The sequence below is a fragment of the Rhineura floridana genome, chromosome 1, assembly GCF_030035675.1.
Source record: "Rhineura floridana isolate rRhiFlo1 chromosome 1, rRhiFlo1.hap2, whole genome shotgun sequence".
In the NCBI taxonomy this organism is placed as follows: Eukaryota; Metazoa; Chordata; class Lepidosauria; order Squamata; family Rhineuridae; genus Rhineura; species Rhineura floridana.
The window spans coordinates 162,279,850-162,342,765 of record NC_084480.1 but is presented as its reverse complement, the minus strand read 5'-3'; the positions used below and the strand labels follow the sequence as shown (position 1 = coordinate 162,342,765).

Below are 62,916 nucleotides of genomic sequence, written 5' to 3'. Positions count from 1 at the left end.
TGGGGGATGAGCAGCTATCCTCTCGTGCCGAGAATATATCTCCAGGGGGTGGAGGGATCCTTGTAGTGGGTGATTCGATCATTAGGAACATAGACAGTGGGGTGTGTGATGAGCGTGTAGACCGCAAGGTGTTTTGCCTGCCTGGTGCGAAGGTTGCGGATATCGCCCATCGTTTAGATAGTTTGGTAGACAGTGCTGGGGAGGAGTCAGTGGTCGTGGTGCATGTTGGCACCAACGACATGGGGAAATGCAGCCGTGAGGTCCTGGAAGCAAAATTTAGGTTGCTAGGTAGGATGCTGAAAGCCAGGACCTCCAAGGTGGCTTTCTCTGAAATGCTACCGGTTCCACGCGCAGGACCAGCCAGACAGGCCCAGCTTTGCAGTCTCAATGCGTGGATGAGACGATGGTGTCGGGTGGAAGGGTTTAGATTTGTTAGGCACTGGGGAACATTTTGGGACAAGCCGGGCCTGTACAAAAGGGACGGGCTCCACTTGAACCAGAATGGAACCAGACTGCTGGCACTTAAAATTAAAAAGGTAGCACAGCAGCTTTTAAACTGACTGAGGGGGGAAACCCGACAGGAGCTGAGAAAGGTCCGGTTCGGAATAAACCTCCCCCCTGGGATAAAAACCAAAGAAATGATGAAATTTTAAAAGGGGTAGGCCTAGAAGTAGGCATTGTGAGAGCAGGGGCACAGGATATAAATTCAGAAGAGCAAAATTACCACAGGCCAAACCACAAGTGCCAAAGACACTTGAAGAGAGACACTGCTTACAAGTGCCTGTACGCTAATGCTAGGAGCCTCCGAACCAAGATGGGAGAACTGGAGTGCTTGGTCTTAGAGGAGAGCATTGATATAGTGAGCATAACGGAGACCTGGTGGAATGGAGAAAACCAGTGGGATACGGTTATCCCTGGATATAAACTATATCGGAAGGACAGGGAAGGACGTATTGGTGGCGGAGTCGCTCTATACGTGAAAGAAGGCATTGAATCCAGCAAGCTCGAAACCCCAAAAGAGGCAGACTCCTCCACAGAATTGTTGTGGGTGGTGATACCATGCCCCAGGAGGGACTTAATACTGGGAACGATCTATCGTCCCCCTGATCAAAATGCTCAGGGAGACCTGGAGATGAGATATGAAATTGAGGAAGCATCCAAACTAGGAAATGTGGTAGTAATGGGTGACTTCAACTACCCGGACATAGACTGGCCACATATGTGTTCCAGTCATGACAAAGAAGCAAAGTTTCTAGATATTCTAAATGACTATTCCCTAGACCAGTTGGTCATGGAACCGACCAGAGGGACGGCAACCCTGGACTTAATCCTCAGTGGGGACCGGGACCTGGTGTGAGATGTAAGTGTTGTTGAACCGATTGAGAGCAGTGACCACAGTGCTATTAAATTAAACATACATGTAAATGGCCAATTGCCAAGAAAATCCAACACGGTCACATTTGACTTCAAAAGAGGAAACCACAAAAATGAGGGGATTGGTAAAAAGAAAGCTGAAAAACAAAGTCCAGAGGGTCACATCACTCGAAAATGCTTGGAAGTTGTTTAAAAACACTATATTAGAAGCTCAACTGGAGTGCATACCGCAGATCAGAAAAGGTACCGCCAGGGCCAAGAAGATGCCAGCATGGTTAACGAGCAAAGTCAAGGAAGCTCTTAGAGGTAAAAAGCCTTCCTTCAGAAAATGGAAGTCTTGTCCGAATGAAGAAAATAAAAAAGAACACAAACTCTGGCAAAAGAAATGCAAGAAGACAATAAGGGATGCTAAAAAAGAATTTGAGGAGCACATTGCTAAGAACATAAAAACCAACAACAAAAAATTCTATAAATACATTCAAAGCAGGAGACCATCTAGGGAGACAATTGGACCCTTGGATGATAAGGGAGTCAAAGGTGTACTAAAGAACGATAAGGAGATTGCAGAGAAGCTAAATGAATTCTTTGCATCTGTCTTCACAGTGGAAGATATAGGGCAGATCCCTGAACCTGAACTAACATTTGCAGGAAGGGATTCTGAGGAACTGAGACAAATAGTGGTAACGAGAGAGGAAGTTCTAGGCTTAATGGACAATATAAAAACTGACAAATCACCGGGCCCGGATGGCATCCACCCGAGAGTTCTCAAAGAACTCAAAGGTGAAATTGCTGATCTGCTAACTAAAATATGTAACTTGTCCCTTGGGTCCTCCTCCGTGCCTGAGGACTGGAAAGTGGCAAATGTAACGCCAATCTTCAAAAAGGGATCCAGAGGGGATCCCGGAAATTACAGGCCAGTTAGCTTAACTTCTGTCCCTGGAAAACTGGTAGAAAGTATTATTAAAGCTAGATTAACTAAGCACATAGAAGAACAAGCCTTGCTGAAGCAGAGCCAGCATGGCTTCTGCAAGGGAAAGTCCTGTCTCAGTAACCTATTAGAATTCTTTGAGAGTGTCAACAAGCATATAGATAGAGGTGATCCAGTGGACATAGTGTACTTAGACTTTCAAAAAGCGTTTGACAAGGTACCTCACCAAAGACTTCTGAGGAAGCTTAGCAGTCATGGAATAAGAGGAGAGGTCCTCTTGTGGATAAGGAATTGGTTAAGAAGCAGAAAGCAGAGAGTAGGAATAAACGGACAGTTCTCCCGATGGAGGGCTGTAGAAAGTGGAGTCCCTCAAGGATCGGTATTGGGACCTGTACTTTTCAACTTGTTCATTAATGACCTAGAATTAGGAGTGAGCAGTGAAGTGGCCAAGTTTGCTGACGACACTAAATTGTTCAGGGTTGTTAAAACAAAAAGGGATTGCGAAGAGCTCCAAAAAGACCTCTCCAAACTGAGTGAATGGGCGGAAAAATGGCAAATGCAATTCAATATAAACAAGTGTAAAATTATGCATATTGGAGCAAAAAATCTGAATTTCACATATACGCTCATGGGGTCTGAACTGGCGGTGACCAACCAGGAGAGAAACCTCAGGGTTGTAGTGGACAGCACGATGAAAATGTCGACCCAGTGTGCGGCAGCTGTGAAAAAGGCAAATTCCATGCTAGCGATAATTAGGAAAGGTATTGAAAATAAAACAGCCGATATCATAATGCCATTGTATAAATCTATGGTGCGGCCGCATTTGGAATACTGTGTACAGTTCTGGTCTCCTCATCTCAAAAAGGATATTATAGAGTTGGAAAAGGTTCAGAAGAGGGCAACCAGAATGATCAAGGGGATGGAGCGACTCCCTTACGAGGAAAGGTTGAAGCATTTGCGGCTTTTTAGTTTAGAGAAAAGGCGGGTCAGAGGAGACATGATAGAAGTGTGTAAAATTATGCATGGCATTGAGAAAGTGGATAGAGAAAAGTTCTTCTTCCTCTCTCATAATACTAGAACTCGTGGACATTCAAAGAAGCTGAATGTTGGAAGATTCAGGACAGACAAAAGGAAGTACTTCTTTACTCAGCGCATAGTTAAACTGTGGAATTTGCTCCCACAAGATGCAGTAATGGCCACCAGCTTGGATGGCTTTAAAAGAAGATTAGAGAAATTCATGGAGGACAGGGCTATCAATGGCTACTAGCCATGATGGCTGTGCTGTGCCACCCTAGTCAGAGGCAGCATGCTTCTGAAAACCAGTTGCCGGAAGCCTCAGGAGGGGAGAGTGTTCTTGCACTCGGGTCCTGCTTGCGGGCTTCCCCCAGGCACCTGGTTGGCCACTGTGAGAACAGGATGCTGGACTAGATGGGCCACTGGCCTGATCCAGCAGGCTCTTCTTATGTTCTTATGTTCTTAAGATGATTGACAGAACTGATAATATTGAAATCTTGATTTCTATCTGTGTTAAAAGTTGTATGATTTTTATAGTACTGCAGTGACTTGTTTTATGTTGGCTGCGTTCTTATTGTTTTTACATTGATTGTGCATTTTTATTTTTACCAAGTTTAAGCTGCCCCGAATGCTGTTCTTAACAGTGGAAAGGCAGGATATAAATCCTCTTAATAAATAAATATTACATAATTATACAGCCACGAAAGTGGCTATAGTCAGCGTGGATTTTTCGCATTCTGCAATGTTAAATTGAAAATATCCCCTATGCCATTCTGATATGGTGCTGAAGTTAGTTCCTAGTTCCCAGTTCCTTATTTGCTTGAAAGTTCAAAACACTAACAAAGAAGAAAAATTGACAGCTACACCAACTTCAAGCCAAACTTAACATGTCTCTGAACCCCATAATATATGTTGAGGTACCCTGTATGATATATCACTGTGATTGGGGGACTCTTCCCATCAAGAATAACAATACATTTATGCAATCAAAATCATCAGGCTTCTGAGATTATCATAAATACATATTGATGTCATAAATCATAGAAAATAAGTAACTGGGGGTGCCCACCCTAAAATCTGCTCTGGGTCAGGACAAATCATACACCCCAGGAAAGGGGAGGGTGTCCTCTATGAGATGCCAGAGATTTCCAGGTACAAAGTGGTAAGGATAACTTTCAACACTGGAAATCACTTTGTTTCTTTCCACAATCTGGGAAATGCAAGTGATTAGAACTTCTATGATGGAATTAGGGAACTTCAGAACACAGGATGTAGTGATGTTTGTGCAACAGATGAGTTGTTCCAAGACTTCACAAAGAAAAATAGTAATCCAAGTCATATTGTAGCAATGAGGCTATAAAGGACCAAATAATAACGATGATGTGCAATGTGCGGTTCAGAAGGTGCTCTTCTAAATCTCCTACTATTTCAGAGATGATTGAAAACCAGGAGATTATTTCGAATGGGTGAAATTGTTTAATTCCAGCCCATGTGAAATGGTGTTGATTTTGTAAACTGCAAAAATGTTAAAAACACTCTAAAATCAGAAATGATGAATGACCTTGTCTGTGCCATGACTGAACAAAAAGCTCTGACCTGGCTTGGAACCAATGCCATCTTGCAGAGGACCCTGTTCTGTATGAATATGTGTATGATTTATGGTATTTCGAAGAACGTTTTGGAGTGGGCAACACCAGATCCTTCCCCCCCACACCTTATTTAAATATTTGGATGTGTATAGTTGCTCAGATCCACTCTTTCTGCCCACAAGAAACTCTGGGTCATGGATTCTCATAGAGGATGTTTTTGTCCATTTTTGTACATATTTGTTATACGTAGATGCCCTCATCTGCGCCCTGTGCCCTGCAGAATCTCTTGGCCAGACAGGACGCAGTGGTATGTTATAGAGGACACCCTCCCCTTTCCTGAGGTGCATGATTTGTCCTGGCCCAGAGAAGATTTTGGGGTGAGCACCCCCAGTTATTCTTTTCGGACTGGAAGCAGGTTTCGAGTGGAGTGCCACAGGGTTCTGTCCTGGGGCCGATACTCTTCAACATTTTTATCAGTGACTTAGATGACGGGGTGGAGGGAAGCCTTATGAAGTTTGCAGATGATACGAAACTGGGAGGGATAGCTAACACAATGGAAGACAGGAATAAAATCCAAAGGGACCTGGATAGACTAGAAAATTGGGCTGAAATTAATAAAATGACATTCAATAAAGACAAATGCAAGATTCTGCACTTAGGCCACAAAAACAAAATGCACGGGTACAGGATGGGAAATACCCGGCTTAGCAGTAGTGCGCGTGAGAAGGACCTTGGAATTGTAGTGGATCGCAAGTTGAACATGACCCAGCAGTGTGATGCTGCGGCAAAAAAGGCAAATGCAGTTTTGGGTTGCATAAACAGAACTATAGTTTCCAGGTTGAGGGAAGTAATAGTCCCACTATATTCTGCATTAGTCAGGCCTCATCTGGAATACTGCGTTCAGTTCTGGGCGCCTCATTTTAAGAAAGATATAGACAAGTTAGAGCGAGTTCAGAAGAGGGCGACGAGGATGATAGCCGGTATGGAGAACAAGTCTTATGAGGAAAGGTTGAAGGAACTTGGCATGTTCAGTCTGGTGAAGAGAAGGCTGAGGGGTGACATGATTGCACTCTTTAAGTACCTGAAGGGCTGTCACACAGAGGAGGGTACAGATTTGTTCTCTGCTGCCCCAGAGGGTAGGACTAGGTCTAATGGTTTTAAGTTGCAGGAGCGTAGATTCAGATTGGACATTAGAAGGAACTTCTTGACAGTAAGGGCAGTTCGGCAATGGAACCGACTGCCTAGGGAGGTGGTGGGATGCCCTTTGCTGGATGTCTTCAAGCAGAGGCTGGACGGCTGTCTGCGGGAGATGCTCTAGCTGTGGATTTCCTGCTGTGAGCAGGGGGTTGGACTTGATGGCCTACAAGGCCCCTTCCAACTCTATGATTCTATGATTCTGCCACCATTGCACCTGCGGGGAGCCGTCCAGTGGAGCTGTTTCGAGTGGTCAGGGGTCTTTTACATTCTGGCCCCCGAGAGGGTAATATAGATCACTCAACAGCCCGCTGTCAAGAGTTTGCACAGCACTTTGCAGATAAAGTAGCTCAGATTCGTTCCGACTTAGACACTATAATTGATACAGTCTCGGGGGATGTAACTTTGGCTCCTGTCTGTCCAATAATGATGGATTCTTTTCAATTTGTTCGTCCTGAGGATGTGGACAAGATCCTTGGAGAGGTGAGAGCCACCACATGTCTGCTAGACCCTTGCCCTTCCTGGCTTATAAAAAGTGCCAGAGAGGGACTGGCTGAGTGGGTGAAGGGAGTGGTTAATGCCTCCTTACACCAAGGCAGAGTTCCAGGTTGCCTAAAGGAGGCAGTTGTAAGGCCTTTGTTAAAAAAGCCCTCCCTAATGGATAATTACCGGCCAGTGTCCAATATTCCAGTTTCGGGTAAGGTAATAGAGCGTGTGGTGGCCTCCCAGCTCCAGGGATTCTTGGATGAACCAGATTATCTGGATTCATTTCAGTCTGGTTTCAGGCCTGGTTATGGGACGGAGACGGCTTTGGTCACCTTGGTGGATGACCTACGCAGAGAACTGGACAGGGGTGTGTGTCCCTGTTGGTTCTGCTGGACCTCTCAGCGGCTTTTGATACCATCGACCATGGTATTCTTCTGGGCCGCCTTGCTGGGATGGGACTTGGGGGCACTGTTTTGCAGTGGCTCCATTCCTTCCTGGAGGGACGAACACAGAAAGTGGTGCTGGGGGATTCCTGTTCGACGCCTGTGGGGTCCCTCAGGGCTCAGTTTTGTCCCCTATGCTATTTAACATCTACATGAAACCGCTGGGAGATGTTGTCCGGGGGTTCGGGGTTCGGTGCCATCAGTATGCTGATGATACCCAACTCTATTTCTCCTTTCCACCTAATTCCAAGGAAGCTGTCTAAGTTTTAAACCAATGTCTGGCGTCAGTGGTGGACTGGATGAGGGTGAACAAATTGAAGGTTAATCCAGACAAGACAGAGGTAAGGCGAATCAGGGAATAGGGATACAGCCTGTGCTGGATGGGGTTACACTCCCTCTGAAGACACAGGTTCGCAGTTTGGGTGTGCTCCTGGACTCAGCGTTAAATTTGGAGTCCCAGGTTTCTGCAGTGGCCAGGAGTGCTTTTGCACAATTAAGATTAGTGCGCCAACTGCGCCCGTTCCTTGAGCTGTCTGATCTGGCCACGGTGACACATGCCTTAGTTACATCCTGTTTAGATTACTGTAACATGCTCTACGTGGGGCTGCCTCTGAAGACTGTTTGGAAACTTCAGTTGGTACAATGTGCTGCAGCCAGAATGTTAACTGGGGCTGGTTACAGGGACCGTTCCAGCCCCCTGTTAAAAAAGCTCCACTGGTTGCCAGTCTGTTTCCAGACACAATTCAAAGTGCTGGTGATGACCTATAAAGCCCTATACGGCTTAGGTCCAGGCTATTTATCAGACCATACTTAGCTTCTGAGATCAGGTGTTTTCATAGTATGGCTGTCGGCTTTGAAATAGAGTTAAGACTATTTATTGGATATTGTTATACATCTTATTGGCATTCTTTCAGATCAGGGATGGAGAACCTGTAAACCCTTCCAAATGTTGTTGGACTTCATCTCCCATCAGCTCCTGCCAGCCTGGCCTGGCTAAAGATGATGGAAGATGCAGCCCATCATCACCGGGAGGGCTGCAGGTTCCCCATCTCTGGTGTCAAGAGTCCTGAGCTAGAGGGGCCAAGCGCTGGCCTCACTTACCAAACTTACCAAGAGGGGAATATTCAGAGAAGCTCTCCACACACGAGCTTGCCAGGGATCATCTGGACAATGGCTGCATCTCCAGACTTCAGAGCTTTGGGGTCATCCTCCAGCTTCTTGCCAGACCTGCGATCAATCTTCTCCCTCAGCTCAGCAAACTTACAGGAGATATGGGCTGTGTGGCAATCCAGCACTGGGGTGTAGCCTGCCGAGAGCTGGCCTGGATGGTTCAAGATGATCACCTGTGTCAAGGTCAAGGAAGGAGAACAGTTAGGACTTCTGGAAACACTTAATGTCCCTGTACAGGTGTCTTCCCCAAGCAGGCCTCTACCGGGTGTTTTGAGATACTGCTCCCATCAGCCCAAGGCAGCTGTCTGGCCTGGCAAGCCTCCCTGCCCCCACTTCCCACAGACCAATCATCTGACATCACGACCACATCAGGTGACCAACAGGTGGGCAGTCTGCCTACCTCTCAAAGTTGGCCCATGTGGATGGGAGGAGATAAAGGTCAGGCCTACCAAACCAAAAAGTTTTCAACCCCCACTTTATGGATTTACAAGGACATGGATCTCTACAAGAAATGTGCAGCTGAATGGTATAGAAAGTGCTGTAGCTCTGCAGTAGAGCATCTGCTTTGCATGCAGAAGGTCCCCGGTTCAATCACCTGGTGGCATCTCCAGGTAGGGCTGCGAGAGAATCCTATCTGAAACCCTGGAGAGCTGCTGCCAGCCAGTGTAGATGGCTGATCTTCAGCCTTGGATCCCCAGATGTTGTTGGACTACAACTCCCATCATCCGCAGACAGCATGGTCAGTGGTCAGGGTGAAGGGAGCCATAGTCCATCAACATCTGGGAACCCAAGGCTGAAGAACCACTGGTGTGGACCATACAAAGCTAGATCAACCAAAAAAGTATGACACAGTATGAAGACAGGGTCCGATGTTCCTAAGACCCCTCTTCTTCTCCACTCACCTGGGCAATGAAGTTGCCCGCCTCCATGGGGGGAGGTCGTTCTTGCTGTCCCCAGCCACGTTCCCACGTTCCTCCGCCCCTCTGAAAACGTTAGTTTTGTCAGTTATACATGAATCTGTAGTAAAGTGAAAGCCTAGCACAGACACAGCCAAATCTAAGGCTGAACTGAAAAGTGAGGATCTTCATCACTGAATGATTCCGCAAACTACTCCAACAACCCTTGCTAAAAGACAACTCACATTTTAAACGGGTGGGTAGTTTTTACTGTTTGCAAAGAAAAAAGAAGCCATAACTAATGGCATACCTTCTGCCCAGCTAAGGATGGAAGACAGCAAGCTTACCTGAGAGGTCCCAGTGACCATGTTCTTGATGAAGGCCGGGTGGCCCGGGGCATCGATGATGGTGATGTAGTACTTTCTGGTCTCGAACTTCCACAGGGAGATGTCAGTGGTGATCCCCCTCTCCCTCTCAGCTTGTCCAGCACCCAGGCATATTTAAAGGAGCTTTTTCCCATCTGCAAGGAAGAGATAAAACTGCTTTTAGCCACAACGCAAAAACATGCCCTCAAGAAGCCCTTCAATTGTTGCTGTTTTTAATTAATGCCAGGCATGGAATTCGGGCGGGTGGCTGTGCAATTTTCATTGCAACTACTGCATGCCAGGAGATTTAGCCTCCTCCACAGTCCTGATAAAAATGACACACGATGCTGTGGGAGCTGTTTTTCTGGGACTAACCATGGGGCTGGAATCAGGACTGCCAAAGTGGTCCACCTGCACTGTGGTCCCAACAATAATCTGTTACACCTGTTTAATTATCAACAAAGGATTATGAAAAAGGTTCCACTGAACCTGTATACATTGATAGACCTGTCCAGGGTTTATTTAAAGTCATCAAAGTTAGTGGCCACAACAATTTCTTGTGGCAGTGTGCTCCAGAGGTTAACCGTGCATAAGCTGAAATTATACTTCCCTCCTGAATCTACACACCCACCATCTGCAAAGGCTATCCCACTCTTAGGCTGCAATCCTATACATGTCTACTCCATTGTGTTCAGATTGGACTTACTCCCAGGTAAAGCTGCAATCCAATGCACACTTACCTGGGAGTCAGTCCCATTGAACCCAGTGAAGCTTACTTCTGAGTAGGCATGCGTTGGCTTGCAGCCTTAGTCTCCCTATGAGGTCAGTGGCAGATAGGGTTGCCAGGTTCAATCCCTTAGACTGATCCTGTATCTTTAGGAGAAGAGAAAGGCAGCCAAGTGCAGGTGTTCTGGCAACCCTGTAATAAGAAAAACCATAAGGTGGAATTCTCCCCCTTGCACTACTTTTAAAGATACTGGCTCTCTAGCATACAAAATCACTGGTTATTCAATTATATCCCCCCCACCCCAATTTAGGATCTTTGCACATACTATGGACAGTGAAAAAGACAAATTGAATGTTAGAACAAATTAAACTAGAACTGTCACTAGAAGCTAAAATGATGAAACTGAGGTTATCATACTTTGGGCATATAATGAGCGGACATGATTCACTAGAAAAGACAATAATGCTGGGAAAAACAGAAGGGAGTAGAAAAAGAGGAAGGCCAAACAAGAGATGGATTGATTCCATAAAGGAAGCCACAGACCTGAGCAGGGTGGTTCACAATAGATGCTACTGGAGGTCGCCAATTCATAGGGTCACCATAAGTCGAAATCAACTTGAAGGAATATAACAACAGTCGCTCAGAGCCACCTGAAAATCCTAGTTGCAAGCCATGGTACAGTTCCCTCTGCACATGCCTAGACGCACTGCCTCTCTTTCTAACTCTGAGCCCTAGCATTAACTCACCTCTGCTGCCGCCTCCTCAGATTTCTCTATGGTGCGCTTGTAGATGAGGTGGCCACATTTGTAGATGAGGTGGCCTGTGGTGGTCGACCTCCCGAGTCCACGTGCCCAATTGCCACAATGTTGATGTAAGTCTTCTCCTTGCCCATGTTGATGGGATTTGAGGATTGGGGTTTTTTTTTAAGCAAAGGTACAAAGTCTGGATATACCTGGTAGAAAGGGAAAGGTCAACAAAGTAGGTAAGAGAAGGATTAGACAAATCCGTGGGGGATAAGGCTATCCATGGTCACTAGCCACAGGGCTTACCTTCCACAGCTGGAGGCAACACACCTCTGAATACCAGTTGATGGGAGCCACAAGTAGGGAGAGCGTCACTGCACCCAGATCCCACTGGTGGGCCTCCCATAGGGGCATCTGGGTTGCAGAACTGTTCTGCATCAGAGTGAAAGGAGGTGAGTCAGCCATCGAGTAGACTTCTCAGTAGCTAACACACAGCCTCCCCTTCCATACTGATCCGTTCCTTCCATACTGATCCTTTCTTTCCATACTGATCCATTCACCAAATGGAAGGCAGATACAGCTATAAGGTTTGAACTGGTTTTTACTTAGAACAGTGGTTCCCAAATGTTTTTCCCCATGGACCACTTGAAAATTGCTGATAGTCTTGTGAACCACATAATGATTTTCTGCCTGTTGTAGCAATTGTAATGCAGTCTGCTAGATACTGTATTGTTTTTAATTGTATTTTATTGCTTCTTTTACGTCTTATATTGTATTTTATTATATTACAAGTTGCATTCCATAGAATTCAAATTGTAAAGCAATAATATAAGAAATAAAAGCAATAAAAATACAGTTGAATGAATGAAAATGAATCTTTATTGCTCAGAGCCATAGGCTACCACAGTTCAACACATGTAAAAGGAAAATACAAAATACATATTAAAATACATATTAAAATACAAGTCATATTTCAACAAAACACAGTTCAACGTGCAGCAAAGGAACAACAACAATACATTTCAAATAAAATTTCCTCTCAAGAGCGAAAAATACACTTAAAAATCAATGTGAATATTTAATGCAGACATGCTACAGACCACCTGAAGGACACTTGCGGAGCACTGATGGTCGACAGACCACACTTTGGGAACCCTGACTGTGACTTATTCCAATAAGGTAAAGTTGTGGCTGTGCCAAAAAAAGATTTGCAGATGCCACCAAAGAACAGCTTTAAAAGAAGATTAGACAAATTCATGGAGGACAGGGCTATCAATGGCTACTAGCCATGATGGCTGTGCTCTGCCACCCTAGTCAGAGGCAGCATGCTTCTGAAAACCAGTTGCCGGAAGCCTCAGGAGGGGAGAGTGTTCTTGCACTCGGGTCCTGCTTGTGGGCTTCCCCCAGGCACCTGGTTGGCCACTGTGAGAACAGGATGCTGGACTAGATGGGCCACTGGCCTGATCCAGCAGGCTCTTCTTATGTAGGACGGGACAAGATCAACTGAAAGTCACTCATCCTTGAAAGAAGTACATTATGTGTTTCTTTGCCGTTGTACTACCTATAGGCACGTCTTTGTTGTTTATTATTTACACTCCTAGCCACTGAGGTCACCTGGGCCTCTAGATGGATCCAGGAGCGCCCCCAGACTACAGACCTGCTCTTTCAGAGGGAGTACAACCCCACCCAAAAAGCAGGCAACCGACCAATTATCCCAGAGCAGCCCCCAGTACTTCAGCTAAATCTCACTCCAGTCATTCAATGCATGGAAAGGGGAAGGCTTCACTAGGAACTTACTGGCGGTCTGGAAGCCCCAATAATATAAAGACAATGTTGCAGAGGAATAGCGTGCAGATTGTTTGCAGAAATGTGTACATCGGTAAAAACTGTATAAAATGTGTTTGACAGGAAAAATTCACACTAAAAATGCTGAACAATTTTCATGAGAACTTTTTTTTTAATGAAATGCTGTTAGGAGAAATTGCTTGCAGAAATGCATACATTGGCCAAAACTGCATATAAGAATAGGGCATACCTGGCCCAATAATATTACGTGAGAAAAGAATCTTAGGATTGTTGTTGGTCACAAGTTGAATATGAGCCAACAGCATCATGTGGTTGCAAAAAGGCAAATGCTGTTTTAGGCTATATTAACAAAAAGTGTAGTTTCCATATTGTGTTAAGTATTGGTTCCTCTCTACCCTGGGAGTGTCTGAGCAAACCAGATTCTCAGTTGTCTCACGTTTCCAATGTGTTCAACACAGCTGTCCACAACATACCACTGGATAGTGCCTGATCCAGGACCCTTCCTGGAAGCACTGTAATACCAGGTCAATGTAGGGAGCACTATCCAGTCTCAAAAGTCCACTTACTATGTAGTTCTCAAATAAAGAACATATGAAACATTACACTGAGAAAAACAAATCCTACCCTTCATCATATCCCAAAGACCAAAAACCATTAATTTGAGTGTGCAAAACACACCCTGGACACCTTTTCTGATGGGTTTTGGCTGAACGAGGGAACATGCATGCTCCAAAGAGCTCAGCCCGCTATCAGAATCAATACCATTTCTAATTCCACAAAACAGACTCCAACACTGTTCCTCTTTCTACCGTCTGTGTAATCAGCCTCTTGACAGACAGTCTATTCTCAAAAAAGGTGGGTTTTCTCAACTTTGTCAATTTCACAACTGTCCCTCTGCTTCTTCAGACAGCCATTTGTATGATATTTGCATAAACACGCCCACACCCGGCATGTGCAGTGTACCGTGTTAACTCTCTGTATGCCAGCAGACGGTCTCAGAGTTTCACTCTGTTAGTTTTCTGTTCTCTGGAGAGCATCCTGCAAAAAACAAAAACTAAAAACCCAATGTGCAACCCAAACACATTAACATTTGTGCTTGTTAGTAAATGGGTGTTTCGCAGGAAAAATGTTTCACATAAAATACTCAGTGAGGAAATAATAGCATTGGACTGTATTTGAAGCGCTTTTCTTTAAGTGTTTTTCTTTAAGAAAATAACTTGTTTTTTTTTTAAAAAAAAATACATTTCCCACAAGGAATAATAATAAAATAAGGATTAGAGTTACAAAGGTCAGAAACACTTTCTGTCAGCCTGTCGGCCTGTTTTCGAGATACACAAAGCCTAATCAAAACTAGGTGGTAATAATAATAATAATAATAGGTTTTCTCATTCCTGTAGCCTGAAGACTTCCTGATTCCTCTGAGCAGCTGACCCTTTTTCACCCTTCAAAGCGTCAAAGGGGAACCCGGCATTACTAGACCGCTCTAGGAACTTCAAATAAAAAAAATCCTCTATATTTCTCTCCCATCTATTGCCATCCATGCCGCACTGCCAGTTACACTCCCTTTCGGCGTGCGCCCATTCACAAGCTGGAGTGGTAGCTCTGCTCCTTTCTCTTCGGCGCTTTTATCCTTTTGTGGGCGGGGTGAAAGAGGCAGCGCAGAAAGCGGCGCCGTAAGTAACCGAGTCCCTTTTCTTCGTCTCCACAGAGAAGTGGCGGAAAAGGAGGTCGGCAATGGCGTTGCCGGCCGTGAAGGCCATGCTGGGCAAGCTCAGGGTCTTCGACCTGGACGTGGCGGAGAAACGTCAGCCACTGAGCAATAGCGGAGGCGATAAACAGGAGTGGGAAGATTGAGGGGGGGCTGTTTGTGGGCACGTGCCTCTGTGGGGGAGCAGGGGGGGATTTGGGCGGCCTGGAGAGGAGGTGGGAGAAGCAATTCTGCGGAAGAGGGGAGGGCATTTGGAGAGGGCGGGAGGTGTGGGGTTTTTTTTATGGATTTTACTGGAACGGTACCAAAAGTCCTATCTAGCCCAGTATCCTGTTTCCAACCACGGCCAACTAGAATTCCACCAAGGAGAGCCTGGAGGAGACTTCTAAGGGAGACTGCCCCTGAACGTGGAGGCTCTGCTGGGCTCTCACAACTGCCTCCTCCCCACGCTGCGTAAGAACAGAAGGGCCGCCTTCTTGGGTCACACAGATAGTCTGTCTAGTTGCGGGCATCGCAATCAACCATAGCATAACACATCTGGTCGTGTTCAGTACTCATATTGATTTTTAATTGTATTTATGTTGCTTTTTTATTGTATTACAGACTGAACTCTGGAATATAATTAAGACGGAATGCAAATAAAATATAATATCTAAGAAGTAAAAGAAGCAATAAAAATACAACTGGATATTGCACAGCACCTGGCACAGCATTATGACAATGGCTACAACAGACAGAAAAATAATTTAAGTGGTCTATTGAGACCATCAGCAATTTTTAAGTGGTCTGCGGGGGGGGGATTAATTGGGGAACAGCCAGGTACCCCTGGGAACTCTGAAACTGGGTAGGAGAGAGGCTTCCCTTGTTGTTTTTGGAATCTGGTATTGAGGGATATCCTGCTCCTGTATATGGAAGCTCCACTGAGCCAACATGTTAGACTTTCTGTAGTGAGTTTGTATCCAGGATGGGGAATTATGGCCCTCTAGATGTTGGTGGACTACAGCTCCCATTATCCTAGACGGTTGGCCACACTGGCTGGGGCTGATGGGATTTGGAGTCCAGCAGCATTTGGAGGGCTGCGGGTTCCCTATTCCTGGTTTATAAGAACACAGGAGGTGCCCAAGGGACCGTGTAGTCCAGTATTATCAAAAGGCCATCCAGATTCGTCTGAAAAGTACATGAAGAGGGCAGGGACAAGCTTTCCCTCTTTGTCCTTGTGATCTGGTATTCCGAGGTAGATTGTCTGAAGATGTAGGTTCCATTTAGCTGATAGCCCCGAATGTTATTTTTGTTGTAATATTTTAAGACGTGTTAATAGAATACACTTAGCTTAAAGTGTTTAGATTTTTCTTTTGTTAAAAAATGATTTTTAAAATTTTAGATTTGTCTAGTACTGTATCCATTCCAGCTGACCATTTTGGGATTGTGTCCATTATATGTGTTTATTTTTAAGACAATTTCTAAAACTGGAAAGTTTTCTGCAGAAAAACGTGACAGTGGAAATGTTCCATTTTCCATCTCTGAGGTGGATTAGGATAGGGTAAGGCTATCACTGTAAGAAGCAGGACTGTAGTTGTCTGGGGTCTCGGGGGGGGGGTCTTAGACCCCTTGCTTTTTTGGGAGCAAGGTCCCTATGTCTCCAGTGTCCTATGAGCCAATCAACATGAAAGGGAAGTATGTTAGCCACTGAGAAGACTCTTCTAACATGCTTCCTTGTCCTTTCTTGCTGATTAGAGCCCTCAAAGTGAAAGGAGGTGAGTCAGCCACTGATAAGATTCTTCTCAGCAGCTAACAGACTCCTCTGACACACTGATTGGGACGTCTGTTGTTGTGGGAGAAGCCATTTGTGAGAAGGACTGAAGAGTGTGGAGATGATTACAGAAAACAAGCGAGTGAGGGAGTGTGGCATGACTATCATGAAGGGACCCTGCGCTTCTGAATTTGCCACTACACTACTGGTAATAAGGTCCTTGGGGAATTGGTGAACCCCATTTTTTCCACTGATTTAAGAACTTCTGTCTCTTGTAGTGGTGGAACTTTGCATGTTGTACAGGTTGGAAGAGAGTGACCTTGCGGAAAGAATAATAGTTTTTGCTCTGACGAAGCAATCTGTTCATCTCACACTCGATTCTCTGAACGTCTTCGAACATGAAGTAAGGGAGCTTTCCAAAGAACCCGTGGCAGATAAATGTTTTGGTTTGACTGTTTGTTAGGCGGATGCATGGTGGTTAAGGCCCCCTTTGTACCAGACATTGAAAGCACTATTGTACCACTTTAAACAGTCATGACTTCCCCCAAAGAATCCAGGAACTGTAGTTTGTGAAAGGTGCTGAGAGTGCTGAGAGATCCCTATTCCCCTGTATTAGGCAGACACCGTCATTGTACTCTTTTCAGCACCTGCTAAAAACATTTTTGTTTAGGCAAGTCTACCCAGGCATGTAGAAGCTATTGTGTTTTTTATCTGTTTTTAACTCATTGTTGGTTTTATTTTGAATTTTAAATACCTGTCTTTAACTGTTTCTGCCAATAATTTCATTGTTTTAATTCCTTCTGTAAACTGCTTTGAGATTTTTTACAATAGGTTTGGAGTCCCTGTGGCCCTTGGGTCTCTTTCCACTTTTAGGAACAAAGGAATCTGCCTTATACCGGCTCAGGCCATTCGGTACCATGTAGCTCAGTACTGATGACGTGGATTAGCATTGGCTCTGTTTAAAAATTGTCTTTTTTAATTGCTCTTTTCAATTCACTAATGAATGTGCAACATACCTAGGGTAGATCCACACCATTCAACATACATTTGAAGCACATGAATCCCACCACAGAATCATGGGAACTGTAGTTTGTTAAGGGTAGTGGGAACTACCTCTGTGTTGGAATAGTTTTTTAATACGTTTTTAAACCTTTTTAAAAAGATGTTTTCAAAGCATTTTTAAAAATGTTTTTAAATATGTTTTGTTTTAAAGTCTGTCTTTATGGTGTTTTAAAGGGTTTTTAGTGTTTTTGTTTGCCACCCTGGGCTTCTCCTGAGATGAAGGGCGGGATATGAATCAAATAATAAATATAATAAAATATAAATAAATATTGGATGAGTTTTCCTGCACTGTTACCTTGGCCTGAAGGAGCTGCCACCAGAGGGCTTGAAGCTTGAAGTCAGTGGCCAACACTGCTGGCCATTGGCCCCAGCATGCTGGAGGAAAGGGCAAGGAGGGGCACCCGGAGGAGCAACGCACAACACCTGGAGTGGGGAGCCACTCACCGCCCCGCCACATGCAAAGTTGCCAGCCAGCCCACCCGCTTGCCCTGCCGGCTGATGCCATGTCATGGAACCCAGTGCAGACGAGTGAAGCGCCGAGAGACGGAGTGAAGATGCTGAGTGATGCTGAGCTATGGCTTCCAAGGAGCATTTTTATGAGCTCTGGATTTCATCAAGGACCCGATGCAGTCTTGCTTGGAGGCCGGGCCTGGCAACCAAGAGGTCTTCTGTATCTTTAAAAGTTGTGCAGGGGGAAGGGAGAATTCCACCTTGTGGTTTTTCCCATGACAGTGCTGCAAGAACACCTACACTTGGCTGACTTTCTCTTCTCCTACAGATACAGGATCAGTCACAGGCCCTGAGCCTGGCAACCCTAATTTACCTCACAGGGTTGTTGCAAAGATAAATGGGGGGAGGGAATGGCAATAGTCGTGGCATTCACAAATCAAAATAAGTCTGGCAAGGGGGCACACACAAGTAATAAGATGTCTGATAGATAGAATGGTCACAGGTGAAGCTTTCCCCATAATTATATTTTCATGCAAAAAAGGCTTACTCCATTTAATTTCTACCTGCCCCACAGCTGATCTCCTGCAATGCCACCCCTAAACCATGCAAATAACTCAAGTAAAAAAACCAGCAATCACAGAATTTGTGGGATTTTTTTTTTTATGTTCCATGACATGGTGCAGAGAGCCACTCTCTGTCTTCCAGTTCCCAGCAATTCTCTAGACACACTAAAACTACAAGCACACTTTTGCTAGCTGCCAGGAGTGGGGGGGGGAGGCTCTCCTGTAGAGTTTAAATGACAAAAGGGGTCTTCCTGGCCCATTCTCGGTTTCTGGGCAACTGATCGAGCCCATTATCTTACCTGGCCACTCTATTTGATTAACAGATTCATCTGGCTTAGCAGAGCCAACCCCCAGGGCATAGGATTCCAAATCAGAGGCTGGAAAGGGGACCCACAGAAATCATCCATCCCAACCCCCATGCTCATAACAATATAATGGAAAGTTTCAGTTTAGAGCACTTCATGTATCAGGTTACAGACTACACAGGAATCAGCTTCATTACTAAGGAAGGCTATGTAGAAAATACATAAGAAACTGTGGGTTTCCACCATCAGACATGCTTTGGGCACTGCACATGCATTCCTGTGAGGTTTCCCACCCAATTCAGAACTTCTTGTGTCTGTATGGCACACACAAGGGCATATATGTATTAGAAAATATAGCGAATATGTACAGGAAAAGAATAAGGAAATGAGGTGCCCATCACAAAAGATGGTTTGGGGCACCATAAAACACACTTCATTGAATCTGTCTTCTCTGAGATGTCATCCATGAATGCTTTTGAATGTCAGCTATGAAATTACATCTTCAAGAAATCATTGCTGTTTAACCTGCCACGTTTCCTTTTGTCGCCAATACCAATCGCTTTGTAAACTAATAATATTTGAGTAAGGTGAGTAAAATTAAACATAAAAAAAATCCCATCAGAGATCATACACTTCATCTTACAACAACCCTTTCAAAGAGAGACCTTGTCCCAGTGTGCGTCTGTATTGGAATTATATTTAAGATGTTTTCAGCCATGTTTTGTAATTTTCAAAAGGTGTTTTTCAATGTTTTATATTTGATTTTGTAAAGATCTTTTGATTTAAATATGTTTTTAAAAGACTTCGGGGGGTATCACTTTTTTGCCACCCTGGGCTAATGCTGGAGGAAGGACAGGATAGAAATACATTTTTTTAAAATTTCTTTTAATATTATACAAAAATTTAACATAGATAATATAACAATATAAAAGTAACCCTAATCCACCCTCCCTAGAGCCATTATTTATGAATTGATTTAGTGTATATGCAAAGCTGTAGAAATAAAAAATCAAGTATTAATATACAAGTGAGTGTTTTGAAGCTTGAATATTTAGCATAACATAATCATAATTAAGACATATAAAATTATAAGGAATTAATTAATTGCTCAGGAAAACCAAATAGCCTTTGCTGATGGGGAAAGTTGTTTGTGTAGATCTGTTGTGAAGTCGATAAATCTCCACCATATTGACATAAATGTCTTAGCCACTGCGAAGGGCCCTGGCCTGCTTCCTTGCAAATTCCTGCTGTTTGGATCTATTTGTGCTAATACTGGAGGAAGGACAGGATAGGAATATAATAAATAAACAAATACATACATACAACCATACTTTTAGAGGTACTTTTTGTTTACTATATATATTAAAAAATTAACAAGTCAGTATTGTTGTTCACTTGACTATTCAAAAAAATAACCATCTTCTTTATCATCAAAGATAAGGATCCAGGTGGGGAAAAACACCCTGGGGCCCGGCCAGGTCAGACTCTCAGCTGATTGCCAAAATATCCATCAGTTTGCTGTGTGTATCCTGAAACAGCGATCATCGTTTCATGCCTCCACACCTAACTCACTGTTGGTGAGCTCTTTCCCTGCTCAGATGGTGGATGCTTATCCTGTTCTAGATGGGGTTACACTCCCCTTGAAGGAACAGGTTCGTAGTTTGGGGGTCCTTTTTGACCCTTGTCGCTCGAGGCTCAAGTGGAGCGACTCCCTTACGAGGAAAGGTTGCAGCATTTGCGGCTTTTTAGTTTAGAGAAAAGGCGGGTCAGAGGAGACATGATAGTAGTGTATAAAATTATGCATGGCATTGAGAAAGTGGATAGAGAAAAGTTCTTCTCCCTCTCTCATAATACTAGAACTCGTGGACATTCAAAGAAGCTGAATGTTGGAAGATTCAGGACAGACAAAAGGAAGTACTTCTTTACTCAGCGCATAGTTAAACTATGGAATTTGCTCCCACAAGATGCAGTAATGGCCACCAGCTTGGACGGCTTTAAAAGAAGATTAGACAAATTCATGGAGGACAGAGCTATCAATGGCTACTAGCCATGATGGCTGTGCTGTGCCACCCTAGTCAGAGGCAGCATGCTTCTGAAAACCAGTTGCCGGAAGCCTCAGGAGTGTTCTTGCACTCGGGTCCTGCTTGCGGGCTTCCCCCAGGCACCTGGTTGGCCACTGTGAGAACAGGATGCTGGACTAGATGGGCCACTGGCCTGATCCAGCAGGCTCTTCTTATGTTCTTATGTTCTTTAAGTGGCCTCGGTGGCACGGAATGCGTTTTACCACCTGCGCTTAGTAGCCCAACTACGCCCCTATCTGGACAGTGATGATCTCGCCTCAGTTGTTCACGCTCTGGTAACTTCTAGACTGGATTACTGTAACGCGCTCTACGTAGGGCTGCCCTTGAAGACTGTTCGGAAACTTAAGCTAGTGCAAAATGCGGCAGCCAGGCTGTTAATGAGGACCAATCGGTCTGTGCATATAACACCTGTCCTGGCTCGCTTGCACTGGCTACCTATTTGTTTCCGAGCTAGATTCAAGGTGCTGGTGTTGACCTATAAAGCCTTACATGGTGTGGGACCGCAATACCTTGTGGAACGCCTCTCCCGCTATGAACCTACCCGTTCACTTCGTTCAGTATCTAAGGCCCTCCTCCGGGTACCAACTCACCAGGATGCCCGGAGGACTGTTACTAGATCTAGGGCCTTTTCTGTGGTGGCCCCCGAATTATGGAACAGCTTACCGGAGGAAATACGCCTGGCACCTACGGTTCTTTCTTTTAGGCGCCAGGATAAGACCTGGCTATACTCCCAGGCATTTTAATGTTTAATGCTTTATGTTTAATGTTTTTAGTTTAATGTGTTCCTTTGTCGCTGATTTTATTCTATATTGTATTTTAATCTCGTTTTGTACACCGCCCAGAGAGCTATTAGCTATGGGCGGTCTAGAAATGAAAATAAATAAATAAATAAAATAAAATAAACTTGGCTGCAATTGAAAACTAACTTAAGTTACCATTCCAGTTCACCTTGCCTAACAGTTAGCACCACAGTTATATTTGCAAATGTGGAGATTTCCTTTAATATGTCATGGAAATATTGAAGTTCTGCATTAGATGCTGAAGAACAGATAATACATGCTTTCGTTCAAGAAGTGCAGTATTTGAACAAAGGTTACAGAAATGAGACGTCTTGTTGGGTAGGATATCTACTAAGCTTTATAGAAACCCTGAGAAGTGTAAGAAGTGGCTTTATAATTTATGGAAGGAAGATCGAAGAGCCCTGAGAAGTAGAACTTGGGAGAAGCTGGGATCAAAAGGTTTTGTATTTGGAAGAAGCCAGAAGATTCTTCATCTTATGTTCAATGTGATCGTTGCAATGACTGGTTTCACTCAAAGTGTATAGGTTATAAATCTGCACAGGAGTTGGTTGATGTTACACCATGGTTTTGTCCAGCATGTGAATCAGAACAGAACTGCCGTTTTAAGCAGGACTATCAATTCAGTGCATTTGAAGTAATTTCTAATGAAGCTACCCAAAATGAATCGTATTTTAATTCACTGACTGAATCTGTGGATATACATGCTACTCTCCAAACTGAGCACAATGATCCAAAGTTGGAACATCAAACTATATTTAAACAGAAGAATGGCAGTGATGTTCTCAGACCCAAATGGAAGGAATTTCAAGAGTGTCCACGAACATCACATATCAGTTTCTATGCCGTCTGAAGGGATGAAGAGAAGACGATTATCAATTCAACATTACAAAAAAGGGGTGTTTGCTTGCAGCATGCCCATCATCATTTATAGTAACTTTAAATACATCTGAATGAAGAGAGATATACTCGAGCAAATCACAATCTGGATTACAGAACGGATGGGCTAGTACGTTAGCAAAACAGTTGGAGCAAAAGAACATATAAAAGAAAATATATTGTTGTATCACCATTTACATTGCACATGTACATGGAAGTTCAATTACATCTTTTGTGTTATCTTCAGAGGGCGGGTTTATCCAAGCTGTATCTTGATGCCACAGGGTCCTTAGTCGAGTGACCACCTTCAGTGAAACACCGTATTTTGTATTATGCTTTGTGCATAATGAAGCCATCGAACACATCCTTCCAGTAGCAGAGATGCTCACTTCTGACCAGAGCACTCCAACTATTTCACACTGGCTGGCATTGTATTCAAGGAACATGCTAAAGGTGACTGGACAACATCTCAGACCACAAAAAGTTGAATGTGACTTCAGCTGGGCTTTAATTTGTGCTGTCACTGAAGTGTTTAACAAGATGCCTCCAAAGCAATACCTCAAAGCATGTTTTGAAGTGTGTTCAAATAAGAGCCCTGTTGAATTTACAATAATTCACATTTGCGCGGCACAAATGATAAAGCTAATTGCTGGACATGTAAGCAGAATAAAAGTGTCACAATAAGTTAAACGTTTTTTCATGTATGCTTTTGCATTACTGCAAAATGGGGGGGGGATGACAGAATGCAAAGAGATGATTAGGAAACTAAACATTATTTTTGGGACTAAGCCGCTAACATATGAGTGTAAATGTGCAATAGATACAGTTAAGAAATTCTTAAAAGACCAAAAAATATCCACTACTGATCATGGAGGAAGGAATTCTTCAAACACAGGATTTCATGTGTAAAAGCTCACCTTTTTCCAATCTTATTCCCACCCAAAATCGGGAAAGCATTGGAATACAGAATGTGATTAACAAATAAAATATCTACTGCAATAAAGAAAAAAAAATTGTCAAGGTATGTTGCTACATTGCTGTTGTGGACTGGCATTATGCTTCAAGACCAAAAATGCCACCAAATTCGAGATTGTAATGCCACTGTAGAAAATTGGTTCAGAACAATTACAACGATAACATAAAAGATGTAATTGAACTTCCATGTACATGTGCAACGTAAATGGTGATACAGCAATATATTTTCTTTTATATGTTCTTTGGCTCCAACTGTTTTGCTAACGTATGCCCTCTGAAACACATACAAGGGGTGATTAGAAGACGATTCTCAATTCAATGTTACATAAAAGGTGTGTTTGCTGCAACATGCCCATCATCATTTATAGTAACTTTAAATACATCTGAATGAAGAGAGAGATACTCGAGCAAATCACAATCTGGATTACAGAACGGATGGGCTAGTACGTTAGCAAAACAGTTGGAGCAAAAGAACATATGAAAGAAAATATATTGCTGTATCACCATTTAGGTTGCACATATACATCCGTTCTGTAATCCAGATTGTGATTTGCTCGAGTATATCTCTCTTCATTCAGAAGTATTTGCATTTGCATGTTGCAGCAAACACACCTTTTCTGTAACGTTGAATTGATAATCGTCTTCTCTTCATCCCTTGTATGTGTTTCAGAGGGCATAGAAACTATTATGTGATGTTCGTGGACAGTTACTATAAACGATGATGGGCATGTTGCAGCAAACACACCTTTTTTGTAACGTTGAATTGAGAATCGTCTTCTCTTCATACCCGTACTGTAATCCAGATTGTGATTTGCTCGAGTATATATCTCTTCATTCAGATGTATTTAAAGTTACTATTAACGATGATGGGCATATAGCAGCAAACATACTTTTTCTATAACATTGAATTGATAATCGTCTTCTCTTCATCCCTTGCAGTGATGTTCTCAGACCCAAAGGGAAGGAATTTCAAGAAACAAACATCAGATATCAGTTTCTATGCCCTCTGAAACACATAGAAGGGATGAAGAGAAGACGATTATCAATTCAACATTACAGAAAAGGTGTGTTTGCTGCAACACGGCCATCATCGTTTATAGTAACTTTAAATACATCTGAATGAAGAGAGATATACTCGAGGAAATCACAATCTGGATTACAGAACGGATGGGCTGGTACGTTAGCAAAACAGTTGGAGCAAAAGAACATATGAAAGAAAATATATTGCTGTATCACCATTTACGTTGCACATGTACATGGAAATTCAATTACATCTTTTGTCATTCAGATGTATCTAAAGTTACTATAAATGATGATGGGCATGATGCAGCAAACACACCTTTTCTGTAATGTTGAATTGATAATCGTCTTCTCTTCATCCCTTTTATGTGTTTCAGAGGGCATAGAAACTGATATCTGATGTTCGTTGACACTCTCTTGAAATTCCTTCCCTTTGGGTCTGAGAACATCACTATGCCGTCTGAAACACATACAAGGGATGAAGAGAAGACGATTATCAATTCAACGTTACACCATATATTGCTGTACCACCATTTACGTTGCACTTGTACATTCGTTCTGTAATCCATATTGTGATTTGCTCGAGTATCTCTCTCTTCATTCAGATGTATTTAAAGGGATGAAGAGAAGACGATTATCAATTCAACGTTACAGAAAAGGTGTGTTTGCTGCAAAATGCCCATCATCGTTTATAGTAACTTTAAATACATCTGAATGAAGAGAGAGATACTCGACCAAATCACAATCTCGATTACACAACAGATGGGCTAGTACGTTAACAAAACAGTTGGAGCAAAAGAACATATAAAAGAAAATATATTGCTGTATCACCATTTACGTTCTACTTGTACATTCGCTCTGTAATCCAGATTACGTTGAATTGATAATCGTCTTCTCTTCATCCCTTGTATGTGTTTCAGAGGGAATAGAAACTGATATGTGATGTTCGTAGCCACTCTCTTGAAATTCCTTCCGTTTGGGTCTGAGAACATCACTGCAAGGGATGAAGAGAAGACGATTATCAATTCAACGTTACAGAAAAGGTGTATTTGCTGCAAAATGCCCATCATCGTTTATAGTAACTTTAGATGCATCTGAATGACAAAAGATGTAATTGAACTTCCATGTACATGTGCAACGTAAATGGTGATACAGCAATATATTTTCTTTTATATGTTGCAGCAAATAAACCTTTTCTGTAATGTTGAATTAATAATCGTCTTCTCTTCATCCCTTGTATGTGTTTCAGAGGGCATAGAAACTGAGATGTGATGTTTGTGGACACTCTCCTGAAATTCCTTCCGTTTTGGTCTGAGAACATCACTATGCCCTCTGAAACACATACAAGGGACGAAGAGAAGACGATTATCAATTCAACGTTACAGAAAAGGTGTATTTGCTGCAATATGCCCATTATCGTTTATAGTAACTTTAGATGCATCTGAATGACAAAAGATGTAATTGAACTTCCATGTACATGTGCAACGTAAATGGTGATACAGCAATATATTTTCTTTTATATGTTGCAGCAAATAAACCTTTTCTGTAACGTTGAATTGATAATCGTCTTCTCTTCATCCCTTGTATGTGTTTCAGAGGTCATAGAAACTGAGATGTGATGTTCGTGGACACTCTCCTGAAATTCCTTCCGTTTGGGTCTGAGAACATCACTATGCCCTCTGAAACACATACAAGGGATGAAGAGAAGACGATTATCAATTCAACGTTACAGAAAAGGTGTGTTTGCTACAACATGCCCATCATCGTTTATAGTAACTGTCCACTAACATCACATAATAGTTTCTATGCCCTCTGAAACACATACAAGGGATGAAGAGAAGACGATTATCAATTCAACGTTACAGAAAAGGTGTGTTTGCTGCAACATGCCCATCATCGTTTATAGTAACTTCATATACATCTGAATGACAAAAGATGTAATTGAATTTCCATGTACATGTGCAACGTAAATGGTGATACAGCAATATGTTATATGTTCTTTTGCTCCAACTGTTTTGCTAACGTACGTTTCACGAGAGTGTGCACGAACATCACATATCAGTTTCTATGCCCTCTGAAACAAATACTAGTAATGAAGAGAAGACGATTATCAATTCAACGTTACAGAAAAGGTGTGTTTGCTGCAACATTGCCCATCCATGAACATCACATCTCAGTTTCTATGCCCTCTGAAACAAATACTAGTAATGAAGAGAAGACGATTATCAATTCAATGTTACAGAAAAGGTGTGTTTGCTGCAACATGCCCATCATCGTTTATAGTAACTTTAAATACATCTGAATGAAGAGAGATATACTCGAGGAAATCACAATCTGTATTACAGAACGGATGGGCTGGTACGTTAGCAAAACAGTTGGAGCAAAAGAACATATAAAAGAAAATATATTGCTGTATTACCATTTACGTTGCACATGTACATTCGTTCTGTAATCCAGATTGTGATTTGTTCGAGTATATCTCTCTTCATTCAGATGTATTTAAAGTTACTAGAAATGATGATGGGCATGATGCAGCAAACACACCTTTTCTGTAACGTTGAATTGATAATCATCTTCTCTTCATCCCTTGTATGTGTTTCAGAGGGCATAGAAACTGATATGTGATGTTCGTGGACCCTCTCTTGAAATTCCTTCCCTTTCTGTCTGAGAACATCACTATGCCGTCTGAAACACATACAAGGGATGAAGAGAAGACGATTATCAATTCAACGTTACAGAAAAGGTGTGTTTGCTGCAACATGCCCATCATCGTTTATAGTAACTTTAAATACATCTGAATGAAGAGAGGTATACTCGTTTATAGTAACTTTATATACATCTGAATGAAGAGAGATATACTAGTTTATAGTAACTTTAAATACATCTGAATGAAGAGAGAGATACTCGAGCAAATCACAATCTAGACCCAAACGGAAGGAATTTCAAGAGAATGTCCACGAACATCACATCTCAATGATGCCCTCTGAAACACATACTAGTAATGAAGAGAACACAATTATCAATTCAACATTACAGAAAAGGTGTGTTTGCTGCAACATGCGCATCCACGAACATCATATCTCAGTTTCTATGCCCTCTGAAACACATACAAGGGATGAAGAGAAGACGATTATCAATTCAACGTTACAGAAAAGGTGTGTTTGCTGCAACATGCCCATCATCGTTTATAGTTACTTTAAATACATCTGAATGAAGAGAGATATACTCGAGCAAATCATTTCAAGAGAGTGTCCACGAACATCACATCTCAGTTTCTATGCCCTCTGAAACACATACAAGGGATGAAGAGAAGACGATTATCAATTCAACGTTACAGAAAAGCTGTGTTTGCTGCAACATGCCCATCATAGTTTATAGTAACTTTAAGTACATCTGAATGAAGAGAGAGATACTTGAGCAAATCACAATCTCGATTACAGAACGGATGGGCTAGTACGTTAGCAAAACAGTTGGAGCAAAAGAACATATAAAAGAAAATATATTGCTGTATCACCATTTACGTTGCACATGTACATTCGTTCTGTAATCCAGATTGTGATTTGCTTGAGTATATCTCTCTTCATTCAGATGTGTTTAAAGTTGCTATAAACGATGATGGGCATGTTGCAGCAAACACACCTTTTCTGTAACGCTGAATTGATAATCGTCTTCTCTTCATCCCCTAGATATGTTTCAGAGTGCTTAGAAACTGATATAGACAATCTCTACATTGTGATAATGGAACTGTATCTCAAATTTAAAAAATGAAATATCAGGACTGCAGAAGAAGGATGAAGCCATTCAAAGATGGTTGCAGGTGAATGATGCCTTTAGGAGTTATAAATGGTGTTCAGGGAAACTTGAATGGTTGACACAGTTTCAGAATTACGTGGCAAAATGTCTGTGGCATTGCTATGGGTCTGAAGAAGACATGATAACCTCCCGCCTATCCTTTTTATTTAGTTCCAGACAGTACTCCATCTGTAGCAATCTTGACTGTCAAAAAAGGATAAGGGAAATGAAGTCTAGGTCAATATGTTTATCGTGGGGATACTAATGTTTTCAAGATAGGCAATGGTTAGAAGTAACACACTTCCAAGGATATTAATCCCTCTTATGATATCCCATCTTGACTGTGTTCTAAGGACTCTTTACACAATAAGCTGGGAAAGCAGTATTAACCAGAGGAACCACACTGGGTGTTCACAGAGAGATTGCTAACACTGTACGCATACACTAAGTATATATTTCTGCACAGGTTGGTTGATGTTACAGCATGGTTTTGTCCAGCATGTGAATCAGAACAGAACTGCCGTTTTAAGCAGGACTATCAATTCAGTGCATTTGAAGTAATTTCTAATGAAGCTACCCAAAATGAATCGTATTTTAATTCACTGACTGAATCTGTGGATATAGATGCTACTCTCCAAACTGAGCACAATGATCCAAAGTTGGAACATCAAACCATATTTAGACAGAAGAATGGCAGTGATGTTGTCAGACCCAAAGGGAAGGAATTTCAAGAGAGTGTCCATGAACATCACATCTCAGTTTCTATGCCCTCTGAAATACATACAAGGGATGAAGAGAAGACAATTATCAATTCAACGTTACAGAAAAGGTGTGTTTGCTGCAACATGCCCATCATCATTTAAATACATCTGAATGAAGATATACTCGAGCAAATCACAATCTGGATTACAGAACGGATGGGCTAGTACGTTAGCAAAACAGTTGGAGCAAAAGAACATGTTTTGTCTCTTTGCTTTCAAATATGATCGATTTAAAAGGAAGAGCTGACAAAAAATAAATGCCCCATTCTGACATAGAAAAGCAAAATGTAAATTTGATGGCTGTATTTGGCTACAAATGACTATTAAAGAGAGACCAAAGAAGGATTATAGTAAACATCACTCAGACACACCATTGGCCAGTCATACAAAAGGCATACACGTATCCCACAAAGGAAGGAATTGAAAAAAAAAAATATGGGAGAAACACCAAGTAACCTAAGGAACACACTTATAAGCCAATGTTTAATATAATAGCTGGCAACTATAATGAAGTGAAAAGTACTGCACTTAAAAAAATTTCCAGTGAGGGAAACCTTGAAGGATGCACCGATCAAAACCTTTCTCAGGACTGTGTTAACATCGAAGAGAAGCAAGACGCTTCAGAAATAGCACCATATAAAACAGAACATTGCTATGTGCAGTATATTGCTGTATCACCAATTCTAAAGGTGACTGGACAACATCTCAGACCACAAAAAGTTGAATTTGACTTCAGCTGGGCTTTAATTCATGCTGTCACTGAAGTGTTTAACAAGATGCCTCCAAAGCAATACCTCAAAGCATGTTTTGAAGTGTGTTCAAATAAGAGCCCTGTTGAATTTACAATAATTCGCATTTGCGCGGCACAAATGATAAAGCTAATTGCTGGACATGTAAGCAGAATAAAAGTGTCACAAGAAGTTAAACGTTTTTTCATGTATGCTTTTGCATTACTGCAAATGCGGGGGGAATGACAGAATGCAAAGAGATGATTAGGAAACTAAACATTATTTTTGGGACTAAGCAGTTAAGAAATTTTTAAAAGACCAAGAAATATCTACTACTGATCATGAAAGTACTTTTGATCTGGAAGAAGGAATGTCTCAAACACAGGATTTCATATGTAAAAGCTCACCTTTTTCCAAATTTATTCCCATCCAAAATCTGGAAAGCATTGGAATACAGAATGTGATTAATAAACAAAATATCTACTACAATAATGAACAAAAAAAAATGTGTCAAGGTATGTTGCTACATTGCCATTGTGGCATGGCATTATGCTCCAAGACCAAAAATGCCACCAAACTCGAGACTGTAATGCCACTGTTGAAAATTGGTTCAGAACAATTACAAGAGAAGTTCTGAATGACAAACTGTATCGCAGACCAGCACAGTTTACACACATTAGGAAAGACACCATCCGGGATCGATTCTGTGCAACTGCCATTGGTATTCTCAGTGACAGCAACCAAAGAAAGGAAACCAAGAAGATTAAGATAGAGGAAAACTGAAACTGAAGGGAAGGAATATAAACCTTATAATCACTCGCACAATAGACAATCTCTACATTGTGATAATGGAACTGTATCCCAAATTTAAAAAATGAAATATCAGGACTGCAGAAGAAGGATGAAGCCATTCAAAGATTGTTGCAAGTCAATGATGCCTTTAGGAGTTATAAACGGCGTTCAGGGAAACTTGAATGGTTGACACAGTTTCAGAATTATGTGGCAAAAAGTCTGTGGGATTGCTATGGGTCTGAAGAAGACATGATAACCTCCCGCCTATCCTTTTTATTTAGTTCCAGACATTACTCCATCTGTAGCAATCTTGACTGTCCAAAAAGGATAAGGGAAATGAAGTTGAGGTCAATATGTTTATCGTGGGTATACTGTTTCATTGCTATTTATTGCCCCTCTAGCTTCACTAGATCAGTATTCATTGGCAAATTTTAAAGAACAAATCTTTTCCTAACGTTTTCAAGATAGGCAATGGTTTGAAGTAACACACTTCCAAGGATATTAATCCCTCTTATGATATCCCATCTTGACTGTGTTCTAAGGACTCTTTACACAACAAGCTGGGGAAGCAGATTTGGGGGGTATCAGTGATCTCCTGTGTAGTCACAGACACTCACACCCCCAGAGTGCTCAGCCATAGTGTTTTTAAAAGGAATATATCCTGAAGGGGACAATTCTGCCCAGTACCTCTTTACCAGTACCTCTTTTGGGGACTCAGGTTCGGATACCAGCATGGGTGGCAACAATCTCCTACTACTGATAGGTAACAAGAAAGGTGGAAGGCAGCCACTTGGATATGTGTGAAGAGGCTATAGTCAAAGAAAAAATGGAAGAATAAGAGGAAAATGTCTTAGCCACTGCGAAGAGTCTTCTAGCATGCTTCCTTGCCGATTCTTGCTGATTGGATCTCATCGAAGTGAACGGAAGTCAGTCAGCCACTGAAAAGACTCTTATCAGTGGTAAACACAATCCCCTGTCATGATACTCCCAGCAATATCTGTTGTTATGATAGCCATGAGACCTAATCCAGCCAAGTGCCAGAACTGGAACAGTTCGGGATCCTGATGGGGATAATTCTGCCCAGTAGCTCTTTTGGGGAATCAGGTTCAGATACCAGCATGGGTGGCAACAATCTCCTGCTAGTAATAGGTAACAAGAAGGGTGGAAGGCAGATGCTTGGATATGTATGAAGAGGCTATAGTCAAAGAAAGAATGAGAGGGAAATGTCTTAGCCACTGCGAAGAGACGTCTAGCATGCTTCCTTGCAAATTCCCGCTGTTTGGGTCTATACGTGCTAGGTCACAGGAAAGGTGGAAGGCAGCTGCATGGAAATGTGTGAAGAGGCTATAATTAAAGAAAGAATGGAAGAATGAGAGGAAAATGGCTTAGTCACTGGGAAGAGTCTTCTAGCATGCTTCCTTGCCCGTTCCTGCTGATTGGATCTATTCGTGCAAGGTCACAGGAAAGTTGGAAGGCAGCTGCACGGATATGTATGAAGAGGCTCTAGTCAAAGAAAGAATGGAAGAATGAGAGGAAAATGGCTTAGCCGCTGCGAAGAGTCTTCTGGCATGCTTTCTTGCCCATTCTTGCTGATTGGATCTCATCGTAGTGAATTGAGGTCAGTCAGCCACTGAAATGACTCTTCTCAGTGGTAAACACAATCCCCTGTCATGATATTGTCTCCCAGGGATGTCTGTTGTTGTGATAGCCATGAGACCCAATCCAGTCAAGTGTCAGAACTGGAGCAGTTCGGGATCCTGATGGGGATAATTCTGCCCAGTAGCTCTTTTGGGGAATCCGGTTCAGATACCCCCGTAGGTGGCAACAATCTCCTACTAGTGATAGGTTACAAGAAAGGTGGACGGCAGATACTTGGATAGGCTATAGTCAAAGAAAGAATGAGAGGGAAATGTCTTAGTCACTGCAAAGAGTCTTCTAGCATGCTTCCTTGCCCCTTTGTGCTGATAGGATCTATCAGCGCTAAGTCACAAGAAAGGTGGAGGGCAGCCGCATGGACATGTGTGAAGAGGCTCTAGTCAAGGAAAGAATGAAATAAATATAGGAAAATGTCTTAGCCACTGCGAAGAGTCTTCTAGCATGCTATCTTGGAAATTCCCTCTGTTTGGGTCTATTCGTGCTAGGTCACAGGAAAGGTGGAAGGCAGCTGCATGGACATGTGTGAAGAGGCTATAATTAAAGAAAGAATGAAAGAATGAGAGGAAAATTGCTTAGCCACTGAGAAGAGTCTTCTAGCATGCTTCCTTGCCCATTCCTGCTTATTGGATCTATTCGTGCAAGGTCACAAGAAAGTTGGAAGGCAGCTGCATGGACATGTGTGAAGAGGCTATAGTCAAACAAAGAATGGAAGAATGAGAGGGAAATGTCTTAGCCACTGTGAAGAGTCTTCTAGCATGCTTCCTTGCAAATTCCCGCTGTTTGGATCTATTCGTGCTAGGTCATAGGAAAGGTGGGAGGCAGCTGCATGGACATGTGTGAAGAGGCTCTAGTCAAAGAAAGAATGGAAGAATGAGAGGAAAATGTCTTAGCCACTGGGAAGCGTCTTCTAGCATGCTTCCTTGCAAATTCCCTCTGTTTGGATCTATTCGTGCTAGGTCATAGGAAAGGTGGAAGGCAACTGCATGGACATGTGTGAAGAGGCTATAATTAAAGAAAGAATGTAAGAATGAGAGGAAAATGGCTTAGCCACTGCGAAGAGTCTTCTGGCATGCTTCTTTGACCGTTCGTGCTGATTGGATCTATCAGTGCTAAGACACAGGAAAGGTGGAGGGCAGCCGCATGGACATGTGTGAAGAGGCTCTAGTCAAACAAAGAATGGAAGAATGAGAGGAAAATGTCTCAGTCACTGGGAAGAGTCTTCTAGCATACTTCCTTGCAAATTCCCGCTGTTCGGTTCTATTCGTGCTAGGTCATAGAAAGGTGGAAGGGAGCTGCATGGACATATGTGAAGAGGCTATAATTAAAGAAAGAATGAAAGAATGAGAGGAAAATTGCTTAGCCACTGAGAAGAGTCTTCTAGCATGCTTCCTTGCCCGTTCCTGCTTATTGGATCTATTCGTGCAAGGTCACAGGAAAGTTGGAAGGCAGCTGCATGGACATGTGTGAAGAGGCTCTAGTCAAAGAAAGAATGGAAGAATGAGAGGAAAATGTCTTAGCCACTGGGAAGAGTCTTCTAGCATGCTTCCTTGCAAATTCCCGCTGTTTGGATCTATCAGTGCTAAGTCATAGGAAAGGTGGAAGGCAACTGCATGGACATGTGTGAAAAGGCTATAATTAAAGAAAGAATGGAAGAATGAGAGGAAAATGGCATAGCCACTGCGAAGAGTCTTCTAGCATGCTTCCTTGCCAGTTCCTGCTGATTGGATCTATCAGTGCTAAGTCACAGGAAAGGTGGAAAGCAGCTGCATGGATATGTGTGAAGCGGCTACAGTCAAAAAAAGAATGGAAGAATGAGAGGAAAAAGGCTTAGCCACTGCGAAGAGTCTTCTTGCATACTTCCTTGCCCATTCTTGCTGATTGGATCTCATCGTAGTGAATTGAGGTCAGTCAACCACTGAAAAGAATCTTCTCAGTGGTAAACACAATCCCCTGCCATGATAAAGGTCTCCCAGGCATGTCTGTTGTTGTGATAGCCATGAGACCCAATCCAGTCAAGTGTCAGAACTGGAGAAATTCGGGATCCTGACGGGGATAATTCTGCCCAGTAGCTCTTCTGGGGAATCCGGTTCAGATACCAGCGTAGGTGGCAACAATCTCCTACTAGTGATAGGTAACAGAAAAGGTGAAATGCAGACGCTTGGATATGTGTGAAGAGGCTATAATTAAAGAACGAATGGAAGAATGAGAGGAAAATGGCTTAGCCACTGCGAAGAGTCTTCTAGCATGCTTCCTTGCCCGTTCCTGCTTTTTGGATCTATTCGTGCAAGGTCACAAGAAAGTTGGAAGGCAGCTGCATGGACATGTGTGAAGAGGCTATAGTAAAACAAAGAATGGAAGAATGAGAGGGAAATGTCTTAGCCACTGTGAAGAGTCTTCTAGCATGCTTCCTTGCAAATTCCCGCTGTTTGGATCTATTCGTGCTGGTCATAGGAAAGGTGGAAGGCAACTGCATGGACATATGTGAAGAGGCTATAATTAAAGAAAGAATGTAAGAATGAGAGGAAAATGGCTTAGCCACTGCGAAGAGTCTTCTGGCATGCTTCCTTGCCCGTTCGTGCTGATTGGATCTATCAGTGCTAAGATACAGGAAAGGTGGAGGGCAGCTGCATGGACATGTGTGAAGAGCCTCTAGTCAAAGAAAGAATGAAAGAATGAGAGGAAAATGTCTTAGCCACTGGGAAAAGTCTTCTAGCATACTTCCTTGCAAATACCCTCTGTTTGGGTCTGTTCGTGCTAGGTCACAGGAAAGGTGGAAGGCAGCTGCATGGACATGTGTGAAGAGGCTCTAGTCAAAGAAAGAATGGAAGAATGAGAGGAAAATGTCTTAGCCACTGCGAAGAGTCTTTTAGCATACTTCCTTGCCCATTCTTGCTGATTGGATCTCATCGTAGTGAATTGAGGTCAGTCAGCCACTGAAATGACTCTTCTCAGTGGTAAACACAATCCCCTCTCATGATATTGTCTCCCAGGGATGTCTGTTGTTGTGATAGCCATGAGACCCAATCCAGTCAAGTGTCAGAACTGGAGCAGTTCGGGATCCTGATGGGGATAATTCTGCCCAGTAGCTCTTTTGGGGAAGCCGGTTCAGATACCCCCGTAGGTGGCAACAATCTCCTACTAGTGATAGGTAACAAGAAAAGTGGACCGCAGAAACTTGGATATATGTGAAGAGGCTATAGTCAAAGAAAGAATGAGAGGAAAATGTCTTAGTCACTGCAAAGAGTCTTCTAGTATGCTTCCTTGCCCGTTCGTGCTGATTGGATCTATCAGCGCTAAGTCACAAGAAAGGAGGAGGGCAGCTGCATGGACATATGTGAAGAGGCTCTAGTCAAAGAAAGAATGAAAGAATGAGAGGAAAATGTCTTAGCGACTGCGAAGAGTCTTCTAGCATGCTTCCTTGCCCGTTCCTGCTTATTGGATCTATCCGTGCAAGGTCACAAGAAAGTTGGAAGGCAGCTGCATGGACACGTGTGAAGAGGCTCTAGTCAAAGAAAGAATGGAAGAATGAGAGGGAAATGTCTTAGCCACTGTGAAGAGTCTTCTAGCATGCTTCCTTGCAAATTCCCGCTGTTTGGATCTATTTGTGCTAGGTCATAGGAAAGGTGGAAGGCAGCTGCATGGACATGTGTGAAGAGGCTCTAGTCGAAGAAAGAATGGAAGAATGAGAGGAAAATATCTTAGCCACTGGGAAGAGTCTTCTAGCATGCTTCCTTGCAAATTCCGTATGTTTGGATCTATTCGTGCTAGGTCAAAGGAAAGTTGGAAGGCAACTGCATGGACATGTGTGAAGAGGCTATAATTAAAGAAAGAATGTAAGAATGAGAGGAAAATGGGTTAGCCACTGCGAAGAGTCTTCTGGCATACTTCCTTGCCCGTTCGTGCTGATTGGATCTATCAGTGCTAAGACACAGGAAAGATGGAGGGCAGCCGCATGGACATGTGTGAAGAGGCTCTAGTCAAAGAAACAATGAAAGAATGAGAGGAAAATTGCTTAGCCGCTGTGAAGAGTCTTCTAGCATGCTTCCTTGCAAATTCCCGCTGTTTGGATCTATTCGTGCTAGGTCATAGGAAAGGTGGAAGGCAGCTGCATGGACATGTGTGAAGAAGCTATAATTAAAGAAACAATGAAAGAATGAGAGGAAAATTGCTTAGCCACTGAGAAGAGTCTTCTAGCATGCTTCCTTGCCTGTTCCTGCTTATTGGATCTATTCGTGCAAGGTCACAGGAAAGTTGGAAGGCAGCTGCATGGACATGTGTGAAGAGGCTATAGTCAAAGAAAGAATGGAAGAATGAGAGGAAAATGTCTTAGCCACTGGGAAGAGTCTTCTGGCATGCTTCCTTGCAAATTCCCGCTGTTTGGGTCTGTTCGTGCTAGGTCACAGGAAAGGTGGAAGGCAGCTGCATGGACATGTGTGAAGAGGCTGTAGTCAAAAAAGAATGGAAGAATGAGAGGAAAATGTCTTAGCCACTGAGAAGAGTCTTCTAGCATACTTCCTTGCCCATTCTTGCTGATTGGATCTCATCGTAGTGAATTGAGGCCAGTCAGCCACTGAAATGACTCTTCTCAGTGGTAAACACAATCCCCTGTCATGATATTGTCTCCCAGGGATGTCTGTTGTTGTGATAGCCATGAGACCCAATCCAGTCAAGTGTCAGAACTGGAGCAGTTCGGGATCCTGATGGGGATAATTCTGCCCAGTAGCTCTTTTGGGGAAGCCGGTTCAGATACCCCCGTAGGTGGCAACAATCTCCTACTAGTGATAGGTAACAAGAAAAGTGGACCGCAGGAACTTGGATATATGTGAAGAGGCTATAGTCAAAGAAAGAATGAGAGGAAAATGTCTTAGTCACTGCAAAGAGTCTTCTAGTATGCTTCCTTGCCCGTTCGTGCTGATTGGATCTATCAGCGCTAAGTCACAAGAAAGGAGGAGGGCAGCTGCATGGACATATGTGATGAGGCTCTAGTCAAAGAAAGAATGAAAGAATGAGAGGAAAATGTCTTAGCCACTGCGAAGAGTCTTCTAGCATGCTTCCTTGCAAATTCCCGCTGTTTGGGTCTATTCGTGCTAGGTCACAGGAAAGGTGGAAGGCAGCTGCATGGACATGTGTGAAGAGGCTCTAGTCAAAGAAAGAATGGAAGAATGAGAGGAAAATGGCTTAGCCACTGGGAAGAGTCTTCTAGCATGCTTCCTTGCAAATTCCCGCTGTTTGGATCTATTCGTGCTAGGTCATAGGAAAGGTGGAAGGCAGCTGCATGGACATGTGTGAAGAGGCTCTAGTCAAAGAAGAATGGAAGAATGAGAGGAAAATGTCTTAGCCACTGGGAAGAGTCTTCTAGCATGCTTCCTTGCAAATTCCCTATGTTTGGATCTATTCGTGCTAGGTCATAGGAAAGGTGGAAGGCAACTGCATGGACATGTGTGAAGAGGCTATAATTAAAGAAAGAATGTAAGAATGAGAGGAAAATGGCTTAGCCACTGCGAAGAGTCTTCTGGCATACTTCCTTGCCCGTTCGTGCTGAATGGATCTATCAGTGCTAAGACACAGGAAAGATGGAGGGCAGCCGCATGGACATGTTTGAAGAGGCTCTAGTCATAGAAACAATGAAAGAATGAGAGGAAAATTGCTTAGCCACTGTGAAGAGTCTTCTAGCATGCTTCCTTGCAAATTCCCGCTGTTTGGATCTATTCGTGCAAGGACACAGGAAACTTGGAAGGCAGCTGCATGGACATGTGTGAAGAGGCTATAGTCAAAGAAAGAATGGAAGAATGAGAGGAAAATGTCTTAGCCACTGGGAAGAGTCTTCTAGCATGCTTCCTTGCAAATTCGCGCTGTTTGGGTCTATTCGTGCAAGGTCACAGGAAAGGTGGAAGGCAGCTGCATGGACATGTGTGAAGAGGCTCTAGTCAAAGAAAGAATGGAAGAATGAGAGGAAAATTGCTTAGCCACTGCGAAGAGTCTTCTAGCATGCTTCCTTGCCAGTTCCTGCTGATTGGATCTATCAGTGCTAAGTCACAGGAAAGGTGGAAGGCAGCTGCATGGATATGTGTGAAGCGGCTATAGTAAAAAAAAGAATGGAAGAATGAGTGGAAAATGTCTTAGCCACTGCGAAGAGTCTTCTAGCATACTTCCTTGCCCATCCTTGCTGATTGGATCTATCAGCGCTAAGTCACAAGAAAGGAGGAGGGCAGCTGGATGGTCATGTGTGAAGAGGCTCTAGTCAAAGAAAGAATGAAAGAATGAGAGGAAAATGGCTTAGCCACTGCGAAGAGTCTTCTAGCATACTTCCTTGCCCATTCTTGCTGATTGGATCTCATCGTAGTGAATTGAGGCCAGTCAGCCACTGAAATGACTCTTCTCAGTGGTAAACACAATCCCTTGTCATGATATTGTCTCCCAGGGATGTCTGTTGTTGTGATAGCCATGAGACCCAATCCAGTCAAGTGTCAGAACGGAGCAGTTCGGGATCCTGATGGGGATAATTCTGCCCAGTAGCTCTTTTGGGGAATCCGGTTCAGATACCACCGTAGGTGGCAACAATCTACTACTAGTGATAGGTAACAAGAAAAGTGGACCGCAGACACTTGGATATGTGTGAACACATTATAATTAAAGAAAAAATGGAAGAATGAGAGGAAAATGGCTTAGCCACAGCGAAGAGTCTTCTGGCATGCTTTCTTGCCCGTTCGTGCTGATTGGATTTATCAGTGCTAAGACACAAGAAAGGTGGCGGGCAGCTGCATGGAAGAATGGAAGAGTCTTCTAGCATACTTCCTTGCAAATTCCCTCTGTTTGGGTCTATTCGTGCTAGGTCACAGGAAAGGTGGAAGGCAGATGCATGGACATGTGTGAAGAGGCTGTAGTCAAAGAAAGAATGGGAGAATGAGAGGAATATATCTTAGCCACTGTGAAGAGTCTTCTAGCATGCTTCCTTGCAAATTCCCGCTGTTTGGATCTATTCGTGCTAGGTCATAGGAAAGGTGGAAGGCAGCTGCACGGACATGTGTTAAGAGGCTCTAGTCAAAGAAAGAATGGAAGAATGAGAGGAAAATGTCTTAGCCACTGGGAAGAGTCTTCTAGCATGCCTCCTTGCAAATTCCCTCTGTTTGGATCTATTCGTGCTAGGTCATAGGAAAGGTGGAAGGCAACTGCATGGACATGTGTGAATAGGCTATAATTAAAGAAAGTATGTAAGAATGAGAGGAAAATGGCTTAGCATACCTCCTTGCAAATTCCCGCTGTTCGGTTCTATTCGTGGTAGGTCATAGAAAGGTGGAAGGGAGTGGATGGATATGTGTGAAGAAGCTATAATTAAAGAAAGAATGAAAGAATGAGAGGAAAATGTCTTAGCCACTGCGAAGAGTCTTCTAGCATGCTTCCTTGCCCGTTCTTGCTTATTGGATCTATCCGTGCAAGGTCACAAGAAAGTTGGAAGGCAGCTGCATGGACATGTGTGAAGAGGCTATAATTAAAGAAAGAATGGAAGAATGAGAGGGAAATGGCTTAGCCACTGCGAAGAGTCTTCTAGCATACCTCCTTGCAAATTCCCGCTGTTCGGTTCTGTTCGTGCTAGGTCATAGAAAGGTGGAAGGGAGCTGCATGGACATGTGTAAAGAAGCTATAATTAAAGAAATAATGAAAGAGTGAGAGGAAAATGTCTTAGCCACTGCGAAGAGTCTTCTAACATGCTTCCTTGCCCGTTCCTGCTTATTGGATCTATCCGTGCAAGGTCACAAGAAAGTTGGAAGGCAGCTGCATGGACATGTGTGAAGAGGCTCTAGTCAAAGAAAGAATGGAAGAATGAGAGGAAAATGTCTTAGCCACTGGGAAGCGTCTTCTAGCATGCTTCCTTGCAAATTCCCTATGTTTGGATCTATTCGTGCTAGATCATAGAAAAGGTGGAAGGCAGCTGCATGGACATGTGTGAAGAGGCTCTAGTCAAAGAAAGAATGGAAGAATGAGAGGAAAATGTCTTAGCCACTGGGAAGAGTCTTCTAGCATGCTTCCTTGCAAATTCCCTATGTTTGGATCTATTCGTGCTAGGTCATAGGAAAGGTGGAAGGCAACTGCATGGACTTGTGTGAAGAGGCTATAATTAAAGAAACAATGTAAGAATGAGAGGAAAATGGCTTAGCCACTGAGAAGAGTCTTCTGGCATACTTCCTTGCCCGTTCGTGCTGATTGGATCTATCAGTGCTAAGACACAGGAAAGGTGGAGGGCAGCCGCATGGACATGTTTGAAGAGGCTCTAGTCAAAGAAAGAATGAAAGAATGAGAGGAAAATGTCTTAGCCACTGCGAAGAGTCTTCTAGCATGCTTCCTTGCAAATTCTCTCTGTTTGGGTCTATTCGTGCTAGGTCACAGGAAAGTTGGAAGGCAGCTGCATGGACATGTGTGAAGAGGCTATAGTCAAAGAAAGAATGGAAGAATGAGAGGAAAATGTCTTAGCCACTGGGAAGAGTCTTCTAGCATGCTTCCTTGCAAATTCGCGCTGTTTGGGTCTATTCGTGCAAGGTCACAGGAAAGGTGGAAGGCAGCTGCATGGACATGTGTGAAGAGGCTCTAGTCAAAGAAAGAATGGAAGAATGAGAGGAAAATTGCTTAGCCACTGCGAAGAGTCTTCTAGCATGCTTCCTTGCCAGTTCCTGCTGATTGGATCTATCAGTGCTAAGTCACAGGAAAGGTGGAAGGCAGCTGCATGGATATGTGTGAAGCGGCTATAGTAAAAAAAAGAATGGAAGAATGAGAGGAAAATGTCTTAGCCACTGCGAAGAGTCTTCTAGCATATTTCCTTGCCCATCCTTGCTGATTGGATCTATCAGCGCTAAGTCACAAGAAAGGAGGAGGGCAGCTGGATGGTCATGTGTGAAGAGGCTCTAGTCAAAGAAAGAATGAAAGAATGAGAGGAAAATGGCTTAGCCACTGCAAAGAGTCTTCTAGCATACTTCCTTGCCCATTCTTGCTGATTGGATCTCATCGTAGTGAATTGAGGCCAGTCAGCCACTGAAATGACTCTTCTCAGTGGTAAACACAATCCCCTGTCATGATATTGTCTCCCAGGGATGTCTGTTGTTGTGATAGCCATGAGACCCAATCCAGTCAAGTGTCAGAACGGAGCAGTTCGGGATCCTGATGGGGATAATTCTGCCCAGTAGCTCTTTTGGGGAATCCGGTTCAGATACCACCGTAGGTGGCAACAATCTCCTACTAGTGATAGGTAACAAGAAAAGTGGACCGCAGACACTTGGATATGTGTGAACACATTATAATTAAAGAAAGAATGGAAGAATGAGAGGAAAATGGCTTAGCCACAGCGAAGAGTCTTCTGGCATGCTTTCTTGCCCGTTCGTGCTGATTGGATTTGTCAGTGCTAAGACACAAGAAAGGTGGCGGGCAGCTGCATGGAAGAATGGAAGAGTCTTCTAGCATACTTCCTTGCAAATTCCCTCTGTTTGGGTCTATTCGTGCTAGGTCACAGGAAAGGTGGAAGGCAGATGCATGGACATGTGTGAAGAGGCTGTAGTCAAAGAAAGAATGGAAGAATGAGAGGAATATATCTTAGCCACTGTGAAGAGTCTTCTAGCATGCTTCCTTGCAAATTCCCGCTGTTTGGATCTATTCGTGCTAGGTCATAGGAAAGGTGGAAGGCAGCTGCACGGACATGTGTTAAGAGGCTCTAGTCAAAGAAAGAATGGAAGAATGAGAGGAAAATGTCTTAGCCACTGGGAAGAGTCTTCTAGCATGCCTCCTTGCAAATTCCCTCTGTTTGGATCTATTCGTGCTAGGTCATAGGAAAGGTGGAAGGCAACTGCATGGACATGTGTGAATAGGCTATAATTAAAGAAAGTATGTAAGAATGAGAGGAAAATGGCTTAGCATACCTCCTTGCAAATTCCCGCTGTTCGGTTCTATTCGTGGTAGGTCATAGAAAGGTGGAAGGGAGTGGATGGATATGTGTGAAGAAGCTATAATTAAAGAAAGAATGAAAGAATGAGAGGAAAATGTCTTAGCCACTGCGAAGAGTCTTCTAGCATGCTTCCTTGCCCGTTCTTGCTTATTGGATCTATCCGTGCAAGGTCACAAGAAAGTTGGAAGGCAGCTGCATGGACATGTGTGAAGAGGCTATAATTAAAGAAAGAATGGAAGAATGAGAGGGAAATGGCTTAGCCACTGCGAAGAGTCTTCTAGCATACCTCCTTGCAAATTCCCGCTGTTCGGTTCTGTTCGTGCTAGGTCATAGAAAGGTGGAAGGGAGCTGCATGGACATGTGTAAAGAAGCTATAATTAAAGAAATAATGAAAGAGTGAGAGGAAAATGTCTTAGCCACTGCGAAGAGTCTTCTAACATGCTTCCTTGCCCGTTCCTGCTTATTGGATCTATCCGTGCAAGGTCACAAGAAAGTTGGAAGGCAGCTGCATGGACATGTGTGAAGAGGCTCTAGTCAAAGAAAGAATGGAAGAATGAGAGGAAAATGTCTTAGCCACTGGGAAGCGTCTTCTAGCATGCTTCCTTGCAAATTCCCTATGTTTGGATCTATTCGTGCTAGATCATAGAAAAGGTGGAAGGCAGCTGCATGGACATGTGTGAAGAGGCTCTAGTCAAAGAAAGAATGGAAGAATGAGAGGAAAATGTCTTAGCCACTGGGAAGAGTCTTCTAGCATGCTTCCTTGCAAATTCCCTATGTTTGGATCTATTCGTGCTAGGTCATAGGAAAGGTGGAAGGCAACTGCATGGACTTGTGTGAAGAGGCTATAATTAAAGAAACAATGTAAGAATGAGAGGAAAATGGCTTAGCCACTGAGAAGAGTCTTCTGGCATACTTCCTTGCCCGTTCGTGCTGATTGGATCTATCAGTGCTAAGACACAGGAAAGGTGGAGGGCAGCCGCATGGACATGTTTGAAGAGGCTCTAGTCAAAGAAAGAATGAAAGAATGAGAGGAAAATGTCTTAGCCACTGCGAAGAGTCTTCTAGCATGCTTCCTTGCAAATTCTCTCTGTTTGGGTCTATTCGTGCTAGGTCACAGGAAAGTTGGAAGGCAGCTGCATGGACATGTGTGAAGAGGCTATAGTCAAAGAAAGAATGGAAGAATGAGAGGAAAATGTCTTAGCCACTGGGAAGAGTCTTCTAGCATGCTTCCTTGCAAATTCGCGCTGTTTGGGTCTATTCGTGCAAGGTCACAGGAAAGGTGGAAGGCAGCTGCATGGACATGTGTGAAGAGGCTCTAGTCAAAGAAAGAATGGAAGAATGAGAGGAAAATTGCTTAGCCACTGCGAAGAGTCTTCTAGCATGCTTCCTTGCCAGTTCCTGCTGATTGGATCTATCAGTGCTAAGTCACAGGAAAGGTGGAAGGCAGCTGCATGGATATGTGTGAAGCGGCTATAGTAAAAAAAAGAATGGAAGAATGAGAGGAAAATGTCTTAGCCACTGCGAAGAGTCTTCTAGCATATTTCCTTGCCCATCCTTGCTGATTGGATCTATCAGCGCTAAGTCACAAGAAAGGAGGAGGGCAGCTGGATGGTCATGTGTGAAGAGGCTCTAGTCAAAGAAAGAATGAAAGAATGAGAGGAAAATGGCTTAGCCACTGCGAAGAGTCTTCTAGCATACTTCCTTGCCCATTCTTGCTGATTGGATCTCATCGTAGTGAATTGAGGCCAGTCAGCCACTGAAATGACTCTTCTCAGTGGTAAACACAATCCCCTGTCATGATATTGTCTCCCAGGGATGTCTGTTGTTGTGATAGCCATGAGACCCAATCCAGTCAAGTGTCAGAACGGAGCAGTTCGGGATCCTGATGGGGATAATTCTGCCCAGTAGCTCTTTTGGGGAATCCGGTTCAGATACCACCGTAGGTGGCAACAATCTCCTACTAGTGATAGGTAACAAGAAAAGTGGACCGCAGACACTTGGATATGTGTGAACACATTATAATTAAAGAAAGAATGGAAGAATGAGAGGAAAATGGCTTAGCCACAGCGAAGAGTCTTCTGGCATGCTTTCTTGCCCGTTCGTGCTGATTGGATTTGTCAGTGCTAAGACACAAGAAAGGTGGCGGGCAGCTGCATGGAAGAATGGAAGAGTCTTCTAGCATACTTCCTTGCAAATTCCCTCTGTTTGGGTCTATTCGTGCTAGGTCACAGGAAAGGTGGAAGGCAGATGCATGGACATGTGTGAAGAGGCTGTAGTCAAAGAAAGAATGGAAGAATGAGAGGAATATATCTTAGCCACTGTGAAGAGTCTTCTAGCATGCTTCCTTGCAAATTCCCGCTGTTTGGATCTATTCGTGCTAGGTCATAGGAAAGGTGGAAGGCAGATGCACGGACATGTGTTAAGAGGCTCTAGTCAAAGAAAGAATGGAAGAATGAGAGGAAAATGTCTTAGCCACTGGGAAGAGTCTTCTAGCATGCCTCCTTGCAAATTCCCTCTGTTTGGATCTATTCGTGCTAGGTCATAGGAAAGGTGGAAGGCAACTGCATGGACATGTGTGAATAGGCTATAATTAAAGAAAGTATGTAAGAATGAGAGGAAAATGGCTTAGCCACTGGGAAGAGTCTTCTAGCATACCTCCTTGCAAATTCCCGCTGTTCGGTTCTATTCGTGCTAGGTCATAGAAAGGTGGAAGGGAGTGGATGGATATGTGTGAAGAAGCTATAATTAAAGAAAGAATGAAAGAATGAGAGGAAAATGTCTTAGCCACTGCGAAGAGTCTTCTAGCATGCTTCCTTGCCCGTTCCTGCTTATTGGATCTATCCGTGCAAGGTCACAAGAAAGTTGGAAGGCAGCTGCATGGACATGTGTGAAGAGGCTATAATTAAAGAAAGAATGGAAGAATGAGAGGGAAATGGCTTAGCCACTGCGAAGAGTCTTCTAGCATACCTCCTTGCAAATTCCCGCTGTTCGGTTCTGTTCGTGCTAGGTCATAGAAAGGTGGAAGGGAGCTGCATGGACATGTGTAAAGAAGCTATAATTAAAGAAATAATGAAAGAGTGAGAGGAAAATGTCTTAGCCACTGCGAAGAGTCTTCTAACATGCTTCCTTGCCCGTTCCTGCTTATTGGATCTATCCGTGCAAGGTCACAAGAAAGTTGGAAGGCAGCTGCATGGACATGTGTGAAGAGGCTCTAGTCAAAGAAAGAATGGAAGAATGAGAGGAAAATGTCTTAGCCACTGGGAAGCGTCTTCTAGCATGCTTCCTTGCAAATTCCCTATGTTTGGATCTATTCGTGCTAGGTCATAGGAAAGGTGGAAGGCAGCTGCATGGACATGTGTGAAGAGGCTCTAGTCAAAGAAAGAATGGAAGAATGAGAGGAAAATGTCTTAGCCACTGGGAAGAGTCTTCTAGCATGCTTCCTTGCAAATTCCCTATGTTTGGATCTATTCGTGCTAGGTCATAGGAAAGGTGGAAGGCAACTGCATGGACATGTGTGAAGAGGCTATAATTAAAGAAAGAATGTAAGAATGAGAGGAAAATGGCTTAGCCACTGAGAAGAGACATCTGGCATACTTCCTTGCCCGTTCGTGCTGATTGGATCTATCAGTGATAAGACACAGGAAAGGTGGAGGGCAGCCGCATGGACATGTTTGAAGAGGCTCTAGTCAAAGAAAGAATGAAAGAATGAGAGGAAAATGTCTTAGCCACTGCGAAGAGTCTTCTAGCATGCTTCCTTGCAAATTCTCTCTGTTTGGGTCTATTCGTGCTAGGTCACAGGAAAGTTGGAAGGCAGATCCATGGACATGTGTGAAGAGGCTCTAGTCAAAGAAAGAATAGAAGAATGAGAGGGAAATGGCTTAGCCGCTGCGAAGAGTCTTCTAGCATACTTCCTTGCCCATTCTTGCTGATTGGATCTCATCGTAGTGAATTGAGGCCAGTCAGCCACTGAAATGACTCTTCTCAGTGGTAAACACAATCCCCTGTCATGATATTGTCTCCCAGGGATGTCTGTTGTTGTGATAGCCATGAGACCCAATCCAGTCAAGTGTCAGAACGGAGCAGTTCGGGATCCTGATGGGGATAATTCTGCCCAGTAGCTCTTTTGGGGAATCCGGTTCAGATACCTCCGTAGGTGGCAACAATCTCCTACTAGTGATAGGTAACAAGAAAAGTGGACCGCAGACACTTGGATATGTGTGAAGAGGCTATAGTCAAAGAAAGAATGAGAGGAAAATGTCTTAGTCACTGCAAAGAGTCTTCTAGTATGATTCCTTGCCCGTTCGTGCTGATTGGATCTATCAGCGCTAAGTCACAAGAAAGGAGGAGGGCAGCTGCATGGACATGTGTGAAGAGGCTCTAGTCAAAGAAAGAATGGAAGAATGAGAGGAAAATGTCTTAGCCACTGCGAAGAGTCTTCTAGCATGCTTCCTTGCAAATTCCCTCTGTTTGGGTCTATTCGTGCTAGGTCACAGGAAAGGTGGAAGGCAGCTGCATGGACATGTGTGAAGAGGCTCTAGTCAAAGAAGAATGGAAGAATGAGAGGAAAATGGCTTAGCCACTGGGAAGAGTCTTCTAGCATACTTCCTTGCAAATTCCCGCTGTTCGGTTCTATTCGTGCTAGGTGATAGAAAGGTGGAAGGCAGCTGCATGGACATGTGTGAAGAGGCTATAATTAAAGAAAGAATGAGAGGAAAATGTCTTAGCCACTGCCTAGAGTCTTCTAGCATGCTTCCTTGCCAGTTCCTGCTGATTGGATCTATCAGTGCTAATTCACAGGAAAGGTGGAAGGCAGCTGCATGGACATGTGTGAAGAGGCTCTAGTCAAAGAAAGAATGGAAGAATGAGAGGAAAAAGGCTTAGCCACTGCGAAGAGTCTTCTAGCATACTTCCTTGCCCATTCTTGCAAATTGGATCTCATCGTAGTGAATTGAGGTCAGTCAGCCACTGAAAAGACTCTTCTCAGTGGTAAACACAATCCCCTGTCATGATATTGTCTCCCATGGATGTCTGTTGTTGTGATAGCCATGAGACCCAATCCAGTCAAGTGTCAGAACTGGAGCAGTTCGGGATCCTGATGGGGATAATTCTGCCCAGTAGCTCTTTTGGGGAATCCGGTTCAGATACCACCGTAGGTGGCAACAATCTCCTACTAGTGATAGGTAACAAGAAAAGTGGACCGCGGACACTTGGATATGTGTGAAGAGGCTATAGTCAAAGAAAGAATGAGAGGAAATTGTCTTAGTCACTGCAAAGAGTCTTCTAGTATGCTTCCTTGCCCGTTTGTGCTGATTGGATCTATCAACGCTAAGTCACAAGAAAGGAGGAGGGCAGCTGCATGGACATGTGTGAAGAGGCTCTAGTCAAAGAAAGAATGAAAGAATGAGAGGAAAATGTCTTAGCCAATCGGAAGAGTCTTCTAGCATACTTCCTTGCAAATTCCCGCTGTTCGGATCTATTCGTGCTAGGTCATAGAAAGTTGGAAGGCAGCTGCATGGACATGTGTGAAGAGGCTCTAGTCAAAGAAAGAATGTAAGAATGAGAGGAAAATGGCTTAGCCACTGGGAAGAGTCTTCTAGCATACTTCCTTGCCCATTCTTGCTGATTGGATCTCATCGTAGTGAATTGAGGCCAGTCAGCCACTGAAATTACTCTTCTCAGTGGTAAACACAATCCCCTGTCATGATAAAGGTCTCCCAGGCATGTCTGTTGTTGTGATAGCCATGAGACCCAATCCAGTCAAGTGTCAGTACTGGAGCAGTTCGGGATCCTGATGGGGATAATTCTGCCCAGTAGCTCTTTTAGGGAATCCGGTTCAGATACCACCGTAGGTGGCAACAATCTCCTACTAGTGATAGGTAACAAGAAAGGTGGGCCGGAGACACTTGGATATGTGTGAAGAGGCTATAGTCAAAGAAAGAATGAGAGGAAAATGGCTTAGCCACTGGGAAGAATCTTCTAGCATACTTCCTTGCAAATTCCCTTTGTTTGGGTCTATTCGTGCTAGGTCACAGGAAAAGTGGAAGCCAGCTGCATGGACATGTGTGCAGAGGCTGTAGTCAAAGAAGGAATGGAAGAATGAGAGGAAAATGTCTTAGCCACTGCCTAGAGTCTTCTAGCATGCTTCCTTGCCAGTTCCTGCTGACTGGATCTATCAGTGCTAAGTCACAGGAAAGGTGAAAGGCAGCTGCATGGATATGTGTGAAGCGGCTATAGTCAAAAAAAGAATGGAAGAATGAGAGGAAAATGTCTTAGCCACTGGGAAGAGTCTTCTAGCATACTTCCTTGCCCATCCTTGCTGATTGGATCTATCAGCGCTAAGTCACAAGAAAGGAGGAGGGCAGCTGCATGGACATGTGTGAAGAGGCTCTAGTCAAAGAAAGAATGAAAGAATGAGAGGAAAATGTCTTAGCCACTGAGAAGAGTCTTCTAGCATGCTTCCTTGCAAATTCTCTCTGTTTGGGTCTGTTCGTGCAAGATCACAGGAAAGGTGGAAGGCAGCTGCATGGACATGTGTGAAGAGACTCCAGTCAAAGAAAGAATGGAAGAATGAGAGGAAAATGGCTTAGCCACTGCGAAGAGTCTTCTAGCATACTTCCTTGCCCATTCTTGCTGATTGGATCTCATCGTAGTGAATTGAGGCCAGTCAGCCACTGAAATGACTCTTCTCAGTGGTAAACACAATCCCCTGTCATGATATTGTCTGCCAGGGATGTCTGTTGTTGTGATAGCCATGAGACCCAATCCAGTCAAGTGTCAGAACGGAGCAGTTCGGGATCCTGATGGGGATAATTATACCCAGTAGCTCTTTTGGGGAATCCGGTTCAGATACCAGCGTAGGTGGCAACAATCTCCTACTAGTGATAGGTAACAGAAAAGGTGAAATGCAGACGCTTCGATATGTGTGAAGCGGCTATAATTAAAGAAAGAATGGATGAATGAGAGGAAAATGGCTTAGCCACTGCGAAGAGTCTTCTGGCATGCTTTCTTGCCCGTTCATGCTGATTGGATGTATCAGTGCTAAGACACAAGAAAGGTGGAGGGCAACCGCATGGACATGTGTGAAGAGGCTCTAGTCAAAGAAAGAATGAAAGAATGAGAGGAAAATGTCTTAGCCACTGGGAAGAGTCTTCTAGCATACTTCCTTGCAAATTCCCGCTGTTTGCATCTATTCGTGCTAGGTCATAGGAAAGGTGGAAAGCAGCTGCATGGACATGTGTGAAGAGGCTATAATTAAAGAAAGAATGAAAGAATGAGAGGAAAATGTCTTAGCCACTGAGAAGAGTCTTCTAGCATGCTTCCTTGCCCGTTCCTGCTTATTGGATCTATTCGTGCAAGGTCACAAAAAAGTTGGAAGGCAGCTGCATGGACATGTGTGAAGAGGCTATAGTCAAACAAAGAATGGAAGAATGAGAGGAAAATATCTTAGCCACTGTGAAGAGTCTTCTAGCATGCTTCCTTGCAAATTCCCGCTGTTTGTATCTATTCGTGCTAGGTCATAGGAAAGGTGGAAGGCAGCTGCATGGACATGTGTGAAGAGGCTCTAGTCAAAGAAAGAATGGAAGATTGAGAGGAAAATGTCTTAGCCACTGGGAAGAGTCTTCTAGCATGCTTCCTTGCAAATTCCCTCTGTTTCGATCTATTCGTCCTAGGTCATAGGAAAGGTGGAACGCAACTGCATGGACATGTGTGAAGAGGCTATAATTAAAGAAAGAATGGAAGAATGAGAGGGAAATGGCTTAGCCACTGAGAAGAGTCTTCTAGCATGCTTCCTTGCCAGTTCCTGCTGATTGGATCTATCAGTGCTAAGTCACAGGAAAGGAGGAGGGCAGCTGCATGGACATGTGTGAAGAGGCTCTAGTCAAAGAAAGAATGAGAGAATGAGAGGAAAATGTGTTAGGCACTGCTAAGAGTCTTCTAGCATACTTCCTTGCAAATTCCCTCTGTTTGGGTCTATTCGTGCTAGGTCACAGGAAAGGTGGAAGGCAGCTGCATGGACATGTGTGAAGAGGCTATAATTAAAGAAAGAATGAAAGAATGAGAGGAAAATTGCTTAGCCACTGAGAAGAGTCTTCTTGCATGCTTCCTTGCCTTTTCCTGCTTATTGGATCTATTCGTGCAAGGTCACAAGAAAGTTGGAAGGCAGCTGCATGGACATGTGTGAAGAGGCCATAGTCAAACAAAGAATGGAAGAATGAGAGGAAAATGTCTTAGCCACTGTGAAGAGTCTTCTAGCATGCTTCCTTGCAAATTCCCGCTGTTTGGATCTATTCGTGCTAGTTCATAGGAAAGGTGGAAGGCAGCTGCATGGACATGTGTGAAGAAGCTCTAGTCAAAGAAAGAATGGAAGAATGCGAGGAAAATGGCTTAGCCAATGAGAAGAGTCTTCTAGCATACTTCCTTGCAAATTCCCGCTGTTCGGATCTATTCGTGCTAGGTCATAGAAAGTTGGAAGGCAGCTGCATGGACATGTGTGAAGAGGCTCTAGTCAAAGAAAGAATGTAAGAATGAGAGGAAAATGGCTTAGCCACTGGGAAGAGTCTTCTAGCATACTTCCTTGCCCATTCTTGCTGATTGGATCTCATCGTAGTGAATTGAGGCCAGTCAGCCACTGAAATGACTCTTCTCAGTGATAAACACAATCCCCTGTCATGATAAAGGTCTCCCAGGCATGTCTGTTGTTGTGATAGCCATGAGACCCAATCCAGTCAAGTGTCAGTACTGGAGCAGTTCGGGATCCTGATGGGGATAATTCTGCCCAGTAGCTCTTCTGGGGAATCCTGTTGAGATACCACCGTAGGTGGCAACAATTTCCTACTAGTGATAGGTAACAAGAAAGGTGGACCGCAGACACTTGGATATGTGTGAAGAGGCTATAGTCAAAGAAAGAATGAGAGGAAAATGTCTTAGTCACTGCAAAGAGTCTTCTAGTATGCTTCCTTGCCCGTTCGTGCTGATTGGATCTATCAGCGCTAAGTCACAAGAAAGGAGGAGGGCAGCTGCATGGACATGTGTGAAGAGGCTCTAGTCAAAGAAAGAATGAAAGAATGAGAGGAAAATGTCTTAGCCACTGCGAAGAGTCTTCTAGCATGCTTCCTTCCAAATTCCCTCTGTTTGGGTCTCTTTGTGCTAGGTCACAGGAAAGGTGGAACGCAGCTGCATGGACATGTGTGAAGAGGCTCTAGTCAAAGAAAGAATGGAAGAATGAGAGGAAAATGGCTTAGCCACTGGGAAGAGTCTTCTAGCATACTTCCTTGCAAATTCCCGCTGTTCGGATCTATTCGTGCTAGGTCATAGAAAGTTGGAAGTCAGCTGCATGGACATGTGTGAAGAGGCTCTAGTCAAAGAAAGAATGGAAGAATGAGAGGAAAAAGGCTTAGCCACTGCGAAGAGTCTTCTTGCATACTTCCTTGCCCATTCTTGCTGATTGGATCTCATCGTAGTGAATTGAGGTCAGTCAACCACTGAAAAGAATCTTCTCAGTGGTAAACACAATCCCCTGTCATGATAAAGGTCTCCCAGGGATGTCTGTTGTTGTGATAGCCATGAGACCCAATCCAGTCAAGTGTCAGAACTGGAGAAATTCGGGATCCTGACGGGGATAATTCTGCCCAGTAGCTCTTTTGGGGAATCCGGTTCAGATACCACCGTAGGTGGCAACAATCTCCTACTAGTGATAGGTAACAAGAAAAGTGAACCGCAGACACTTGGATATGTGTGAAGAGGCTATAGTCAAAGAAAGAATGAGAGGAAAATGTCTTAGTCACTGCAAAGAGTCTTCTAGTATGCTTCCTTGCCCGTTCGTGCTGATTGGATATATCAGCGCTAAGTCACAAGAAAGGAGGAGGGCAACTGAATGGACATGTGTGAAGAGGCTCTAGTCAAAGAAAGAATGAAAGAATGAGAGGAAAATGTCTTAGCCACTGCGAAGAGTCTTCTAGCATGCTTCCTTGCAAATTCCCTCTGTTTGGGTCTATTCGTGCTAGGTCACAGGAAAGGTGGAAGGCAGCTGCATGGACATGTGTGAAGAGGCTCTAGTCAAAGAAAGAATGGAAGAATGAGAGGAAAAAGGCTTAGCCACTGCGAAGAGTCTTCTAGCATACTTCCTTGCCCATTCTTGCAAATTGGATCTCATCGTAGTGAATTGAGGTCAGTCAGCCACTGAAAAGACTCTTCTCAGTGGTAAACACAATCCCCTGTCATGATAAAGGTCTCCCAGGCATGTCTGTTGTTGTGATAGCCATGAGACCCAATCCAGTCAAGTGTCAGAACTGGAGAAATTCGGGATTCTGACGGGGATAATTCTGCCCAGTAGCTCTTCTGGGGAATCCGGTTCAGATACCAGCGTAGGTGGCAACAATTTCCTACTAGTGATAGGTAACAGAAAAGATGAAATGCAGACGCTTGGATATGTGTGAAGAGGCTATAATTAAAGAACGAATGGAAGAATGAGAGGAAAATGGCTTAGCCACTGCGAAGAGTCTTCTAGCATGCTTCCTTGCCCATTCCTACTTATTGGATCTATTCGTGCAAGGTCACAAGAAAGTTGGAAGGCAGCTGCATGGACATGTGTGAAGAGGCTATAGTCAAATAAAGAATGGAAGAATGAGAGGAAAATGTCTTAGCCACTGTGAAGAGTCTTCTAGCATGCTTCCTTGCAAATTCCCGCTGTTTGGATCTATTCGTGCTAGGTCATAGGAAAGGTGGAAGGCAGCTGCATGGACATGTGTGAAGAGGCTCTAGTCAAATAAAGAATGGAAGAATGAGAGGGAAATGGCTTAGCCACTGGGAAGAGTCTTCTAGCATACTTCCTTGCAAATTCCCTTTGTTTGGGTCTATTCGTGCTAGGTCACAGGAAAGGTGGAAGGCAGCTGCATGGACATGTGTGAACAGGCTGTAGTCAAAGAAAGAATGGAAGAATGAGAGGAAAATGTCTTAGCCACTGCCTAGAGTCTTCTAGCATGCTTCCTTGCCAGTTCCTGCTGATTGGATCTATAAGTGCTAATTCACAGGAAAGGTGGAAGGCAGCTGCATGGATATGTGTGAAGCGGCTATAGTAAAAAAAAGAATGGAAGAATGAGAGGAAAATGTCTTAGCCACTGCGAAGAGTCTTCTAGCATACTTCCTTGCCCATCCTTGCTGATTGGATCTATCAGCGCTAAGTCACAAGAAAGGAGGAGGGCAGCTGCATGGACATATGTGAAGAGGCTCTAGTCAAAGAAACAATGAAAGAATGAGAGGAAAATGTCTTAGCCACTGCGAAGAGTCTTCTAGCATGCTTCTTTGCAAATTCTCTCTGTTTGGGTCTATTCGTGCTAGGTCACAGGAAAGGTGGAAGGCAGCTGCATGGACATGTGTGAAGAGGCTCTAGTCAAAGAAAGAATAGAAGAATGAGAGGAAAATGGCTTAGCCACTGCGAAGAGTCTTCTAGCATACTTCCTTGCCCATTCTTGCTGATTGGATCTCATCGTAGTGAATTGAGGCCAGTCAGCCACTGAAATGACTCTTCTCAGTGGTAAACACAATCCCCTGTCATGATATTGTCTCCCAGGGATGTCTGTTGTTGTGATAGCCATGAGACCCAATCCAGTCAAGTGTCAGAACGGAGCAGTTCGGGATCCTGATGGGGATAATTCTGCCCAGTAGCTCTTTTGGGGAATCCGGTTCAGATACCACCGTAGGTGGCAACAATCTCCTACTAGTGATAGGTAACAAGAAAAGTGGACCGCAGACACTTGGATATGTGTGAAGAGGCTATAGTCAAAGAAAGAATGAGAGGAAAATGTCTTAGCCACTGGGAAGAGTCTTCTAGCATACTTCCTTGCCCGTTCGTGCTGATTGGATCTATCAGCGCTAAGTCACAAGAAAGGAGGAGGGCAGCTGCATGGACATGTGTGAAGAGGCTCTAGTCAAAGAAAGAATGAAAGAATGAGAGGAAAATGTCTTAGCCACTGCGAAGAGTCTTCTAGCATGCTTCCTTGCAAATTCTCTCTGTTTGGGTCTATTCGTGCAAGGTCACAGGAAAGGTGGAAGGCAGCTGCATGGACATGTGTGAAGAGGCTATAGTCAAAGAAAGAATGAGAGGAAAATGTCTTAGTCACTGCAAAGAGTCTTCTAGTATGCTTCCTTGCCCGTTCGTGCTGATTGGATCTATCAGCGCTAAGTCACAAGAAAGGAGGAGGGCAACTGAATGGACATGTGTGAAGAGGCTCTAGTCAAAGAAAGAATGAAAGAATGAGAGGAAAATGTCTTAGCCACTGCGAAGAGTCTTCTAGCATGCTTCCTTGCAAATTCCCTCTGTTTGGGTCTATTCGTGCTAGGTCACAGGAAAGGTGGAAGGCAGCTGCATGGACATGTGTGAAGAGGCTCTAGTCAAAGAAAGAATGGAAGAATGAGAGGAAAAAGGCTTAGCCACTGCGAAGAGTCTTCTAGCATACTTCCTTGCCCATTCTTGCAAATTGGATCTCATCGTAGTGAATTGAGGTCAGTCAGCCACTGAAAAGACTCTTCTCAGTGGTAAACACAATCCCCTGTCATGATAAAGGTCTCCCAGGCACGTCTGTTGTTGTGATAGCCATGAGACCCAATCCAGTCAAGTGTCAGAACTGGAGAAATTCGGGATTCTGACGGGGATAATTCTGCCCAGTAGCTCTTCTGGGGAATCCGGTTCAGATACCAGCGTAGGTGGCAACAATCTCCTACTAGTGATAGGTAACAGAAAAGATGAAATGCAGACGCTTGGATATGTGTGAAGAGGCTATAATTAAAGAACGAATGGAAGAATGAGAGGAAAATGGCTTAGCCACTGGGAAGAGTCTTCTAGCATACTTCCTTGCAAATTCCCGCTGTTCGGATCTATTTGTGCTAGGTGATAGAAAGGTGGTAGGCAGCTGCATGGACATGTGTAAAGAGGCAATAATTAAAGAAAGAATGGAAGAATGAGAGGAAAATGTCTTAGCCACTGCGAAGAGTGTTTTAGTATACTTCCTTGCCCATTCTTGCTGATTGGATCTCATCGTAGTGAATTGAGGTCAGTCAACCACTGAAATGACTCTTCTCAGTGGTAAACACAATCCCCTGTCATGATATTGTCTCCCAGGGATGTCTGTTGTTGTGATAGCCATGAGACCCAATCCAGTCAAGTGTCAGAACTGGAGCAGTTCGGGATCCTGATGGGGATAATTCTGCCCAGTAGCTCTTTTGGGGAATCCAATTCAGATACCACCGTAGGTGGCAACAATCTCCTACTAGTGATAGGTAACAAGAAAGGTGGACCGCAGACACTTGAATATGTGTGAAGAGGCTATAGTCAAAGAAAGAATGAGAGGAAAATGTCTTAGTCACTGCAAAGAGTCTTCTAGTATGCTTCCTTGCCCGTTCGTGCTGATTGGATCTATCAGCGCTAAGTCACAAGAAAGCAGGAGGGCAGCTGCATGGACATGTGTGAAGAAGCTCTAGTCAAAGAAAGATTGGAAGAATGAGAGGAAAATGTCTTAGCCACTGTGAAGAGTCTTCTAGCATGCTTCCTTGCAAATTCCCTCTGTTTGGGTCTATTCGTGCTAGGTCACAGGAAAGGCGGAAGGCAGATGCATGGACATGTGTGAAGAGGCTCTAGTCAAAGAAAGAATGGAAGAATGAGAGGAAAATGGCTTAGCCACTGGGAAGAGTCTTCTAGCATACTTCCTTGCAAATTCCCGCTGATCTGGTCTCTTTGTGCTAGGTCACAGGAAAGTTGGAAGTCAGCTGCATGGACATGTGTGAAGAGGCTCTAGTCAAAGAAAGAATGAAAGAATGAGAGGAAAATGTCTTAGCCAATCGGAAGAGTCTTCTAGCATACTTCCTTGCAAATTCCCGCTGTTCGGATCTATTCGTGCTAGGTCATAGAAAGTTGGAAGGCAGCTGCATGGACATGTGTGAAGAGGCTCTAGTCAAAGAAAGAATGTAAGAATGAGAGGAAAATGGCTTAGCCACTGGGAAGAGTCTTCTAGCATACTTCCCTGCCCATTCTTGCTGATTGGATCTCATCGTAGTGAATTGAGGCCAGTCAGCCACTGAAATTACTCTTCTCAGTGGTAAACACAATCCCCTGTCATGATAAAGGTCTCCCAGGCATGTCTGTTGTTGTGATAGCCATGAGACCCAATCCAGTCAAGTGTCAGTACTGGAGCAGTTCGGGATCCTGATGGGGATAATTCTGCCCAGTAGCTCTTTTAGGGAATCCGGTTCAGATACCACCGTAGGTGGCAACAATCTCCTACTAGTGATAGGTAACAAGAAAGGTGGACCGCAGACACTTGGATATGTGTGAAGAGGCTATAGTCAAAGAAAGAATGAGAGGAATATGGCTTAGCCACTGGGAAGAGTCTTCTAGCATACTTCCTTGCAAATTCCCTTTGTTTGGGTCTATTCGTGCTAGGTCACAGGAAAGGTGGAAGCCAGCTGCATGGACATGTGTGAAGAGGCTGTAGTCAAAGAAAGAATGGAAGAATGAGAGGAAAATGTCTTAGCCACTGCCTAGAGTCTTCTAGCATGCTTCCTTGCCAGTTCCTGCTGATTGGATCTATCAGTGCTAAGTCACAGGAAAGGTGGAAGGCAGCTGCATGGATATGTGTGAAGCGGCTATAGTCAAAAAGAGAATGGAAGAATGAGAGGAAAATGTCTTAGCCACTGGGAAGAGTCTTCTAGCATACTTCCTTGCCCATCCTTGCTGATTGGATCTATCAGCGCTAAGTCACAGGAAAGGAGGAGGGCAGCTGCATGGACATGTGTGAAGAGGCTCTAGTCAAAGAAAGAATGAAAGAATGAGAGGAAAATATCTTAGCCACTGCGAAGAGTCTTCTAGCATGCTTCCTTGCAAATTCTCTCTGTTTGGGTCTATTCGTGCAAGGTCACAGGAAAGGTGGAATGCAGCTGCATGGACATGTGTGAAGAGACTCTAGTCAAAGAAAGAATGGAAGAATGAGAGGAAAATGGCTTAGCCACTGCGAAGAGTGTTTTAGTATACTTCCTTGCCCATTCTTGCTGATTGGATCTCATCGTAGTGAATTGAGGTCAGTCAACCACTGAAATGACTCTTCTCAGTGGTAAACACAATCCCCTGTCATGATATTGTCTCCCAGGGATGTCTGTTGTTGTGATAGCCATGAGACCCAATCCAGTCAAGTGTCAGAACTGGAGCAGTTCGGGATCCTGATGGGGATAATTCTGCCCAGTAGCTCTTTTGGGGAATCCAATTCAGATACCACCGTAGGTGGCAACAATCTCCTACTAGTGATAGGTAACAAGAAAGGTGGACCGCAGACACTTGAATATGTGTGAAGAGGCTATAGTCAAAGAAAGAATGAGAGGAAAATGTCTTAGTCACTGCAAAGAGTCTTCTAGTATGCTTCCTTGCCCGTTCGTGCTGATTGGATCTATCAGCGCTAAGTCACAAGAAAGCAGGAGGGCAGCTGCATGGACATGTGTGAAGAAGCTCTAGTCAAAGAAAGATTGGAAGAATGAGAGGAAAATGTCTTAGCCACTGTGAAGAGTCTTCTAGCATGCTTCCTTGCAAATTCCCTCTGTTTGGGTCTATTCGTGCTAGGTCACAGGAAAGGCGGAAGGCAGATGCATGGACATGTGTGAAGAGGCTCTAGTCAAAGAAAGAATGGAAGAATGAGAGGAAAATGGCTTAGCCACTGGGAAGAGTCTTCTAGCATACTTCCTTGCAAATTCCCGCTGATCTGGTCTCTTTGTGCTAGGTCACAGGAAAGTTGGAAGTCAGCTGCATGGACATGTGTGAAGAGGCTCTAGTCAAAGAAAGAATGAAAGAATGAGAGGAAAATGTCTTAGCCAATCGGAAGAGTCTTCTAGCATACTTCCTTGCAAATTCCCGCTGTTCGGATCTATTCGTGCTAGGTCATAGAAAGTTGGAAGGCAGCTGCATGGACATGTGTGAAGAGGCTCTAGTCAAAGAAAGAATGTAAGAATGAGAGGAAAATGGCTTAGCCACTGGGAAGAGTCTTCTAGCATACTTCCCTGCCCATTCTTGCTGATTGGATCTCATCGTAGTGAATTGAGGCCAGTCAGCCACTGAAATTACTCTTCTCAGTGGTAAACACAATCCCCTGTCATGATAAAGGTCTCCCAGGCATGTCTGTTGTTGTGATAGCCATGAGACCCAATCCAGTCAAGTGTCAGTACTGGAGCAGTTCGGGATCCTGATGGGGATAATTCTGCCCAGTAGCTCTTTTAGGGAATCCGGTTCAGATACCACCGTAGGTGGCAACAATCTCCTACTAGTGATAGGTAACAAGAAAGGTGGACCGCAGACACTTGGATATGTGTGAAGAGGCTATAGTCAAAGAAAGAATGAGAGGAATATGGCTTAGCCACTGGGAAGAGTCTTCTAGCATACTTCCTTGCAAATTCCCTTTGTTTGGGTCTATTCGTGCTAGGTCACAGGAAAGGTGGAAGCCAGCTGCATGGACATGTGTGAAGAGGCTGTAGTCAAAGAAAGAATGGAAGAATGAGAGGAAAATGTCTTAGCCACTGCTTAGAGTCTTCTAGCATGCTTCCTTGCCAGTTCCTGCTGATTGGATCTATCAGTGCTAAGTCACAGGAAAGGTGGAAGGCAGCTGCATGGATATGTGTGAAGCGGCTATAGTCAAAAAGAGAATGGAAGAATGAGAGGAAAATGTCTTAGCCACTGGGAAGAGTCTTCTAGCATACTTCCTTGCCCATCCTTGCTGATTGGATCTATCAGCGCTAAGTCACAGGAAAGGAGGAGGGCAGCTGCATGGACATGGGTGAAGAGGCTCTAGTCAAAGAAAGAATGAAAGAATGAGAGGAAAATATCTTAGCCACTGCGAAGAGTCTTCTAGCATGCTTCCTTGCAAATTCTCTCTGTTTGGGTCTATTCGTGCAAGGTCACAGGAAAGGTGGAAGGCAGCTGCATGGACATGTGTGAAGAGACTCTAGTCAAAGAAAGAATGGAAGAATGAGAGGAAAATGGCTTAGCCACTGCGAAGAGTCTTCTAGCATACTTCCTTGCCCATTCTTGCTGATTGGATCTCATCGTAGTGAACTGAGGCCAGTCAGCCACTGAAATGACTCTTCTCAGTGGTAAACACAATCCCCTGTCATGATATTGTCTGCCAGGGATGTCTGTTGTTGTGATAGCCATGAGACCCAATCAAGTCAAGTGTCAGAACGGAGCAGTTCGGGATCCTGATGGGGATAATTCTGCCCAGTAGCTCTTTTGGGGAATCCGGTTCAGATACCAGAGTAGGTGGCAACAATCTCCTACTAGTGATAGGTAACAGAAAAGGTGAAATGCAGACGCTTCGATATGTGTGAAGCGGCTATAATTAAAGAAAGAATAGATGAATGAGAGGAAAATGGCTTAGCCACTGCGAAGAGTCTTCTGGCATGCTTTCTTGCCCGTTCATGCTGATTGGATCTATCAGTGCTAAGACACAAGAAAGGTGGAGGGCAACCGCATGGACATGTGTGAAGAGGCTCTAGTCAAAGAAAGAATGAAAGAATGAGAGGAAAATGTCTTAGCCACTGGGAAGAGTCTTCTAGCATACTTCCTTGCAAATTCCCGCTGTTTGCATCTATTCGTGTTAGGTCATAGGAAAGGTGGAAGGCAGCTGCATGGACATGTGTGAAGAGGCTATAATTAAAGAAAAAATGAAAGAATGAGAGGAAAATGTCTTAGCCACTGCGAAGAGTCTTCTAGCATGCTTCCTTGCCCGTTCCTGCTTATTGGATCTATTCGTGCAAGGTCACAAAAAAGTTGGAAGGCAGCTGCATGGACATGTGTAAAGAGGCTATAGTCAAACAAAGAATGGAAGAATGAGAGGGAAATATCTTAGCCACTGTGAAGAGTCTTCTAGCATGCTTCCTTGCAAATTCCCGCTGTTTGTATCTATTCGTGCTAGGTCATAGGAAAGGTGGAAGGCAGCTGCATGGGCATGTGTGAAGAGGCTCTAGTCAAAGAAAGAATGGAAGATTGAGAGGAAAATGTCTTAGCCACTGGGAAGAGTCTTCTAGCATGCTTCCTTGCAAATTCCCTCTGTTTCGATCTATTCGTCCTAGGTCATAGGAAAGGTGGAACGCAACTGCATGGACATGTGTGAAGAGGCTATAATTAAAGAAAGAATGGAAGAATGAGAGGAAAATGGCTTAACCACTGAGGAGAGTCTTCTAGCATGCTTCCTTGCCAGTTCCTGCTGATTGGATCTATCAGTGCTAAGTCACAGGAAAGGAGGAGGGCAGCTGCATGGACGTGTGTGAAGAGGCTCTAGTCAAACAAAGAATGGAAAAATGAGAGGGAAATATCTTAGCCACTGTGAAGAGTCTTCTAGCATGCTTCCTTGCAAATTCCCGCTGTTTGTATCTATTCGTGCTAGGTCATAGGAAAGGTGGAAGGCAGCTGCATGGGCATGTGTGAAGAGGCTCTAGTCAAAGAAAGAATGGAAGATTGAGAGGAAAATGTCTTAGCCACTGGGAAGAGTCTTCTAGCATGCTTCCTTGCAAATTCCCTCTGTTTCGATCTATTCGTCCTAGGTCATAGGAAAGGTGGAACGCAACTGCATGGACATGTGTGAAGAGGCTATAATTAAAGAAAGAATGGAAGAATGAGAGGAAAATGGCTTAACCACTGAGGAGAGTCTTCTAGCATGCTTCCTTGCCAGTTCCTGCTGATTGGATCTATCAGTGCTAAGTCACAGGAAAGGAGGAGGGCAGCTGCATGGACGTGTGTGAAGAGGCTCTAGTCAAAGAAAGAATGAAAGAATGAGAGGAAAATGTGTTAGCCACTGCTAAGAGTCTTCTAGCATGCTTCCTTGCAAATTCCCTCTGTTTGGGTCTATTCGTGCTAGGTCACAGGAAAGGTGGAAGGCAGCTGCATGGACATGTGTGAAGAGGCTATAATTAAAGAAAGAATGAAAGAATGAGAGGAAAATTGCTTAGCCACTGAGAAGAGTCTTCTTGCATGCTTCCTTGCCTTTTCCTGCTTATTGGATCTATTCGTGCAAGGTCACAAGAAAGTTGGAAGGCAGCTGCATGGACATGTGTGAAGAGGCCATAGTCAAACAAAGAATGGAAGAATGAGAGGAAAATGTCTTAGCCACTGTGAAGAGTCTTCTAGCATGCTTCCTTGCAAATTCCCGCTGTTTCGATCTATTCGTGCTAGTTCATAGGAAAGGTGGAAGGCAGCTGCATGGACATGTGTGAAGAGGCTCTAGTCAAAGAGAGAATGGAAGAATGCGAGGAAAATGGCTTAGCCAATGGGAAGAGTCTTCTAGCATACTTCCTTGCAAATTCCCGCTGTTCGGATCTATTCGTGCTAGGTCATAGAAAGTTGGAAGGCAGCTGCATGGACATGTGTGAAGAGGCTCTAGTCAAAGAAAGAATGTAAGAATAAGAGGAAAATGGCTTAGCCACTGGGAAGAGTCTTCTAGCATACTTCCTTGCCCATTCTTGCTGATTGGATCTCATCGTAGTGAATTTAGGCCAGTCAGCCACTGAAATGACTCTTCTCAGTGATAAACACAATCCCCTGTCATGATAAAGGTCTCCCAGGCATGTCTGTTGTTGTGATAGCCATGAGACCCAATCCAGTCAAGTGTCAGTACTGGAGCAGTTCGGGATCCTGATGGGGATAATTCTGCCCAGTAGCTCTTCTGGGGAATCCGTTTGAGATACCACCGTAGGTGGCAACAATCTCCTATTAGTGATAGGTAACAAGAAAGGTGGACCGCAGACACTTGGATATGTGTGAAGAGGCTATAGTCAAAGAAAGAATGAGAGGAAAATGTCTTAGTCACTGCAAAGAGTCTTCTAGTATGCTTCCTTGCCCGTTCGTGCTGATTGGATCTATCAGCGCTAAGTCACAGGAAAGGAGGAGGGCAGCTGCATGGACATGTGTGAAGAGGCTCTAGTCAAAGAAAGAATGAAAGAATGAGAGGAAAATGTCTTAGCCACTGCGAAGAGTCTTCTAGCATGCTTCCTTGCAAATTCCCTCTGTTTGGGTCTCTTTGTGCTAGGTCACAGGAAAGGTGGAACGCAGCTGCATGGACATGTGTGAAGAGGCTCTAGTCAAAGAAAGAATGGAAGAATGAGAGGAAAATGGCTTAGCCACTGGGAAGAGTCTTCTAGCATACTTCCTTGCAAATTCCCGCTGTTCGGATCTATTCGTGCTAGGTCATAGAAAGTTGGAAGTCAGCTGCATGGACATGTGTGAAGAGGCTCTAGTCAAAGAAAGAATGGAAGAATGAGAGGAGAAAGGCTTAGCCACTGCGAAGAGTCTTCTTGCATACTTCCTTGCCCATTCTTGCTGATTGGATCTCATCGTAGTGAATTGAGGTCAGTCAACCACTGAAAAGAATCTTCTCAGTGGTAAACACAATCCCCTGTCATGATAAAGGTCTCCCAGGGATGTCTGTTGTTGTGATAGCCATGAGACCCAATCCAGTCAAGTGTCAGAACTGGAGAAATTCGGGATCGTGACGGGGATAATTCTGCCCAGTAGCTCTTTTGGGGAATCCGGTTCAGATACCACCGTAGGTGGCAACAATCTCCTACTAGTGATAGGTAACAAGAAAAGTGAACCGCAGACACTTGGATATGTGTGAAGAGGCTATAGTCAAAGAAAGAATGAGAGGAAAATGTCTTAGTCACTGCAAAGAGTCTTCTAGTATGCTTCCTTGCCCGTTCGTGCTGAATGGATCTATCAGCGCTAAGTCAGAAGAAAGGAGGAGGGCAACTGAATGGACATGTGTGAAGAGGCTCTAGTCAAAGAAAGAATGAAAGAATGAGAGGAAAATGTCTTAGCCACTGCGAAGAGTCTTCTAGCATGCTTCCTTGCAAATTCCCTCTGTTTGGGTCTATTCGTGCTAGGTCACAGGAAAGGTGGAAGGCAGCTGCATG

General features: G+C 43.7%; 1 pseudogene; it reads right to left on the bottom strand.

The window, feature by feature from the left end:
- Nucleotides 1-4,491: 4,491 nt before the first annotated feature.
- LOC133377003 (elongation factor 1-alpha, somatic form-like) lies at nucleotides 4,492-11,078 on the bottom strand (annotated as a pseudogene).
- Nucleotides 11,079-62,916: the final 51,838 nt, after the last annotated feature.